At 46.1% G+C, this 72089-nt stretch overlaps 1 long non-coding RNA gene and 1 pseudogene across 1 annotated transcript; one reads left to right on the top strand and one right to left on the bottom strand.

The window, feature by feature from the left end:
* Positions 1-25559: 25559 nt before the first annotated feature.
* LOC123076555 (uncharacterized) lies at positions 25560-50344 on the bottom strand (annotated as a pseudogene).
* Positions 50345-57948: 7604 nt separating this feature from the next.
* Positions 57949-59718, top strand: LOC123075560 (uncharacterized). The gene is made up of 2 exons (XR_006436164.1): positions 57949-58164; positions 59550-59718. It is a non-coding gene; the product is annotated as an uncharacterized lncRNA (long non-coding RNA).
* The last annotated feature ends 12371 nt before the right edge of the window (positions 59719-72089 follow it).

The raw sequence follows: 72089 nt of genomic DNA, 5'->3' as shown, positions 1-72089 counted from the left end.
GATGCTAGAGGGAGAGTGCTTTGAAGGAGAACAAAACGAGTCAAGGTTACCTGGGTTCCCGGTGACGTGTGACGAGGCGTCGGAGTCGAAATGCCAGTCGCCGTTGCCGCCCTGCTGCTGGAGGGACATGTTGTTCATGGCGGCGAGCAGGCCGGCCTGGTCCCACGACGTCGGTGGAGGTGGGTTGGTGGAGGAGGACGCGGCGCTGGGGTAGGCCACGGGGTAGGCATGCGCAGGGTTGCCGGGATGCGGCCCGAGCACGCCCGCGGCATTGGATGGAAGCCACGGCACACGCCCCTGTGGTGGAAGGGCGCGCCCCACGGGGCAAAGTACCCCATCCAGGGGGTCTGGGCCCCCGGAGCCAGATGACACTGGCCGCGCCCGCCTGCTTGGCCGCCGTTTGAGCTGTAGCGCCCCTGGCCGCGGCCACGACCGCGCCCCTGGCCACGCCCACGAGGTGAAGATCCGCCGCGCGCAGCCGCGCCCGCGTCCTCCGGGTCCTTGCCACGGTCGCCGCGGTCGCCAGTCGAGGAGCCGGCGCCGGATGAGGAACCGCCGCCGCCGAGGCCGATGGTGAGCGCGGTGGAGCCGTCGGAGCGATCACGGGCGTCCTGCTGGATCTCCTCGAGTAGAAGCCGCGAGCGGGCCTGGTTGAACGACGGGAAGGGGTTCTGCATGGGCAAGACAGTGGCGATCACCTGGTACCGGTGGGAGAGCCCGCGTAGCAGCTGCAACGTCAGTGTCCGGTCGGTGACGGGCTCCTCGATGTCCGCCAGGGCGTTGGCCAACGCCTTGAGGCGAGCGCAGTACTCCGCCATGCGCAGGTCGCCTTGGGTGAGGGCGCGAAACTCGGCAGAGAGATGGACCGCCTGAGCGGGCTGGTTCATGAGGAAGAACTCCCGGAGCTTGTCCCAGGCGACGAAGGCGGTGTTGGCCTCGCCGCGGATGACCTCGTAGAGGCCGTCAGTGATGGTGGAGTAGAGCAGCAGGAGAAGGGTGAGATCAGTATGGCGCCATGCGGGAGACTGCTGGTCGGGGTTGGAGTAGCGGGTGACGTGGTGTTGGACGGCGTACATGGTGAGAACGCAGCGCCAGAGCTCGCGCCACTTGGAGTAACTGCCGGACTGGACGTCCAGCTTGAAGGTGATGAGGCTTCCGATGTTGTGGAGAGAGTGGATGGAGGGGATGGCGGCGGAGGAGGAAGCCGCAACATCGGGAAGAACCGGGGGAGGAAGCAGAGTCATGGCAGAGGAGGTCGCGGCAGGTGGAGCGGTGGCGACGGGAGCGATGAGCTCGGGCGAGGTGGTTATCGGAATTGGGGCAGGAGTATGTGGGAAGTGAGTGCTGGATCGGAGGAGAGGGGAGTGGTGCCCGCGAGATCGCCGGAAGAGGAGGAGGAGTCGCCGGTGTTCATGGCTCTAGGAAAGAGGCTTTGATAACCAAGTTGTTTAGTGATAATGTTCACTGTGTATTCATTCATCTCACAAGGGTACATTATATACAGATGATACTACAACGGGCACGAGCGCCACTCGGGGGCGACGTGCGTAACCAACGCGAGCTATGCGTGCGTGGTGGCGAGATGGAGGGAGCCGCCGTGAGAACCGGTTAGGCAGGTACTGACGTAGCCGTTTTCCAACATTCAGAAGTTGGAACAGAATTTGGAAACAAATTTTGGAGGATTCGATTCAAACTTTTCCCATGGCATTGCTGATTCTCGAGCTCTAAAGCACCTAGGAAACATACATTCCAAGGGTTCAGAGACAACTAGAACCTCGTGTTTCTTATCCAGGATGATATATATTTGGCAAGTCGGCAACTAATATGCTAATAAACTAAAGATAGTTCATGCACATGCAGAAGAATTTGTGCATTGCATAATATTTCTCAAGACTATCATTGGGTATGGAAATTTTGCAAGTAAATTGTCTGTATGATCTCTATTATCCGCTTCTTTTGCAAAATTTGTGTGTGATTCGTCAAGCGTGCTTGAACAAATTCATGCTTAGGGAATGCTGATAGGCAAAGTTATCACTGTGAGGAAACATCGTACCCTAACTCTGCATGACAACTTCTTGTTATATCTCCAGGGCGCGACTCCCTAGATATGCATACAGTTGGGATTTACAACTTGAGGAACAAGGGTAGACTAGGGAAAGATATTCTGTTATAGAGTTAAGAACAAACTCTAACAACCTAGTCTATCTTAGGTAGGAGACTTGGAATCCACAACCGCATCCTCTCTTGTCACATTCGCATAATGATGTTTAACACACTCAATTAATCACAACTTTGTTGAGTTGTGATTACGTTAAATTTTACAAAGCTTCTTGTGGGCAATTCTTTTGTGAAACCATCTGCAACCTGATCACTTGAACGCACAAAATGAATTTCCAACTATTAGTTAACTTAACTCTTTCTCTGACAAAATGGAAATCTATTTCGATGAGTTTTGTCCTTGCATGAAACATTCGGTTAGTAGATAGGTACGTAGTACGAAGGTTATCACAGCATAAACGTTGGGCCTGAGTGTGTTTCACACCACGCTCTTTAAACATGGACGAACCAAAATAATCTTTGTTATAGCATTTGCTAGTGCCTTGTATTCAGCTTCTGCACTTGACCTTGATACAATATCATGTTTCTTTGCCCATCATGATTTCTGATTATGTCCAAAGAATACTGCAAAGCCACCGGTGGAGCGTCTGTCATCTAAACACCCTACCCAATTAGAGTCAGTAAAGGCACTGACATAGCGGCGTTATAGCGTACAGAGAGATATAGCAGTGCTATAGCGTTTAGAGAGATCCTGTGCTGAGAAATTTGGATCCTTAACACATGAAGTAAATTTTTAAATAGCGCAGTAGGAAGTAATATGGTAAGCAAAAGTAAATGATAATAACTTCAAACTAGATTCAGTTTACACTGCAATAACTCAGTCTTGCTAGGGATGCAGGAAAAATATTTACATATCGTGAATAGTCTGTGGTAACTAAGCAAGAAGTCTGTAATAATAGTTCAGGCGCAGATGAGAAAATTGAAGCAATTTGATGGTCATATGCTCTGTCTTTAGATTCCTTACCAAACATTTTGGATGGTAGATAGAAGCTAGTTCACTCTCATATGGTGGAAGCAGCTTTGACACAACTGTGGTGTAGAAACCGGTAAATAACAGGACCCAAAAAGCAATAAATGTTGACCCCATTTGCTGATGGATTGGAAAATGAGCCAAATCTTTGACCTGCGGTGTGCAGGACAGCCTCCTAGGGTACAGACTGAATCTCGGATCCTTCAGAGATACTTAACAATGGAGAAAATCAACACAGTTAAACCATTCATGGGAGGTTTCTTTAATCATTATATTAAAAAACTTAGGTAACTGAAAGAGCTATTGTCGAGATCAAATTGAGCTGCACAAAACTGAACAAAATAGGAACGCAATACAACACTCAGTTGTGCAGCCCTGATTTCATTTCTCTAAGACACTGCACCCCATGAAACAATCAAATAATGCATGGAATAATACATAGCTCGTTCGTTTCTGCTACCTTGTAGTCAGAGATGAAGGCAACTGATTATATGTGTGTAAGAATCCGTCTGCTCGCTTGCCCCAACTAGCTATGTTGACTATATATAGACTACCAGCAAAAGAATTCATGCTTTCTCTCTCTGCACTGAATATGTTGTCCAAATTCTCTGGGATGTCATATTTGGCACAATGGGACCCTTCCAGTTTCCAATTGTATCTCTGAAACTACATGAAACTCGGTTGAATATCTCATTTAATTTTTACAGATTGAAAATGATTATACGTATTGCTTCAACAATCATATTTTAGTTTTATGTTAATCTCTTCGAACCAAATAATTTCCTCAAATAAATTGTACAGTTGATAATTTAGTTTCTGGAGAAACTTCAGTTTTTTCTTTGCAGGAAAACAATTCAGAAATTGGGGTGCACTGACCTACAGATGTACATTGCAAAACTGGAATATAAGGGAATTTATGAAATTCTGCTTGCCATAAATGCAGATTTGTGATTGTCCCAATGGGGGATTTAGTTGAGATGGATGCTCGATGTGCAACGTGCTTGAGTCTAGAAAAGGGCGCAGCCTATAGTTTTTCATTCTAAAGTGTGTATTTTCCTTTTGATGGCGATCTTGACGATATGCATAATCCTATATATGGTGACGGGATATTTATGCATACATAATAGTTTTTTGGAAAATGATGATCCATGATCTTCTCTGTATTTGTGTGAAGCTTCACCTTGGTTCTGGGAATATATTTACGACTACAACTAATCCATGGTATGTGCTGCCAACTGCTAACTTATTTGAAGTATTGCTTCTAATTAAAGAGGCCACACTTACAAATAAAATCTCTATTCCCCGCAAAGAAACATAGGACACATTGACAGACTAATACTCCCTCCGTCCCATAGTAAGTGTCTCGGACTTAATACAACTTTGTATGGTATAAACTGCAAGTACTTCTCTTCCTGCCACATTATATGTGAAGATATAAACTGCAGGTATAAACTGTTTCAATGAATTGGGACTAAATTTCAGTGACCATGAACAATGTATTTAAGTGGACCAAAAGGTTCTTTATGTTTTTTTGGCATGATTTGCTAATTAGGACACTCCTGGGTGCTTCAATCCATTATATGTTGAGCGAGCTAACTGGTCTGACACTGATGTGTCAATTTAATTGGTTGCTTGCCGCTGAAGCTTATACATTTCTATTTCAAAAATTAGCTGAGCGTGAAGCAACAATGCTGACTTTTTTTTTTCCATAGATGCCTAATTATTCATTCATTTCCTGGTGAGTTTGCTTTCCTTTTTGCATCACCATTACATAATTGTATCTTCATTGTGTGAGCCTATTACTTTTTGCATCAACATTAACTAATTTTAATTTTAGTTTGTTAGCCAATTCTGGTGCCAATTACTCGGGAAAGTCAGCTTCAATTGGGTGGTCCTAAGAACAAGTGGATGGTAAGGATATATTTTCTCATCGTTGATTAGCTTAATCCAGTTCTTGCATGTAGAAGAATTCAAACTTGAACGCTCTTGTGTTGTCTTTTAGGATGTAAAAATATACCGGAGCTATATATACAATCGCCAATTTGTAGCGTACTGTAGAAACGACCTTTGGAAAACTAACCGCACTCTCATGCTTGGGTACAGATTTTCCAATTATTCTGTGAATTTGGTCGTCTGCCTGTTTTATTCTTAGTAGCTTCAATCCATTATGTCTTGAGCAAGCAATTGGCCTGTCATGGTTGTTCTTACTAGGGTAATTACTTTCGATGTTTCAGGCTTTTATTTTGCTGTGAAATTTCCTTGGTTGTAACACTCATGCATACTCTGCAGCTGACTGAACTTCATATCATAGTTTTATTCAAATCACGTTTTTTTCTCTTCAATAGGGATAATCTATAGACGTTACAAACTTAGTCCTGAACTGTTGTGTGTCTGCATGATTGTATCGTTCACTTAATGTGTGAGATAGCTCTCTTTTATCTAGAGAAAAAAGAAGCTATGGAAGGTACTTTCAGCATGTTGAAATATTCCCCACGATATATGAAGACAGTGGAAAAACTTCATATACTGCCAGTATTTTCAACATTTAATTTTGATCTTTGATGCTTGCACCAGGTACAAAATTCTAGGGGCACAACTACCGATGTCGCATTGCTCTTCGCATGGGCAGTTAGTGCAAAGCCAACACTCCGCTCTTTGTACCATGTTTGTACCATGTATACAACACCTTTCTACCATGTAGCAATCCCTCTAACAATGTCTCCTTTGTTGCAAATAGAATGTGGCATCCATGGCATCATTAATCTTATAATAATGTATGAACTTTGCAAACAGAGTTATTTGATTTATGTCTTATGATGTGTGTAAGACTAAGTGTTCCCCGGCAACGCGTGGGGTATCACACACAACTTTATACGAACATTGCTTTGGAGGGAAAGAAAATATGAACCCGACTAAACTATCAACATCTTTTTTTATGTTGTATTTGTATATTAATTAATGAGTTTATTTCTTTAAGATCTTAGATTATGATTGCGCTTGCCCGTTTGAAATTTCAATCAATACTAGGAGCACTACAAGTCCACGAAATTATAAGTTAGTTGGGAAGGGAGAGGCTGCTTAATAGAAAAGGAAGGATTTGATTGTCGTTTGAATATTTAATGGTTTGAAGGTGCACACAACTTTATATGAACGTTGCTTTGGAGGGGAATAAAATACGAACACGGCTAAAATATTGACATCTATTTTTATGTTGTATTTGTATATTAATTAATGAGTTTATTTCTTTAGGACCTCTAGAGCTTGCTACCTACTATTTTTGTTTTCTAGAATTGTTTGTGTAAAATGCCAGGATTTTTTACTTTATTATGTATTATTTTGTTAATATTGTGTGACAACGGAACGGATCGCTTCAACTGGTGCTCACTAGCCACCCAACACATGACGACACCACCTCTACAACCATCATGGAATATATTTCAAGTTGGGTTCGAAGATAAACAATTATGTTTTAACTTAGAATATGATGAAGAATTATTGGTGAGCATTCAATTTCGCATGAACTATCATTTTGTTTTGCCTATATAATTCTAACTAAATTTACATATACATCAATTCTGTCTCCCATTGCAACGCACGGGCATTTGTGCTAGTGTTGATTTAATTTGCAGATAATTGATAGATTTATTTTTCCGAAAAGGAGGATTGCACCCGGCCTCTGCATCACGCAATGCACACAACCATAGATAATGGATAGGTAATGGATGGATAGCTAATGTATTCACCAACCATCCATTTTCTATGCATCTCCCTCCTTATAAAGGGTGCACTACCAGTGTAGCTACCATGTAGTCTTCTTGTACTAGCTAGCAATAAAACTAGAGAGATTTCTTGGAATTGTACAATACATTGTGAATGGGAGACATGTGGAAACACATCATCTGCCATCACTTACTTTGAAGCTATCAGGATTAGTGACAAACGGCGACCAAGGCGGCTGATCGGTAGCAAACAATAACGCGAAGTCACTGTCGCTGCCGAGCAGCTACAGTTGTGTGCAACATTGTTCATCGTAACCACCTTGTGCACAGACAGGCTGAAGAGATGTGGCGATCCGCCTGAGCTGAAGTAGGTGGGAGGGTGTCTGGTAGAGAGGTGCATGGTCCCTGGCTCGCCATCAGAGTCGATTCGCTGATGCGAGGGATAATACGACAGAGAGGAAGAATGAGAAGAGGTTATGTCGGAGGCGGTAGATAGACGCCAAACAGAAAATGACTCGTCATACAGTCTCGTCTTAGATACAATGCATAATGGCCAGAAGCAACTGAAGTAATCTCCAAGAACGCAACCAAAAGAAACAAGACAATATGCACAAACCATGGGATGTGCACCAGAAGAAAAAAGCACTCGTGCGGGATGGCTGCTTCCATTGATCCACACAACATGACAAGTGGATCCGTGTGATACTTCTTTATTTGTGTGTGTCTATATCTATATATATATATATATATATATATATATATATATATATATATATATATATATATATATATATATACCACCAATGCACTGTCATTTTACGTTTCGTAAGTTTTGTCTTATTTCTGGCGTAAAAAGAGACAGTAAGAAAATATATAATCGCCGTAAAAATATTTTATATTATGTAAAATTGCAAACGTAAAAATATAGTGTAAAATATACATAAACTCCAAATTTTCTTGTCTTATGACCTATATTTTTATTTTCTTATACCAAATTTTACATAGTGAATCAATAGGAATGTAACTATTTGAATTCCAAATTTAATTTAATTATGAAGTGATCGTAAGATTACGTCGGGTGAAGAATAACTTATTCTGCACTCTGGGTGATGAATAGCATCACTATATATATATATATATATATATATATATATATATGTATATATATATATATATATATGTATATATATATATATATATATGTATATATATATATATATATACATATATATATATATATATATATACATATATATATATATATATACATATATATATATATATATATATATATATGACCTATACCCGACCCGGATATTGATAAAAATTCCAAAAATAGATATTTAAATATTGATAAGGTATATCAATCATATGGGCAGGGAAGACCCCCTGTAAAAAAATGAATAAGCAATGTTGAATATTTAAGCACCTTTGGCATATATGTACGCATACACTGGCACAAGGATTTCTGAAGGAGAAGCTATCTATCTGAAGGCATGAAGATTTGCATCGCTGAAAAGCAAGATGAAAAGAAGAGCCAGCCAATTATTCACCGAGAGACAATGCCCACATGAAAAAAACAATGACTTGAAAGATTCCTGAAGATTGAAGTTTGTCAGGGCACTATCTCTCGCACTTATCCATAGCCTAGAAGAACACACATGCATCCTACCAAATATAAAATAAAGAGGTGCATTCTCCTGGAAGCCATCCACAGAGCTGTTCTCTCGCCTATAAAAGGAGGCGTTTGCTGCGAAGAGAGACACCAGACGAAGAAGAACCACCAAAGCATTGTAAGGCTCAAGAAGGTAGTTAGAAGGTATTTTCCTTTAGCTTGTGTAATCCCTTCCGGACCTACCGAAAGGGAAAGCCATATGTAAATTATGTTGTGGAAATGATGTTGTTTCTTGGTTTCACTTGGTATTTTTATTTATGAATTTATGGGACGAATTCTTATGCTAGGGATCCTATAGGAGAAACCTCTGCGTGTGTAGTTCTCTGTGTAGCCCAGAGTGGCGTTTGAATGAGAATCTTGTGGCCGTAGAGAAGTGTTCCCCTCGGGTGGAACTGCCTAGGAAGACGATAGGAATTTACCCGTAAATTTGCAATTAAAACTACTAAGTGAACATTACTACCTACATCTGATACAACATAATGAAAAATATGATAAGTACTGAGTAGGATTTTACACCTCTGCACACACCGTCGGACGTATTGTTGGCCTCGCCAGCCCTTAAATAGATCCTGCATTAAGATATATTTTGATTAGTGAATACAGAACCAGCATATAATACTAAAGAATTAAATATTGCTATGAATAGTGTAATAATATTCCAAATAGTGTATTGAATAGTAAAGCACTATTGTGAATAGTGTCCTACCTAGTGAACAGTAAATACTATTTAGATAAAAAGCATGCCTGCCTATCACTTTCACCTAATCACATATTAACCTAAATAAGAGAGTTAATTTTATATTCCCTATATTGTTGGTATCAGGTCCAGAGTTTAATCAATGAAATGTTGAAATATTTAAACTTAGAAGTTAGCACAGGAAAAGTAATAAATACTAAGGAAAATCTAAATATAAGGTGTAGAGTAAATCCCTCTGAAGAGCATATTTGGCATACATCCCATAGCCAGTTAAATACAGTCGTCGATTTGATATATAACTTTTACATATCTTGGGGAAAAAGACCAGATAATTTAGACCAAAAATTTGAAAGTTTATTTAGAGAATAACAAAAACTTGCTGATAATTATTCAGGGTTGAATAATAAAATTGATTTAGCTTTACATAAGCTAGAGGAAGCAAAAGCAAGACAGAATACAGTTTGCAAGAATAACGATTATATTAAAGAGGAAGTGTTATCAATAGGCCGTTACTTAAGTAAAGGCAAAGAGTCACTCCCACGCACTGAATCAAGACAAGATATACTTGAACTAAAAAAGTTGGTACAAGAGGTTAAGACTTTAATTATCTCATAAGTATATGACTGAATATACTCAAGCATTAAACGAAGTAGCTAAATATTTGTCACCTCCCGTCGGATTCTCCGACCACGACTCCCCAAAGGAAGATTCGAAGGTAATAATAAGACAAAATAACACCATCCTCCATCTATTAATCCAGATTTTAGATAAATTAAATAGTGTTCAAAACAACAAAGAAATTGTGCTTTCATCATCCGGAATAGTTGCCTCTGCTAGAAATACTAATTCAGAAAAATGGACGTATCTAAAGGCTTCCTTGGAAGAAACAAAACCCTCCTATTAGTAAGGCAAGATTCAAGACCTCTAGCCATGAAGCATAGATTATCATGCAAAGCTGATGATATTGATAGCATTGAAGAAGTTATAGATATACAAAGAGATCTAGAAAGATATTAGAAAGATACCCTAAGAAAAATAAAGCCGCAACAAGTATATCACATGGGTATGTTTGAGAGTAAAAGTGGTCTATACAGAATATCCAGAGAAGTAGAATTAAGTGTGTTAACACATCCGGTAGATTTAAGAATTGTAAGCATAAATATTTAAAATGAGCTAAAATATTGTGGTTATAAATATATTCATCAAGGTATGTATATCATAGGATTCAAAGGTATGACAAGGAAGAAATTAGGTGCAAAGGTTCTAATAACGCTATTAGACAAAAGATGGGAATCAGTAGATAAAGCAGCATTAGGATTTTTGGAAGGAGATATGAATGAAAATAAATTAATAACCTATATAGCTCCAGACCTAATGATGCCCCTAAAAGAGTTTATTGAAAAAATGAGTGTTGGTTTCCAAACTAAAGGGTACGAAGATTTTAAAGGAACAAATTTGTTAGTAAGCATAGAATTTATAGGAAGACTCACTAATAGAAGTAGCTTCAGATATAGAGTAAATGTGAATGACGTAATTGATAGTATGCAATCAAAAGGTATTAAATTTATGAATCCTCTTAAAATTGGCTCTGAAGAAAGAGCGGCAGAAGAATGGAAGATAGGAGAATTAATAGAGAAAAAAGAATTAAGGCAACCTGAAAACTACATAAGCTATCAAAATTGTGAAGGAAGTAGCAGTATTCGATTTATGAATTATAAATCTGCATCAATAGAAGACTTTGAATCTTTATATGTTAGAATCAGAAATTAATGATGATAAAAATAAAGGTGTATCTGAATGCATGGAAAAGGCTAATTTAGATGATGAAATAAATCATTGGGAAAAGAAACTAAATCATATTGAATGGGAATATAGTCATTCTATGACAAATGATTGGCCTAAAATAAGAGAAAGAGAACTATTTATTATTAGAGAAATTGCAAGGTTAAAGAAACTAAAAAAATGATAAAAAGTCCGCCACTAGTAGTTCAACCATGGAAGATAAAATTATAGCATCCGCAGAAAGAAAAGCAAATGCTATTATTAATAAAAATGCAATCATTAATAATAATAATAAAGATAAGAATATTGTTCAAAAAGAAGAAGTTATTAGTGAAGAAGAGCAATGGGATATTAATAATAAGTCATTACTAGAAAGAAATGTGGATAGAAGATGAAAGATATGATGATTCAGAAAAAAATAGTGATTTCTATAACTCACTAGATGATGTGGGACTGCATAATTTAGAGAATGCAATGGAAGCCATGGAAGTAGAAAATAGTGGTAAAAGAAGAAGGGAATATGGGGAATCATCTGTAAAAAGAGAAGGAGAAAGAGAAAGAGAGAGACCTACCAGGTCAGCTAGACAATGGCCTCCAGAAAAAGATGACTATCAACCTACATATATTCCTGGACAATATAGGTATATGGGTACTAAAAGAAGAGACTTTGAAAAACCAGTGCAATTTCAAAACTACAAGAATGATGGCGCTATATTAAACCTAGCAGCTCATGATCCAATAGATTGCCGAATATAATCAGTATATGGAAATGTTTAATAGTACAAAAATATATATAATATCAGTATAATATAGGCACTAAGGTAGAAGATATGTTAACATATCTTGAAACCTTTTTAAGAGAATCTGTAAAAGTTCTATGGGAACAATGGGTAGAGTCATACCCTAGTCAATATGAAGAATTAAAAACGGCAGGAAGTAACCCTAATAACTTTGCGAATGTTATCTCAAATATGATCATAGCAGAAGATCCAGAATTAGGACATACCTCATTGCAAAATGAAAGATTAAGAGAAATAGAAAAATCAACATTAACTAGCTGGAAAGGTATTAAAGAACTTTTCCAGCATTATTTGTATAATGCTACTGCTGCTAAACAAGGTTTTAATGTAGGTGTAGTAGAAAGATATTTTAATAAGTTGCCTGACCCTCTAGGTTCCATAATATTTGAGGAGTATAAAAAAGAAACGGGAGGAAATGTGATAAATATATCCCAAGCCATAACATTTGTTTTCAAACAATTAAAAAAGGTGTGTACTATTGTTCAAGCCCAAAGATCTATGAAGAAATCAGATTACAACTTAAGCGCTTGAAGAACTAGCTTTACATTTATTTTCCTGCGATGAGGCATCCTGTGCTTGAAGAACTAGCTAATTAAGAGCTTAATCAAGTACTGAGTAAGCACCAAATGGTCAAAGCAAAGCAAGCATCCACAAACGACTAATCACGAATTTCATCATTGTCTAGCAGGAGCTTCAGATTTGAAAGTTGGAACAAAATTTGGAAACAAAATTTGGTGGAGTCAATTCAAACTTTCCCCATGCCACGGCTGACTCTCGAGCTCTAAAGCACCTAGGAAACATACATTCCAACGTTTGAAAAGAGACAACTAGAAGCTCGTGTTTCATATTCAGGATGACATAAACCCTAAACCCTAAACCCTGAGCAAAGACTCCTATCCACCCCTACTATCAGGACATAATTACATGTCCCTATTTATTTAGTAAGAAATTTGGTAAATCGGCAACTAATATGCTAAAAAACTAATGAAAGTTCGTGTACATGCAAAAGAATTTTTGGATTGCACAAGATTTCTCAAGACTATCATTGGGCATGGAAATTTAGGAACTAAATTTTGTATGATCTCTATTATCCGTTTCTTCCATGAATTTTGTCTATAATTCTTCAAGCAAGCTTGAACAAATTCATGCCTAGCGGATACTGATAGACAGACGAAGTTATCACTATGGGGAAACATCGTACCCTAGTTCTGGGTGACAGCATCTTATTATATCGCCAGGGGCGCGTGTCCCTTGGTATGCGTACAGTTGGGATTTAGAACTTGAGGAAAAAGGAATAGACTAGGGAGAGATATTCTTTTATAGAGATAAGAACAAATTCTAACAATCTAGTCTATCTTCGGTAGGAGACTTGGAATCCACAACCGTGTCCTCTCTTGTCACGTATGCATGTTGATGGAAACTTGGAAACTCTAACAACTTTGTTAAGTTGAGATTTTTTTAACAATTTTCAAAGCTTCTTGTGGGCAATATTTTGTCAAGCCATGTGCAACCTGATCACGTGAATGCACAAACGAATTTCCAACTGTCAGTTAGCGTAACTCTTTCTCTGACAAAATGGAAATCGATTTCATTGTGTTTTGTCCTTGCATGAAACATTGGGTTAGTAGATAGGTACATAATAAGGACATTTCTAATCGACCCCCTAAAAAATAGCGGAGTATCCGGCCTAGGAAACCTTAGTGAAGTATTTATACTCCACTAAATTTTGGTCTGTTCTAGCCGAACCCTAAAGTTAGCGGAGTAAAAGTAAATTTGTCAATCAAATTTCAACCGAAAGGTGCATGCATTTAGACATAAGTTCAACATAGATAGTCTTCGCAACCGAACATATACGCAAATTTAAAATTAAACTAAACTACACTGAAAACTTAAACTAAACTACACTCAAATTCCGCCGAAGTGGAGGTCGAGACAGTCCTTCCTCGTGAGACCACCCTCGACGAGAGCTGAGTCCGTGCCGGTGGCTTCGTCGTCGTCGGCGAGGAAGACGCTCTGCCACTCCTCGACGTCGATCTCCTCCTCCTTGCCGTCCTTCTTGCCACCCTCCTCGTCGTCGGAGATGACGATGACTTCACCGCCATTGACGGACAAAATCGCCCGCTTCGCCTCCGCGAGCTCCGGGTGCTGCCGGCGGAGGTCATCCATGTAGGCCTCGGTGGCAGCCTCCGCCTCGAGGCACTCCCTTGCCTCTCGGTCCTCCGGCGCCATCCGAGCGCTCACCACCCCCGGCTCCGGCGGGCCGAGGTGGACCGTAGCCGTCCCGATGGGGAAGTTGTGCCTTACATCGCGGCTGTGGAAATGGACCCGCCACCTGTCGTACTCCATGTCCGCGAGCTCAGCTGTGTGGAATGACCTGACCCACATCTGCTTCTGGGTCTCCCGGTCGGTTATCTCCGCCACCCACGTCCCCCAAGAACAGTGCCGAATGCCGAGATAGGCCCTTGTCGGCGTCCGCAGCAGAGGGAGCTCCAGGAAGTCCTCGAATCGGGTGAGGGGCGCGGTAATGGGCAGATCGGGCGAGCCGCGGCAAACGACAACCCGCGGGTGTGCTAGCGCAGATCCGCGCTACGGATCGGTGGAGGCGACCTCCGGCCACCACGTCCAGCCATTCGGAGGAGAGGTGGCGACGGAACAATGGAGGGGACCTCAGGCCAACGCATCCGGCCATTGGGAGGAGAGGGGGCAGGGGATGCGCTGGAAGCAGGGCGAGGGGCTAGAGTGTGTTTCACACCAAGCTCTCTCAGCATGAACTGAACCGGAATAATCTTTGTTCTAGCATCTGCTAGTGCCTTGTATTCAGCTTCTGCACTTGATCCTTGATACAATATCCTATTTCTTTGCCCATCATGATACATGATTATGCCCAAAGAGTACTGCAGATCCACCAGTGGAGTGTCTGTCCTCTAAACACGCTACGCAGTCAGAGTCAGAAAACACACTGATATAGCAGCCCTATAGCGTTTAGAGAGATATAGTTGCCTTATAGCGTTTAGAGAGATGCTGTGCTAAGAAATTTTTGTCCTTAACACATGAAGTGAATTTTCTAAATAGTGCAGTGGGCAGTAACATGGTAAGCAAAAGTAAATGATAATAACTTCAAACTAAATTCAATGTATATAGTATTCACTATTTTACATGTGCAGGTAATGGACTTCGACTATGTCACGTGGTCTCTTCGGCAAGCCGACGCCGTCGTCCCAATCAGCGTAAATCGGCTCGCGTGATCACCTTGTTGGTCGTGTTGCCATACCGACGTGTTCGGTTGCCTCGGGGACTTCGGCATCGTTGCGAGAGCTCTACCTCATCGAGTATAAAGGATCCGGATCGGGCAACGCTGTCACCTCTGCGTACACACGTACCACTTCACCTCGGCTGGACCGAGGGCTTCGTCATCACTTCATTAACCCACGACGGGGACTTCGGCGTCACACTGCGGGCCTGCATTGGCCGTGCTATGTCGCCACTTCGGAGTGCCGAGCTCTTTGCTCCACCACCTCGGGACCGGCTTGGGGGCTGAGACCTTGTCCCGCCGTAAGCTCCGGCCGCGCATCGACACCGAGCACATTAACCAGCTAAGTCGCTTTTATGCTCAGAATTTTTAATTTTTAATTTTGTTCGGTTCGACCAAAGCATTATACTTTTTTGGCAAAAAGTTGTATGTGAAAAAATTCATTGTCAAAATTTTGTTTGTGACACACAAATTCAAATACCCCATATACTTGGGGGCTTCCTTTATGAAGCTTTTCCTTTTTCATATGATTATACTTGTATGGCTTCATTCCTTGTTCGTGTATTACGCCACAATATGCACCATGTTGACTTAAGTGTTCCGCAAGCTGGGTTGCCTTGCTCCTGTGTTTACCGCTACGTCCCCGATTGTTCAGCTAGGGAGTAAAGGGAGCACCGCTACGATTGTCACGATCGGGACATCCGAGCTCCGACCTCAGACTAGGTGAAGCCGAAAGCTAGCGCTCTTATTATTTTCAATCATGGTCGGCACACAATGGAACTCATGAATACAAAAAATCTATTGCACAAATCTCATAGTAACAATGAGCAACCGAAGAAAGGTATCGGTGGGAGTACGATTTTCTTCGAAGATGCTTCTTACACTTCGTCAGTAATATAGCATAAGTTCCCTGGGCGTGCTTTGTCTGTTACAGCCTTATGGCCTGATTGCCTGGTTATCGGAAATACCGTCGATATTCTCGACAGGTGGAGTACATAACACTTTTCGGCCCTTGACCGAAGAGGGAGAAGCCGACGGTCGGTTAAGACGCGTTTAAAGTTTGGGTGAACACAGATATGATATAAGTACTTCGGTACATAGAATCATAAAATTCTTTTACCCAAGTCACTTGGAGGCTCTTAAATTTACATGAGCCGTTTTATAATAAGTATTTTCTTCTTGGTCGTTGCAAAATCTTTTTTTCTATCACTCCTTTTTTCGATGCGAGTGTGTGGTCAATAGCCGGGGAGCCAAGTTTTCTCTCTCAAAGCCGTTCGAGTTTAGTTCGCTAAACTGGCCTAACGAGCAGTACTCCGCCTTCGGGATAGGAGGTTTGCAGCCGTGGGCTGACCCGCTTGAGGTCTTGATATCGGATGTGTCATATTAATGCACGACAGAAGCACACATTTTTTTAAGACCAATTTTCGTATTGGCACTGAACACTTGATCTAGTTCGAACGTCAAGTTTTTACTGAAGTTTTTTGGTTTTCCCAAGACTATGGCACTTTTAAACTATTTGTGTGTTTCCCGCATAAGTCTCGCAGTGCAACGCCGGACACCTTTAGAGATTCGGCGAAAACATTCTCGGATATTGCTATATATGCATCGGTTTCGAATCGTGTCTTCGGTCAATAGTTGGGTTGCCCGGCTCCTGTGCTTGCCTCCTATGTTCCGCTTTGTTCGGCTAGGTGTGCAAAGGGAGAACCACTGCGATTGTGCTTCCAGCTCGCATGGTTAAGCACCTCAGTGGAGAAAGCCGAAAACTGACTGTCACAATAAGCGTAAACTGGTCAGCGATCCGATGACTATGTTAAATGACGGGCCATTCATAACATTGGCCGAAGTGTTTACGGCTTGACCTCGACTGTCGCCGAACACTAACCGGGGGCTCGTAGCGAGCTTCCCCAGTTTAAAGCTCCTATGACTAAGTGAAAGTTATAAAGGCCGCATATCTGATTGCCTCGTTTCCGCTAACACAACCGCCCTCGGGCAGCGTCGGCTAAGGGTTGTTTTGTTATTACGGAAACACCCTGCGTAGCATCTACAATGCAGCGGGAGCCGACGATGGGCCACTTTCAACTGATAAACGGTCGCAACGGAGTCAAAATAAACATATCATCCGCGTTTGTATTTAATATACAAAGGTTGCCTTCCGTAATCATCGTTATAAAGCCATACATATGCATCAATTTGACCTAAGATTTTGGCCAAGCTGGGTTGCCTGGCTCCTGTGCTTACCCCTACGTTCCCGATTGTTCGGCTAGGCGGTAAAGGGAGCACCTCTGTGATTGTTACTACCGGGTCATCCGAGTTAGTACCTCGGACTGGGTGAAGCCGAAAGCTAGCAATCTTAGAGGATCACATTGGTCGGCAACGACGGAAGTAAAATTTTTGGTTCATTAATACCACTGAGGTGAGTTTTCATGATCATGATAAGCATGACGACCCAAAGAAAGGAACCGATAGCGGGACTATTTTCTTTGGAAGATGTTTCTTACGTTAAAACGTAATATAACATATCTCTCCGTGTATCTTTGTTTATAAAACCGTATGACCGGATTGCCTTGTTTGCCGTAAAACTTTGCCCTTATAACGGCTTTATAAAGTAGGACAAACACTCCCCTGCTACTGGCCGAGGAGGTTGAAGCCAATGGTCGGTCAACAAAGTTTTGTACAATACGGATTTGAGCATTAATGATGAAAAGTATTTGGATACATAGAATTATTACACATAATTTGTGATTTTACTCCGGATATCGATCCTTAATTCGGCCACCCGTGCCCACATTAAGGCTTGGGGCTACTGGGCTTCGTGCTCATTATTTATAAATATTAAAGGGGCACATCGATCCCCTGATCTGGTGTTGCCACCCGACCAGTAGCTCGGGGGCTACTGCATTGCCTATTCAATGCAGAAAATTCAAAGTGCTCAGTGTTCGGCATAACCGAACTATGGATAAGCGCGTCTTCGGACGACAATAAGTACCATATGGGACTTATCCGGCATCAAGCTGATATATCACGGCGACTTCTCACGACCCTCTCTCAGGGGCCCGTCCGCCGATCACTATTACCTCTAATATATTACACTACGTTTCTATTCCTATGTATGCTGCCGAGCTTGGAGTTGATCCTCAGGTCGATTTCACGACCTGAGTCTCAGGGGCTACCAGGATCAGCAGTTTTATGTTTTCCTTCAGGTGCATCTTGGATTTTAGGCTGATAGACACCTTGAGGGCTACTGGCAATACATCTCGTCAGCAAATAAATTTATACGCATCGGAAATAAAATCCGCAAACAATCAGCCCATGACCGAGGTGGCATATAGCTCGGATGCAAGTGGCTGGCTCCTTAGAGGGCATTTCCGGCATTAAGCTCGGCTAACACTTTTTTGAACCAAGGTGATCTATGACACCTAGGACATAGTCCGGCGTTGGAGCTCGGATACAGTCCGGCGCTGGAGCTCGGATGCAGTTCGGCGTTGGAGCTCGACTATAACAATGCTCTTCGGATACAATCTGGCGTTGGAGCTCGGAAGCGGTCCGGCGTTGGTGCTCGGCTGCAAAAGATACCTCGAATGTAGTCCGGCGTTGGAGCTCAGATGCAAGAGGACACTGCCATCCGGGAACAACTTCAAACCCGTGGTGTGGCGTAAAAATAACAGGGCATTGATAAAGGCCGGAAACTTAAAGGGACTCCTCCGATACCTGACGTGTAAACTCTTCGGATGCACTTCGGCGATCCTCAAGATCGAAGATGAGAAGATTTGTTGAACCAGTTTTCAAGACCGATGACCGAAGATGAAGAACAGTTCGGAAGAATCGAGGAGCGTCCCCAACTTGAAGACCGGTTCAGGGGGCTACTGATGGTGTCCTGGATTAGGGGGTACTCAGCATGTCGTCTCCCGACCAGCTGGATCGGGCCGAGGACCCCCATGGCGGTTCACTATTGGGCCAGTTCGGACAGCCCATGCCGCATACAAGGAGGATTCTACAAGACTTGGCACCCAAGACAAGGACTCCTCTAAACCCTAGGCCTACGGTGCATATATAAACCGAGGCCAGGCTAGTCAATAGACAATCTCTCATATTCATTACTACAATCTCGTGGTAGATACATATACTTTGTACTACACCCATATGAATACAATCAAAAGCAGCATGTAGGGTATTATCTCATCAAGAGAGCCCGAAGCTGGGTAAAACCACGTGTCCATGTTACCATCGTTCCCAGATGCCTAGCTTAGAACCCCTACTACGAGATACGCCGGATATTGAACCGACACCGCTGACGTGCCGTGCCAGACGACCTTCTTCGTAGTATGCGATGGTGTATAAGGCTATAACATTGAACATGACTCTGGTCTTTCGTGAAATCTCCAAAGGCACCATCTCCCACCAGCTTGGCAAATCAGTGTTGAGGTTGAGGCCAAGATGGGAACAATGGAGCAGACACGCACATGTGGCCAAATATCCATGGGGAAAAGGAAATTAAGGCTCATGTACCAAACTGAATCCAGGACTTGTAATGGATGGTAGCTAATTACTATGCTCACCAACCTCCCCTCGTCGAGGAATGACACACCTTAGCCAATACTATATATATGTAGTGTTGGTATTCAAGCCCCCTAACTAGTATGTTAGCATGATTGTACTAGTAGCAAACCTACCATGAACAGAGTCGTGGCTCCCAAAAGAGAGAGAGATCGAGAGAGCAGTGAAAATTACAATGAGTTAAAGTAGTGCAGTCCGTTGTGAATGGGAGGCATATGTAAGCATGCCATCAGCGGCGGTCGGATTGGACGTACAGGCAGCTCCACTCCCCTGATTTCCTGAGATGGAAGGTAGCCTAACTTTGAGGTGACTGTAGAGGGAGCAATATCAAAGAGCAGCACATATTGGATCAAAGTTAGCACCAACACTAAGGTGCATACAAATCGGAACGAAAAACCGAGGAAGTTGTTATCAAGATGGATCAGTTTTTGCCCTTCTACCTCTTCAGCACCTGAATTCAAGTGGAACCCGCTCTCATCTCATACAAAACGTGGGGTCCATGCAAATTCAGAGTCAAAACCAAGGGCTTAGAACCGGAGACAAAACGTTATGGACGGAGAGTTTCAGCTTCCTGAAGGTCGCCACATCTGTCGCTGTGTCAGCCGTCGGGCTGAAGGGAGTGGCCATGCTCTTGAGCAAAGACAGGTGGGTAGACAGTCAGCGCGGGAGAAGTTGAGAGGAAGAGGAGGCACGATCACGAGCATGGGGGCGAGAGGACAGAGGGAGGAGGTGTACCGTTCGTGGTGGATAAAAATCTGAAACTGAAATGCTGCTGCATATAAGCAGCTTTACAGCTACTCCTACACGTACCCACTCTGTTTTGTTGTCCTTGTATTCAGAAACACTGTTTCAAACATTAGTTCTGTCAATCATCTCAGCCAGCGCGCATCTTCTCACAAGGCACTGGATCAGTCGTAATGTCAAAATGGACTTGATTGGCAAGTTGGCATGCCCATGCTACCAACATTCCAAGCAAGGACCAAAACCATCAATCTAAAACCCAAAAGGTATTTATATTCAAATAAAGTATAGTTAAATACTATCTTGAATACAGAGTAACACGCATTTGGTGACAAAATTTTTAGACCAAAAACATAGTATTTCAGATTTCCACTAGCAGCACATGGTCAGGCGTTTAAAAGTACTAGAAACCTACATGCCAACTGTTTGAAATGGAACACGGATAAAACCTACGGTTCAAGATGAGATGATGGAAGACTCCTACTGAGACCATCCATCCTGCGATGAATGCCAAACTCGGCACACTGCCTTGGTGGCACACGAACCACTGGAAAAACCGTCACAAGTGCCTTAGAGCATTCTTGCTAGATTTGTGTGGAGTGCGGTTAGGGACGCGTTCAAGCAGAAGTGGAACCCTCAGTCTAGCGATGACCTGTTGACCTCGCTTTCGGCACAGAGGGGTGCCAATGCAAGGGTAGTTTGGCGATGCGTAGGGGCGCTGCTATGGTCTCTTTGGTCGGTTCGGAACAAAATCACAATAGAGCACAGGTTCCCCGCCCACCCAGCTGATATTATTTTCAGAAGGCTCCTCCTCCTAGCCACCCCTCCTCTTCCCCTCCTCGCCGCCGCCTGAGGCAACTGCCGGGCAAGCCCGGGCGCCAATGATGGTGGCGGCGGGGCCTCGGTTGCCCTGCCTCCGCGTGGGGGACCCCGGATCTGGAGCGGCGGCTCCATTGGCAAGGCACGGCCGGCTAGCAGCCGTGCGGGCGGTGGATCTGGCGTCCCGGCCGCACGGGCGGCGGGATCCGGTGGTCGTTGGCGGCCGGCGGCGGCTTCTGCGGCGGTCGGTGCGCGCGATCTGGCGCCTCCCCCTCCTCCCCTATTCGGCGTGCGGGCCAGCCTGGTCGGGCCGCGCTTCCTCTTGGTCGCTGGTTCTGCACAGGTGGCGCTGCTGGTCGCGGGGATCTAGTTCGGGCAAAATCCCTGGCCGGCCATGACCGCCGCGCCGACGGCGACGCCTGAGGGCGCCGTTCCCCTCCTTGGAGGCGTCGGTATGCTCTGATCTTCACACTTCCCCTTCCCCTAGGTCTCCCGGGCGAAAGCCCTAACTTCGTTGGGCGGTGGCGGCGCTCACGGCGCTGTTCCCTTCTTGACGGCGCCGCTTTGGGAACCTTGTGGTTGGGTGGGCTCGTGGGTGGTGGGCGACGGCGGTGGTGCGGCCCTATCCTAGCATGGATTTACGTCCGTTGCTTGGAGATGGACTTGCGTAGGTGGAGGTCGTCGTCTGGTGTCGTGGTGGCGTCAATGGCGAACGACCTGTCAAGGCTCGCGTAGGTGGAGGTTGTCGTTTGGCGTCGTGGTGGCGTCGATGGCGGAGGACCTGCCAAGGTTGTCACATCAATTTGCTCTGAAGATGGACCAGCGAAAGATGGCGGCGACGACGACACATGTGAGTGCGTCAGACCGGTTTGAGCCCCGAACCCGGCAGATGGCTCAGTCGAGACCTCCGGGTTTAGATGTTAGGCTTAGGTGAGAGGTCAGGGTATGTGGCCCAGCTTGCACCCCTTCATCATTTGGATAGGAGTAGCGGCAGGTGTTGCCAAGATGGCGAATTCAGGCATATTGTTGTTATACTTTGTAAGGTCCTCGAGAATAATCAATAAAATGGCTGCATGCATCTCCCAGATGCAAAGGCCGGGGGTCATTCTCCTTTTCTAAAAAAATGCCACATTTTCTTACAGGCTTGGTCGCCGTTGGGGAAGACACGTGATCAGAACCGCATGACCGAGATTATGAAGCAGATCAAGCTGACCATGGTGAAGACGCGACAAGGAGAAACAACAGCTTGAGTCTTTGGCGACGATCTTTATGCTCTGCTCCGCTTTTGTGATCTTAAAACTGCACGTTGCTTAGCTTTTGCCGGGACGTCGGGCCCAAGGAACTTATCACTTATTGGTTTGTATCGTTTAAATGCTAGCTTGTGGCTTTATTAATTTAAAACCGGACGCTTCTAGTGTCTACGTCCCAAAAAGAAGTGCCTTAAAGCATCTACAGCTAGACCTTGCAAATCCAACCCCTCAAATATCTGCGGACGCGCCCGGACACGCCCATGGACACTGATTGGGCACATCCTAAATCGACACAACCACACTCTCGTATCTCATATCCGACACCCTATATCTATACAAATTCATGCAACGTAGTATGTAGATCACCAAACGAGGAAAATCGACGGAAAACGGACATATAAATCGGTACCAAACAGGCATAATTCACATAAACGTCACCCAAATATCACCAAACGGGTATAGTTCACAGAGTTCAATGATCCGGCATATTCTAACTATAAACTAGAACTAGATTATATAAAAGGAGAGGGCGAGCTTCACCACTTCCTTGCCGGCCCTTTGCCCTTCCAGTCGCCGACGGTGCTGTAGGCATCCGCAACAGAAGGTGGGTCGACGTCGGAGCCATTGGAGTCGGACACGTCGGAGCCGTTGGAGTTGGACACGTTGGAGGAGGAGCAGGAGAAGATGGCGATGTAGCCTTGCAAGCGTCGGACAATGCGATCTAGCTTGCGATTGAGCTTGGCCACCCACGTCGCCTCCGCCGCTGCTGCCGCCGCCTCCGGCTCAGATTGCTCAATGCCGAGCCGGAGCTACTTGCCGTTGATCTTCCGAAGCCGCCGGGCGTCAATCTCCACCGTGGTAAGTGACCGATGGTACACCCACTGGACGAGACGCCCCTCCTCGCCGGGCACCGGCATCACGCGGTGGCGGCGGTTGGAATGCGCAGCCGCATCGGACCCGCACCCCATATCCCTTGCCCTTTGCCTGTCGCGATGGGCGGCGCGTGCCTCCGAATCTAGAGTCCGCATCCATGGCGCCAGTGGAGCGGGCACTAGAACCCACCGCTGCCCCCTCCGAGCAGCGGTCGGAGGTCGAGGAGGCTGTCGGGCGGGCGGAGCAGATTGGGCTGGCCCTAGCGTCGGCGCTGCGGCGATGGGTGAAAGGAGGCGTTGCACTGGACCCGGAGCTGCCGCCCGTATCGACCCGCGAGCGTTTGAGCGCGATACGGAGCGCCATCTGGTACTCTTCTTCGCAGCCGCCATCGGAGTAGCTGCCGGTGCTTGACGTGCTCGCCGGAGCTAGGGATTCGACGGATTGGGGAAAGGAGAGCATCGGGGAGCGGAGCGGAGCGGAGTGAGTTATGGTTTGCTCCGCAGGGGGATTTTGTGGGTCGGGGTGGGCAAACGGTGGGCCGAACTGACCTGGCGGACGTGCCCGGGCCGCCTCATATCCGCCCATATTTGGGCTAGATATGGCTAGATATGCGGGGTGCCGATCAGCCTGGACGTTTGTCCGCGGTTTGAGAGCTCCCGTTGGGTCGATTTTTTGTGACCGATCAGTGATCGGCCGGCCTGTCCGGGCGACTGAGACGTGTTTGAGAGGTCCGGCTGTAGGTGCTCTTAGTACAAGCTTGACCTAGCTAGCATGGAACCTCTGCCAAACCCGGCATAATGCCTTAGTGCTGCACGAACCTCTATTTTCTCATATGCAGAATCCATTGAATTAAAAAACCATATGATGTTGACATTCTATATTGTGCTAGATATTATGTTGATTTCAATTTTGCATTAGTTGACGTAAGCTTAAGAGACAAGATGTACCACTTCTCAGAGTCAAAAAGGAAAACAGAGGCTACAAAGAAGAAATATAGCAGTAGGCTATTCTGTCAATTAAAAACAAGGGTGACATATCACTTGCAAGGATGACATATCACTTGCGCTGGAAGTGGTGTTGCTGAAAAATGGAGCATTTTGCTCCTTTCACAAATTTCAGATGGTGTATGAGGCTATAACGTTGAGCATAGCTGGCTCTCAGTACAGGCTCTAGATACATCGTCACAGGCTTGGATATTCAGTACTGAGTGTGTAGGGCAAGGTGAGCTGAGGACATTAGAGCAGTGCACACATGTGCAGCCAAACCTTCAGGAAAGAAAAAATAAGGATTTGGTACGTACCAGATTCTAGGACTCTCACAGAATCAATGGAAGGATAACTAATATGCTCACCAACCCTCCTCGGTCCGAGCATGACTGACACTTATAAAGGATGCATTTCTCCTCTTTGTATTGTTCTTCTGAGCTTGCGACCTCAACTATGTTATAAGAAAGGTATTAGTAGCCAAACAAACAGGACCGAGGTCGAGGTTCCCGAGAGAGAGCAGTGACAATAATCAATGGGTTCGATCCATGCAATCCATTATGAAATATGAATGGGAGGCATCTGGAAACAAATAATCTCGAAAGATCATATGGGGTGTCGAACAATGGAAGGGGCATGTATTTTCGAGGAGGGAAGGCGCAGTATCATTAGCTAGAATCACTGGGACTCTTCTGGGCAACGGCGGGTTGGGGTGGGGCTGATCTCACGCGAGGTGGAGGGTTGGTCTCCCCTGCAGCAGCAACGATCACAATGTACAATTTTCTCTTTCTTCTCACAAAAGTACAGTCTACAACTTATTAACACATACGCATCAAAATTGACCTAGAAAAGCAAAGGTATCTCCAAGAATTTAGACCAGAGAGACCAAGGGTGTGCTTGGTTTTTGCCTCACAACAAATTTTGGTCACCTATAAGTTGAAAACATTGGCAAGAAAATGAATTGACCAAAGAGTATTGATACACCCAAAAGTTGACAACGAAACAAACAAAACACAATTATGTATCGACAAAGCTTCACAACAGCTGCCAGCCTCCAGCTTCGTCATAAGCATAAAGAGGCCGATCTTATTTTTCGGTCATCCTTAACTTGTTTCAATCCGTGTTTGAAAACAAACTGGAAAGTCGTCTCCAAATCTTACAGTGGTTGTATTTGAGAACAAAATCCGAAAGCTAGCTAGAATGTCATATTGTAAGGACACAATTCCAGTGACATTCATTTGTAGCAAAATTTGGCATGGACGATTCAGATTTTTTTCCATAAGAACAAGCAGTTTCCTGATCCTCAGATGTTAAAACGCCTCCAAAGCCTACACGCCAGTACTAGTTTCAATGGAGACAAGGAACCTCCCATTCTGCAAGTGCAACATTCAAGCTGACAATAATATAAGGACACAATTCAACCTTCCAAATGGGCTGACGATATCGCGTTCTACAGCCTTGAGCTCCATCACAACTCTGGATCTCGGCACGGAAGCCTGCGTCAGCACAAGGTCGATGTCCTTCTTGTTGCCGCTAGTCTCGTCGACCTCCTCGCCGTCATGGGCTCCTGCCACAGATGGCTCGCTCTTTAAGATGCCGTTGCTCGGGAACCGGCGCCTTGAATTTCTCTGCCAGTTGTGTCCACAGCTGAGTGCTCAGATCCTTGAAGGTAACCTACCCAAACATGACCTAGATTTCTGAGTGTGAGGTCTTCAAGACGTCTGGCTTGGAGATTACAAACATAACCTGCAATTGCGTGGAGAAGTTATGAAAATGAAACAACGAACAGCATATAATTATGCTACAGGAACATGACGGTGTATGAGGCTATAATGTTGAGCATGATACTGAATTTCAGTACGGGCTCTCAACACCACTAGTAGAAAAAGGGCCTATTGTCCCGGTTGGTAAGGGCCTTTTGTCCCGGTTTTTCAACCGGGACTAAAGGGTCGTTACTAATGCCCTAACCCTTTAGTCCCGGTTCTTACATGAACCGAGACAGATGGGCCTCCACGTGGCCGGTGCGGCGAGCCCAGGCAGGAGGGCCTTTGGTCCCGGTTGGTGGCACTAACCGGGACCAATATGCATCCACGCGTCAGCATTTCAGGGGCTGGAGTTTTTGTTTTTGTTTTGAAAGGGGGAGGGGGGTGGGGTTGGGGTTTTGGGGGTTAATTTAGGTGTTTCATATATTGTGTTAGCTAGCTAATTAATAGAGAGAAGTGTCCTCTCTTATCTCCGTGCTTGGTCGACGCTACGTACTATATACGTATGGAGAGGACTAGACACGCTAGCTAGTAAGCAAATGAAGGAAACAGAAGATCGTCATGAACATATGCATACAGAGAGAAGTGATATCGACCACCTCTCCTTCTCCGAGAGATTGGTCGAACAACAAGTTCTCGTATATCTATCCGACACTACCGGCTACATATATACAATAATTATCTCTTACAATATAATCTTCTAATTAAATCGTAAGAACACAGGGTCCACATAGTATTCTCCGTTTTCAGCAATCACGTGGTCAAGGAAGAATGCCGCCAATCTCTCTTGAATTGCTCGCATACGATCTGGTGCTAGGAGTTCATCCCGCATCCGAAAGATCTAATTCGACGAAGGGGGTCAATACATATATATATATGAATAAATGAAACTCGACACAAATGATGGTAATAAAATAAAATTGTGAATATTATTGCTTACACACTTCATATTGTGAATAATATTATTGGTGCTCTTTTGATCTTGGGCGATCGTGTAAAATGTATTCCCATTTATCTCGTATCCTTTGTAAGTCAATACAGTCGAAGATGGTCCCCTGGACAACGAGTACAACTCATCACAAACAGTGGTGTCACCTCTGAGACGTGTTTCCAACCAACTGCTGAAAGTCCTGATGTGTTCACATGTAATCCAGTCGTCACACTGCTCCGGGTGTTTGGAGCGCAGACTGTTCTTGTGTTCATCGACATACGGGGTCACCAAGGTAGAGTTCTGTAGAACTATGTAGTGTGCTTGAGACTAAGAATGCCCGTCCCTGCATATTATTGAGTCCGTTCCTAGCGTGCCTTTTCTAGTCAGTCTCCCCTCATACATCGTCTGGTTCCTCTTGATCTTTAGCAGCTTCCCCCGTTGCAGCATCACCGTATTCAGGGGGCACATAGTTGTCATCGTCCTCTTCTTCTTCGCCGTCTTCCATCATAACCCCTATTTCTCCGTGCCTCGTCCAAACATTATAGTGTGGCATGAAACCCTTGTGAAGCAGGTGGGTGTGAAGGATTTTCCGGTCAGAGTAAGACTTCGTATTCCCACATGTAGGGCATGGACAACACATAAAACCATTCTGCTTGTTTCCCTCAGCCACTTCGAGAAAATCATGCACGCCCTTAATGTACTTGGAGATGTGTCTGTCACCGTACATCCATTGCCGGTTCATCTGCGTGCATTATATATAATTAAGTGTGTCAAAAACCATTACAGAACATCATGAATAGATAATTAAGTGACCAAATTAATAGAAGTTCATCATCACATTAAAACCAAAGTACATACATAGTTCTCATCTAACAACATATACCTCTCTAGAGCATATAATTAATTGAACCATACATTGAAACTATGTAAAACATTTCAATGCGAAAACAAATGCGATCATAATCGCAACCAAGGTAATAATTGATCCAACGGCATAATGATACCAAGCCTCGGTATGAATGGCATATTTTATAATCTTTCTAATCTTCAAGCGCATTGCATCCATCTTGATCTTGTGATCATCGACGACATCCGCAACATGCAACTCCAATATCATCTTCTCCTCCTCAATTTTTTTATTTTTTTCTTCAAGAAATTGTTTTCTTCTTAAACTAAATTTCACCTCTCGACAATAGGGTCGGTTGGAATTTCAGGTTCACATACCTCCTAGATAAATAAAATCTATGTCACGTTGGCCGGCATAATTTTCATAAACAATAAATGAACCAATAGTTATAAAGATAATATATACCACATCCGAATCATAGACAGGATGAGGGCCGACGGGGGCGGATACCAAAACCATCGCACTATATAATAACAAGCAATACAATAGTAAGAAAATTAGACAAGTCTCTATCTAAAGTAAGAATTTTTTTTCAGAAAGAAGATAAGAACAAGAGGCTCACCACGGTGGTGCCGGCGACGAGATCGGCGCGGGCGATCGACGGCGGTGAAGACAGGAATGGGACGTGACGGGCCGCTAAACCTAGACAAATTTCGAGGAAAATGGAGTTTTGAGGTCGAGCTTCGAGAGGAGAATATTTAACTACTGTGGCTCGGGCATTTCATCGAACACCTCATGTGCATAGAAGGTGAGCTAGAGCACCACAAAGCCCTCCCCTCACCGGCCAGAGAAAACAAAGCACTGGAGTGCTCTGCTCGCGGGCGAGGGGTATATATAGGCACCTCATTGGTCCCGGTTCGTGGCATGAACCGGGACTAAAGGGCAGCCTGTGGTCCCGGTTCAAGCCACCAACCGGGACCAATGGTGGTGGGCCAGGAGCGAGGCCCATTGGTCCCGGTTCGTCCCACCAACCGGGACCAAAGGGGCCAGACGAACCGGGACCAATGCCCCCACGAGGCCCGGCAGGCCCCTTGCCTCACGAACCGGGACCAGTGCCCCCATTGGTCCCGGTTCTGGACTGAAGCGGGACTAATGGGCTGACCCGGTCTGAACCAAAGCCCTCTTTTCTACTAGTGCACATAGCGCCCCACAACCTTGGCAAATGAGTGTTGATTGTGGAGCCCAGGGTGAGTTAACCATTGATTGATTTTGTGACCAAGCCTTCTAGTTTGCTTTGTACCTGATCCTTAACTTTTTGTATCTGCAAAGAGGAATAGTAGGGAAGGCAATGGGCATAGTAATTTACAGCTACACGAGCAAAACTCTTTCGAACTAGACTTTCGCCCTGCTTTATAGATAAAGCACTTCGGTACAACCCCTCTCACAAAACGTATTAAAGGCAATCTGATCATTTAACGTATCGTAAACATGGTGGATCACCTGCCGGATATATACGGCCGTACGTTTGTATTAGGCTCATTAGAGCGTTATTTGCACCTTGGCCGACCTGGCCCATTTACATTTTTTCTTTCTTTTATTAAGAATTAAAAACAAGCTGCGCTTTGTGTGGATTTCGAACCCACAACATCCACCTCTAATACTGAGGCCGCTAAACAGCTGGAATAGTTTATTTGTTATCCCATGGTACTTCTTTCTTCCTGTTTATAGAAATATATAACGCTAATAAAAAGCGAGGCAGTACATAAAAAAGCGTGGGTTACAAGGGGCGAAGGGGTACAAGGCGTGTATAATTTTTGGGTGTGGGTTTTTTTCAGTTTAGCCGTTTTTCTTTGGATTTTTTTCATTTTTCCTTATTTCTTTCTATTTTTGTGTTTCTTTTTAAAATTCGTGTATAATTGGGGCGAAGAGCTTTTTAAAATTCGTTAACTATTTCGAATTTATGATTTTTTATGAAAATTTTCAAAACTCATGGCATTTATTCAAATTCATGATTTTTTTGAGTCTGTGGTTTTATTTCAAATTCATGAACTTTTTTGAGTCTGCGATTTTATTTCAAATTTGTGATTGTTTTTAAAATACATGAGCACATAGGACTTTTTTCAATGGTTTCATTCTTGCAACCAAACACACTGTGTACGACCTGTTACATTCGGGTAGGCCGAAAGGGCAAATCTCGAACTATATTTTTTTCACCTCCTACGAACGTGCCGAATTTTTTTCCACACCTTGGCGGACGTGACGCAACGCGCGCTTGGTATTGGAATTCGTTCAAAATTTACGTGAGGAACAACCTTGGGCATGCCCAACTACTGCCAAAATTTGGTGTTATTTCATGCTTGCAACCAAACGCACCGCGTAGAACCTGATACGTTTTGAACCAATTTTTTTCCGCCACCTCCAAACGCACCCAAATATTTTCCACACATTAGCATTACCATGGTCAACATGCATGCCAAGTTTAGTTGCAATCAGATATTCTATGTTTTTTCTAGAATTTTCCCGATGAAATAAACCTAAAACACAGGCCGGACGTGTTTTCAGTTTAGTTCATGTTTTTCAAAAAAATGTTCTCCTTTTCAATGTTTTTCTTTGTAAAACAAATGGTTGATATTCCCAAAATAGCATTTCATAAAATATTTTGCTTTTTAAATCTCAAGTTTGAAAATGTTTGCATTTCCCAAAAAAATGTTTGCGATTTAAAAAAATGTTATTGTTTGCAATTTTGCTCCTTCTATGATTTCCATAAAATGTTTACGTTTTCCCAAATTGTTCTAGTTCTTTTAGAAATATCACAATTTATTAAATGACTGTGTTTCTAAAAATATTTACTTTTTCAAATAAGAAAATGAGATACAGTTTTTTAAAAATGTCGCGGCTTATGGTTCATATAGACTGGGCTACCTTTTTGGACACCAAACCTTAGTATAGTGGCTACTAACGTGGTTGACTGGTGTGATGTCCCTAGTTCGAACCCTATTGCACACTTTGGTTCATCTTTATTTTGCGCGGACTCATGTTTAAATTTTGCCGCGACCTTTAGTTTGTTAACGATTCACGCTAGAAATTTAGCACAGCACATTGGTAGTCACATTGGCTAGTAGATGCGCACATAACCTGGAAGGTGCACGTTAGATTCCCATCGCCCTTCCCTTTTCTCGCTATTTTTCTCCTAGTGCCGCGAACTTCCTTTCTTAAGTGTTCGCGCTGGAAACCTTGCACAACAGGTAGATAGTTGTATGGCTAGCGCAGCACGCACATGCAGCTGAAGAAGCAGGTTCGATTCCTAGCGCCCTACCTTTTTTCGCGTGATTTTTCTCCCACTGAAGGAGGTGCAACCACGAATGGGCCGGCCCAGGTGACTACTTCTTGCCTCTACGAACCCCTCGTATCGGTTTCTCAAAACAAAAAAAAACCTCGTATCGTACGTAAAGAAAAGACCATCTTGCCCTTTATTATGAAGGGCTATAAAATAATCTGAGCCGTTGATGTGTTTAGGGGGGTGTACCGAAGCAGAAGTGACATCCATACAGACCAGTCTCAGAACATAAGCATAGGAGCCTTCTGGGGCCAAACAACACAAATGCGCCCAAGGAAAGCAAGAAGAAACAAAAAATGGCGAGAGCCGTCGTGCAGAAGCCAGGAGAGCGTCCAAGATGGCGTCCAGGCGGTCGCGGTCTCGCTGCCTAGCGAGCGTGTGCCAGTGCTGCAATAAGGCAAGAAATTTGAAGAATGAATCAGAAGCCTGACGCGGGAAAATCCGCTCAGTCACCATTTTATTGTGCGTTGTCCAAAGAGTCCATGTCAGGGCTGCAAAGATAACCTAGAACAGACGGCGCTTGCGACCCGTCTGGGTGGCCCTAAACTGTAGGAAATTAGCCAGGTCTAGGGCTTCCCACTCTGGCCCAAGGGCCTCATGAACAAAGCGCCAGACCGCTTGGGCCGCGACAGAAAAGAACAAAATGTGAGTTCCCGTTTCTGGGACTCGACATAGGGGGCAGAGACCATCGCCCTGGCCGTGCCACTTAAGAACCTCTGTCCCAGAGAGAAGGCGGTCACGTAGGAGCTGCCAAACGAAAATCTTGATCTTGAGGGGCATCGGAGCCTTCCAAAGCGCAGAGAGGCATTGAATGACTGGGTATCAGCAGAGGGCCTGATATGCTGAACTCACGGAGAATTCTCCCGCGGAGAGAGGCTCCAAGAAATTGAGTCAGGGGACTGAGACAGTGGGAGAGGGACTACTTCCCTCATGCTTTCCCACTCGAGCACTTCAGTCGGACCAAAGGAGCGACGGAACATGATGCCCCATTGCCCGTCTAGGCTGGCTTAAGAGACAAGTAGCTTCGGGTGCAAGCAGATAGCAAAAAGGCTAACAAATCGAAAGCAGAGCGGTTCCCCTTCAAGCCAAGGGTCAATCCAGAACTGGGTGCTATTCCCATTGCCAGCTGAGAAGGTAACACCCAGCTTGATCTCCTCTTGAATAGCTTGGATGGATTTTCAAAACTGAATTCCGGCAGAGCGAGAGCAAGCCAGCAGGGGTTCTCCCCGCAGATACTTCGCCTCTAGGAGTTGGAGCCATAAACCTCCATCTCCCCTCAGTATCCGCCAGACCCAATGCATCATTAGAGCTACATTCGTACGGCGCGAGTCTGTGATGCCGAGTCCGCCCTGATCCTTGGGGAGGCGGATGTCAGCCCATTTCATCATGTGATACTTGGGCCGACCATCCGCCGCCTGCGAGAGGAACCTAGTCAGGTCCTTGTCAAAGGAGCTATGTAGACCCTCAGGATGGATGTACCTCCCCATCATATACATGAGGAGGCTAGCAAGGTTAGAACCAATGAGAACGGACGAGCAAACTGCAGAAGACAGTGGACATATGTGGCAAAACAACTCCACACAATTGAAAATGGAACAAGGAATATTACCTTGTCGGTTTAGCACCTCTTCCTCCTCAAGCCCCTAAACTGCAACCAACTTTCATCTCACGAGGACCTACGGCTCATTCACAACGAACTAGTTCAGATACTTGTGATTTGAGTACACTTTGGACCCAAATTATCCTAGCTGAAACGTAGCGTTGTTGTTTTTTAAAATAACTGTGTATTTGTCGTATCGTATCCGTGAGCTTGTATTTTTTTTTTTGGAAAAGGGGACTCCCCGGCCTCTGCATCAGAATGATGCATACGGCCACTTAGATAAATAAAATTGGTTCAACAATGTCGTAGAGTCGTAAAACAAAATAAAGTCGAGCTCACATAGACCTCGACGCGAAAACAGAAAAAGGCCATAAAGCCACAACCGGCTGGCAGAAATAAAGATAGGAAAACTAATTGCCTATCCTATTACATGACCGCCATCCAAACCGGTTGAAGATATCCCGCGCTACCATCTCCCACCGGACAGATCCAGTAGCCAAACGCTCCCTGGCCTCCGTCGGAGTGAGTAGGGACCACATACGAATCAACGCCGTAGCACGGAATACAACCTGCAAAAAATGAATAGTAGTTATTCTGTTAAAAGCCAAATCATTTCTGCAGTTCCAAATTTCCCATAACAACGCACAAACTCCTACACGAATGTGTCTAGCTGTAACGGACTCTATCCCATCCAGCCACGTTTAAAATAACGACCCGACCGAACTCGGAGGAGTAATGTTAAAGGCAATTTACACGGAACGCCAGAAAATTCTTGCCAACGGGCACTCAAAGAAGAGATGCTTGATGGTTTCATCCCGATCACAGAAACTACACATAGTAGATCTTGTCCAATCGCGCTTAACCAAGTTGTCCTTTGTTAGAATGACCTGTTTATGGACAAACCACATAAACACTTTAATTTTTAAAGGAACTTTGACTTTCCAAACATGTTTGGAGCTAGGAATGACACTCGAGTTAATAACATCGATGTACATCGACTTAACTGTAAATTGTCCAGACCTAGTAAGTTTCCAACACAACTGACCGGCCTGATGATGTAGCTGAACCTCCATCAGTCTACGCACCAGATGAAGCCAAGCTTCCCATCTATTACCAACAAGCACCCTCCTAAACAAGGGGAGTGGCCTACATAATAGTTGCCACTAGCGCATCACGGCGATGTACAATACGATACAGAGTTGGGTACTGTAATGCCAAAGGTGTATCACCAAGCCATGTGTCCTCCCAGAAGCGAGTATCGTTGCCATCTCCGACATTAAACTTTGTTCTATTAAAGAAGGCTGCCTTAACTCTCATAAGCCCCTTCCAAAATGGCAAATCAGTTGGTCTCACTGTCACCTGTGACAAAGTTTTGGATTGCAGATACTTGTTAAGAAGAATCTGTGCCCAAGTCGCATCAGTCTCAACTGATAGCTTATATAGCCACTTACACGCAGGCATCTGTTCTTGACCTCAAGATTCTCGATACCCAACCCCCCTGATCCTTAGGACGACAAATAATATCCCACTTGGCGAGTCTATACTTTCTCTTAAGATCATCACTCTGCCAAAAAAATCTTGATCGATAGAAGTCCAGCCTTTTCCTAAACCCAACTGGAACCTCAAAGAAAGATAGGAGGAACATCGGCATACTTGTGAGCACCGAATTAATAAGAATTAACCGGCCTCCATAAGACATAAGTTTGCCCTTCCAGCAACTAAGTTTCTTTTTGAACCGATCTTCGATACATTTCCACTCTCTGTTCGTGAGCTTACGATGATGAATGGGTATACCTAGGTAAGTAAAAGGTAAAGCCCCTAATTCACAACCAAACAATTGCCTGTAAGCCTCTTGTTCCTCCTTGGCTCTACCAAAGCAGAACAACTCGCTTTTATGAAAGTTAATCTTTAAACCGGACAATTGTTCAAATAAACACAACACCAGCTTCATGTTTCTCGCTTTTGCCAAGTCATGCTCCATAAAGATGATTGTATCATCAGCGTACTGCAAAATGGACACACCCCCATCAACTAGGTTAGGCACCAAGCCACCTACCTGACCGGCGTCCTTTGCCCTGCTTATGAGAATTGCCAACATATCGACCACAATGTTGAACAAAATAGGGGACATTGGATCTCCTTGCCTCAGGCCTTTGTGTGTCTGGAAATAATGCCCTATATCATCATTTACTTTAGTTCCAACACTACCTTTTTGCGTAAAGGATTCTACCTGGTGTCGCCAAGCCTCATCAAAACCCTTCATGCGTAAAGCCTGTTGAAGGAATGGCCATTTGACTTTGTCATACGCTTTTTTGAAATCCACTTTGAAAACAACCCCATCCAGCTTTTTCGTGTGAATTTCATGGAGCGTTTCATGAAGGACCACAACCCCCTCAAGGATGTTCCTGTCCGGCATGAAGGCAGTTTGGGTAGGCTGCACAACAGCATGCGCGATCTGTGAGAGCCTATTGGTCCCGACCTTGGTGAAAATTTTGAAAGTAACATTAAGAAGACAGATTGGCCTGAATTGCTCAATTCTCACAGCCTCTGTTTTCTTAGGAAGAAGGGTGATCGTTCCAAAATTTAGCTGAAAAAGATGAAGCTGTCACTACAGGAATCAGCTATTTTGCCGTCTGCCACGGCGGACGGCAAAGGCATGAACGGCGGATGGCAAAGGCCTTTGCCGTCAGCCGCAGACGGCAAAAGGCTCCGGCAAAGTAGGCTACGGTAAACAACTACTTTGCCGTCTGCTTCCTGGTGGCTGACGGCAAAGGCCCTTTGCCGTCTGCCGCGGACGGCAAAGAGAGCGGACGGCAATAATTGCACTGTCAGTCCGTTAAGTGGCTAACGGCAGGCCTTTGCCGTCCGCCGCTGACGGCAAACTTTCTAGTGTCTTTGTCGTCCGCCTTATGATGTCATCTACACGTCACTACATGGCAGGCCTTTGCCGTCCGCCGCTGACGGCAAAATTGTTTACTGTTTGCCGTCTGCCACTGTAGGCAAACTGACCAAATGGGTCAGCTCCCAGAAAGCACAGCTGGATGCCACGTGGCTTCTTTGCCGTCCGCGGCAGACGGCAAAGAGCCTGTTGCCGTCGGTGGCAGACGGCAAAGAGCCTGCATATTGGCTCTTTTTTCTGTTTTTTATTAAATCCAACAATTTTCACAGCAAATATATATGACATATATAGATATATTTCACAGGCATTCATATCACATATATCCAGCACATAAGTTCCATACATTGATACATAAGCAAGTTCAATCCATACATATTACATAAGCAACTTCTATCCATACATATTACATAAGCAAGTTCCATCCATCAATTCATACATAAACAAGTTCCATCCATACATAAACAAGAAGACTAGAACAAGAAGAGTAGCTTCCATGAAGTGAATGAAATCTGCAAAATGGCAAAATAAGAAAGTTAGAAATAGGTGACTAGAACAAGAAGAGTAGAACAAGAAGAAGACTAGAACAAGAAGAGTATGTCATTTATGAGCTAACTTACGAGAAATGGATCATATATGAGCTAACTAAGTTGAAATGGGTCGTTTATGAGCTAGCTAAGGTGAAATGGATCATTTATGAGCTAACTTAGTTGAAATGGGTCGTTTATGAGCTAACTAAGGTGAAATGGATCGTTTTTGAGGTAACTAAGGTGAAATGGATCGTTTTTTAGCTAACTTACGTGAAATGGATCATTTATGAGCTAACTTAGTTGAAATGGATCGTTTTTGAGCTAACTTAGGTGAAATGGATCATTTATGAGCTAATTTAGTTGAAATGGATCTTTTTGAGCTAACTTAGGTGAAATGGATCATTTAAGAGCTAATTTAGGTGAAATGGATCGTTTTTTAGCTAACTTGGTGAAATGGATCGTTTATGAGCTAAATTAGTTGAAATGGATCGTTTATGAGATAACCTAGGTAAGATGGGTCATTTTGGAGTTAACCTAGGTGAAATGGGTCATTTTAAAGCTAACGTAGGTAAAATGGATCATTTAGGAGCTAATCTAGGTAAAATGGGTCATTTTTGAGCTAACTTGGATGAACTGGATCATTTATAAGCTAACCTAGGTAAAATGGGTCATTTTAGAGCTAACTTAGGTAAAATGGATCGTTTATGAGCTAACTAAGCTAATTATGCAATTTTTGACATAAGTAAGCTACGTACAGATCGTTTTAGAGCTAACTTAGGTAAAATGGATGGTTTTGGAGGTCAGTAAGCTTATTAAGTCATTTTGGAGGAGAAGAAGCAAAGTCTAGGTCATTATGGTAAGCATTGGAGGAAATAAAGCTAAGTCTTGGTCTTTATGCATGTGTTAAGCAAAACACTAGATAAACTTACCAAGATCCACGGGGTGTAGGAGCGGGCTGGCTCGTGTCGGTAGCTGGAGAAGGATCGTGCGATGCTTGTCTGGAGTTACGCTGCACCAAAGATCATTTCCAATGTCTTGTTAGCATGATGACACTCAAATGTTAAGACTAGCAAGTAATGTCCATTCAAATTAAACTCACCGTGGTCCCAGGAGAAATCACTGGCATCGGCGGAGCGGTCTGACCGGTCTTCTCGCACACAGACTGCACATTTGGTTTTGACGACTCAGTCATACTAGTTAGTAATGAGACAAACACTACATGCATGTTTTGGCTAATCTGCAGAAGAAACTTACCACAAGGAGCTCGTACATGGCCCTTTCCTGCATGTCATTCCGTGCCCTCTCCTCCTCCATCATCTTTGTCGTCCTCTCCTCCAACTCCCGCTGCCTCTCCGCCGCCTCCGCCAGAAGTTTCTCCGTTCTATCTCTCTCACTCTGTATAGCAGCCTGCAACACCACTCACATGACCATTTGTAATCATTGATGGCAGCGCACACAATGTAATGGAGAAAGATAACTGAGTACGTATCACTAACCTTGATGGCGAGTTGCACTGGCCGTTCACGAGGCCTTATCTCAGGAGCGGAGCTCGACTGGCGCGCCATGATCTCCGGGAGAGAGCTAGGACAACGGATAAGTCCATCAAACTTTTTCCACGCAACACCATCCGATGTGTGTACAATCATCAGATTCCCATCTGCATCTAGTTCGGTTTTTTTGCCCGTTTTGTGCCATGTCATCTGTCTGGCCGTCTCTTCGACCATGAAAAGACGTTGAAGTCTTGGTATGATTGGCATATACCGAAGAACACTAACGGGGATTTTGGTCTGTGTCTTCTCACCCATACCGTTGTCTACCACAACATACCTGGAAGACATGCAAATGGGACAATAGTACAAGTCCGCATAGTCAAGCCTAAACAAGACACATCCTTTCTCACAGGCATGTATCTTATCATAGGGCATCTTCAGTGCACGGAGGATTTTGTCCGACTGGTACAGGTTTGTAGGCATTACATGGCCTTTGGGTAGAAAGCGTCCAAATACTGTCATCATTGCATCGTAGCATTCTCTGCCCAAGTTGAACTGAGCCTTCAGAGCCATTACTTGTGAGATGGCATCCAACTGACAAAGCTCAGTGTGCTCATGGAGCGGACGTTTTGAAGACTCCAACATTTCATTGAAGGCCTTTGCAGATTCCTCCATATCCTCGTCCGAATCCCGAGCATCATCGAAGTCTTGCACCATGTTTTCCATCCCGGTACCATGCTCGTCGGTGCGACGACGATCCACCTCAGCTCGGTCACGTTGGGCAGACTCACCATGAAATGTCCACACCGTATAATCGGGCGTAAAACCACTCTTCTGCAGGTGTTTGCCCATTTCAGCCTCTGTCCTCTTTTCCCAATTGCCGCACCGTAAACAGGGGCACCAGGTTTTCCTCTGGCCATTTGCAAATGCGGCTCGCACAAACCCCTTGGTTTTTGTGAACCATTCAGTGCTCCATTCGTTCTGACCAGTGTGACCGGTGTACATCCACGCACGATCACTCATCTTGACTTTCAGAGCTACTAGACACACAACAAATATATATATATATATATATAATTCACCATGTATATATTCATCAGTTGATCTACTTTGTCAATTTTATTACGTCCATGCAACCTACACTCTAATAGGTAATGATAGGTCCTAATCCCACCCGAGTATGTTTAGATTGGGTTCATTTTCCCATGCTATGCTCCGGATCCTACGCAAAATTTCGGCAGCACCTCCCCGCTGTTCTCCTGATACACGTCTCTGCAATAAACAGAGAGGATGTGTACCCGGAGGACAACAGGGGAGGCACTGACGAAATTTATGCGTCGGATCCGGAGCAAAGCATATGGGAAAACGAACCCAATCTAAACATACTCGGGCTGTCCATGGATAGCGTTGGACAATTCGAAAGAATCAAGGTTATAAATATGCAAATGCATGCATATTTATAACTATGACGCTTTCGAACGGGAGACACATATTGGTTACGCAAACTGATGATTCAAGACACATATATAGCTAGCTATCAAGTTCCATCGGAATAGATCAAATAATTAATGGGGGAGGAGGACATGTCATTTGTGCTCACCCACGAATGAAGGGGCAGAGCTCGTCAAATGCACGGCGAGGTCGTCGAACACCAAACCTCACAGCGATGAAACAACTGCACATTTAAAACTACCCGATCAACACAATTATATATGATGTTTTTCATAACAAAATCGAAAAATATATGACCTAACTAATAATTCACAAATATATGACCCCGTCGGCCTCTGGAAGGCCAAAGAACACCTTTTCGGGAGGTGTCGGGGGTCGGGGTGTCGTGTCGGGGTCGGGGTCGGGGTGTCGGGGTCGGGGTGCCGGGTCGGGGTCAGGGTGCCGTGTCGGTGTCGGGGTCGGGGTGTCGGGTCAGGCTCGGGGTCGGGGTGTCGGGGTCGGGGTCGGGGTCGGGGTCGGGGTCTCGGGGTCGGGGTGTCGGGTCGGGGTGCCGGATCGGGGTCGGGGGTGCCGTGTCGGTGTCGGGGTCGGGGTGTCGGGTCAGGCTCAGGGTCGGGGTCTCGGGGTCGGGGTGTCGGGTCGGGGTGCCGTGTCGGTGTCGGGGTAAGGGTGGGTGTGGTGTCAGGGTGTCGGTGTCGGGGTGTCGTGTCGTGTCGGGGTGTCGTGTCGTGTCGGGGTGTCGTGCCGGGGTGTCGTGTAGGGGTATCGTGTCGGGGTCGGGGTGTCGTGTCGGGGTGTCGCGTCGGGGTGGGGGTGTCGGTCGTCGAGGTCGGGGTGTCGGTGGACGGGGTGTCAGGTGTCGGTGGTCGGAGTCGGGGTGTCGGTGGTCTTCTTCTCCTCCTCTCCTCTAGCTTTCTCCTCCTCCTCCTCCTCCTCTCATCTTTCTTCTTCTTCTTCTTCTTCTTCTTCTTCTTCTTCTTCTTCTTCTTCTTCTTCTTCTTCTTCTTTCTTCTCCTCCTCCTCCTCCTCCTCCTCCTCTTCTTCTTCTTCTTCTTCTTCTTCTTCTTCTTCTCCTTTTTCCTCTTCTTAAACCTAGCACTAAGTAGCCTAAAACAAAACAGGAAAAAACTACACCTAAACCTAGCTATTCTTCTTCTCCTCCTCTTCTTCTAATTATTCTTAGTTTTTTTCATTACTAAACATAAACCTAAAACTAAACTAAACCTAAGACCAAACTAAAAGTAATCTAAACTAAACTAAATATAAAACCAAACTAAAAGTAATCTAAACTAAACTAAATCTAAAACTAAACTAAAAGTAATCTAAACTAAAAAACAGAAAAAAAAGAAAAAAAAAGGAGAAGAGGGGTGGGGCTCACCTGCGGCAGGGGTGGGAGGCCTGTGGCACGCTGGCAGGGCCCAGGGGCGCCGGGCGGTGGGGTTGCTCGCCGACGGAGGGGCGGCGGGGTGGCGCTGGCCGAGCGGAGGGGTGGGGGGGCGACGGGGCGGAGGGGTGGGGGGCGGAGGGGTGGGGGGGCGACGGGGCGGAGGGGGCGACGGGGCGGCGCCGGGCGGAGGGTGGCGGGGCGACGGCGCGTCGGGGAGGAGAGAGAGGGAGAGAACAGAGAGTAACGGGGGGGGGGGGGGGGGGGGGTACGGGCCGTTAGGTACTCTCCTCTTTGCCGTCCGCCAATCTTTGCCGTCCGCCTTTTTGTCTCTTTGCCGTCTGCTAGCAGACGGCAAAGAGGTGGGGCGTTAAGTTTTTTCCAAACGGGCAGGGGGTGGGGGCCACCTCTCTCTTTGCCGTCTGCCAGCGGACGGCAAAGATTCTTTGCCGTCTGCTAGCAGACGGCAAAGAGCTCGCAGATGGCAAAGACCTGTTTTGTCGTCTGCCATTTCTTTGCCGTCTGCTTTTGGGTAGCTGATGGCAAAGAGCTTCTTTGCCGTCAGCTAGCAGACGGCAAAGAGCTGGCAGATGGCAAATTAGCTGATTCCAGTAGTGTGTCCAGCAAACAGATCATTGAACAAAGGCAACAAATCCCCTTTAATGATATACCAGCATTTCTTATAGAACTCCGCTGGAAATCCATCTGGGCCCGGCGCTTTGTTATTTTCCATTTGCGAAACGGCCTCAAATACCTCTTTCTCGGAAAAAGGAGCCGTCAGAAAATCATTCTCCACAGCTGTGAGCTGAGGAACATCATCAACCCTGGACTCATCCAGAGACACACATTTATTTTCTGGAGGGCCAAACAACTGCATATAGAACTCAGTTATGTACAATTTTAGGTTTTCCTGTCCAACAATTGTACCCTCATCTTGCTCAAGCTGAAAGATCCTCTTCTTTCGATGCATACCATTAGCAACCATGTGAAAGAATTCAGTGTTCGCGTCCCCCTGGACTACTCGCCGGAACTTGGCCCGCAACGCCCACTTCAACTCTTCTTCCCTAAGAAGTTCTTTCAGCCTCAATTCCGCGTCAAGCTTGGCATGAAGCTCCGCGGCCGGCAGTGTCGTGGTTTCTGCTTTTACATCCAGGGACTGAATAAGGGATAGAAGCCTTTCCTTTTCAACCTTATAAATCCCGCTAAGATGCTTAGCCCATCCACGCAGGAAACTCCTCAAGTGCCTGATCTTATTCTGCCAGCGATGAAGCGCGGTCTTTCCTCCTGAATCCTTAGCCCACTCTCTAGCCACGAGACCAAGGAAGCCTTCACGTTCAAACCAAGCCATCTCAAAGGAGAACACATTCTTGTTCCCCAAGTGGGAGGGCTCACCAGAGTCCACAAAAAGCGGCGTGTGGTCAGAGATACCACGGGACAGGGCCTGGACTGTCACTAGAGGAAACTTCTGTTCCCAATCGACACTGGCCAACACACGATCCAACTTCTCATACGTCGGATTTGGCAGCGCATTAGCCCAGGTGAATTTTCTGCCCGAGAGCTCAATTTCTCTCAGGTTCAAACTTTCAATGATATTATTGAACATGAACGACCATCTGCCGTCAAAGTTATCATTGTTCTTATCCTCACGCCTTCTAATAATATTGAAATCACCCCCATCAGGAAAGGCAACTGCTCGGAACCACACATCCGAACGAGATCAGCCAAGAAATCGGGCTTGAGCTCGGGCTGCGCAGCCCCATATACCGCAACCAGAGCCCAGTTAAACCCATCTTCCTTCGACCGCACCCGGAACTTGACTGCAAAGTCACCCATAACCACACTACGAACCTCAAGCGTTTCGCACCTAACGCCGAGTAAGATTCCACCCGATCTCCCTCTCGGCGGCAAGCAATGCCAATCAAATTCTATACCCCCCGACAAAGAATTCAGAAATTGAGGCGCAAAATTATCTCTACCCGTCTCCAATAGAGCGATAAAATCTAAATGATGCTCGATAGACGCCTCAGCAAGAAACCTTCTTTTAGCCAAGTCCCTTAGACCTCTGCTATTCCAAAAGATTCCTTTCATAGTTCATCATGGAATTTTTTTGCCGAACGAATCCTAGCACTTGTACGCACTGCGGACAACGGGTATACCTTCCGTTTCCACTTGCACTTTGGGATAGCTCGACTCTGCAACTGGTCCTCACAACCAGTGTCAGAAGGGCTTGCCAAAACTCTCAGTAGAAACATCCTCTACATCCGCCTCAGAACTAGGAGGCAAAAGATCCGCACAAAAATTGTCGAGCACCCTGACCCCGAGCGCATCAACCTCCGAATCACACATTGGTTTAACAGCCGCAATATTGCGAATCATCTCTAAGGCCCGCTCAGCCTCTAGATCAAGTAGATCATTAATAGAATTAGAAATTTCAGTGTCATTACTACCTAGAGAAACTCCTAATTGATTTGCATTATCAACAATCTCATCATTTGAAAAATGCAAAATGGAATTAGAAGTATTGACCGACATACCAGTAGTGACCTCTACATCACGAAGCTTGGCCGCCCTCATGGCGCACCGTTGCTGAATGTCGTCCACGTCCGGATGTGCCTGGAGACGGTCACTCACCCGGCGCCCCTCAGACATCGGATCCTGGATCCCACCAAACGCAATGACCTCCTCCCGAGAGATCGCGGTTGGGGTACGACCTCCTGCCTCACCCCAACACGTAGTCCGAGCGACCTGCAGGGGCTCCCCCACAGCCTCGCCAGTAGGAGGACGGGACGCCTGGCGCGCCCCACAAGACGGGGCCGTCAACGAGGATGGTGGAGGCAGAACAAGGGCCGCCCGCCCTAGCTCCCCACCCCGCACCGGAGAAGCCACCACCATAGGAGAAAGCTCCGAGGCCACCTGCCCCGAGCCCACTCCCGAAGGCAAAGCCGGCACCAACCGAAAGGAAGACGCAACGGGAGAAGAGGTATCCGAGGCCTCCTGACCGGACCTCCTACCAACGAAGAAGAGGACACGGGAGCCACCTGCCCCGCATCCCCTTCCTCAGCACAAAAAGAGCAACCCGAAACCGCCTGGCCTATGGCTCCTCCCGGCACACCAGGCCCGATAAGCTGCGTCATCTCCTGAGGGGGAACCGCGTGCTGAGCAGAAGAGGGAGTGGCCACCTGCCGACTCACCTCCTCCTCCCCCCAGACCGAAAGTGATGAAACCCCAAAATCCCCAGAACCCGAATCCACAGCATCCAGAAATTCCAAAGCAGGCAAAGCGAGCTCAAAAGCCTCCTCGGACTCAACCCGATCGCTCCACAACCTCGGTGGTGCAGAAAAAGGCTCGAAGGACCCAAATCTCAGAGTCGTCGAAGGCACCGAGGAGGGTTGGGCAGCTCCATCCCCGGTCGTCGCGGTCTCGGACCCCGGCCCCATGGACAGCTCTCGTACAGAGTCCTCGACCGGCGGTTCCTGAACTCCCGCGCCACCGTCACCCTCGTGCATATCAACGTCAGACACGTGAGCCGGCGCAGCCAGAAGGCTCTCGTCCTCAAACTCAATAACTAGATTATAAATCCTGCCTCGATAAGCCCACTTAACCACTTCCGGCACATACTCAACGTTCAGAATACTGACCAGAACCCGAGCAATCCCGTGAGCTCTGGTGAAAGCCATGTCCACACGCTCAGGCTTCCACACAAGAATGCCCAAGCTGGCCACAACCCGAGCATCCTGCAGCGGTGTGGAAGGTGCCCCGGAAAAGCGCAGCCACGCTTGCGTAAGCGGTATGCCCTGAGGTTCAACAAGCTTCCATTCCTGAAACTCAAGGATGCCATCAGTACCCGGCACCTTACACATCCCAAAACTCAGCAACCTCTGCAGATCCTCCACGGACGGGCACTCAACCCTGAACATCTTATCATCAAGACCGACAAGGTCCCACTGGAAATCCCCAGGAGCCAGCTCTCGAAGCCTCTGCACGATCTGTGTCTCAGACACCTCCCCTCTGGTGACCTTGACAATCCCCGTGGTTTGACTCGGAGACTCGTCAGGCACCTCGTGCTCAGTCGGAGACTCGAAAAAAGTTAGCTCAGCACAGTATACTCCATACATCATGAGTGAAGGTGCCTGATCGCGCAGTAACGGACAATCCCCAGATTCGTGTGCCAGTTTACCGCAGGTATCACATAACCGCGCCACACACTCCGCAATGAAGTGACCCTTGTCTCCGCAACGATAACAAAGCATCTTTTCCTTCCTACGCGCCCACTTGGACGCTCTATCAGACTCAGCCCTGTCCATCATCTCCACGGACACATCAGGCATAACCTCGTTCTCAGGAGCCGGAGCAGAAGCAAGAGCCGTCACCACCTCCATAGCGTGACCGGTCAACACAAAGCTCCTTGGCAGCCCCGCTATCAGTCATCTGCTCGACAACAACCGGTGGTGGCGGCGGACGTGGATGGTACCGGCCCCCTCGCCCGCCCCGACCACCGCGATGCCCATGGAATCCACCACGCTGTCTAGAATCCGGGCCAGAAGCACCCTCAACAAAGCCACCCTGGGGACCCAGGAACGGTCGCTCTACCGAACCGTCGCTCTGCCAAGCGTAACCTCGGCCACCGCCCGTCGACAACGAGCCATGGTGCACACCTACCCCATAGGCTTCGAATCCATCGTCTCCCCATTGTCCCCGAGGCGCGGAATTAGCACCAGCCACAGGTTTGGTGACGAAGTGGGGTGGCGGTGCTTGCCTAGGCAGATGTCCCATAGACCCCGGCGCCCCCGTCGTTGGCGGCTTAGGCACCGTGCCGCCCCTACCAGCAGCACCACCAGTCTGCCCACCATGACTAGGCGCCAAACCCGAGGCCGCAATCACTGGCACGCGAGCGCCGGCAGACGCCGTGGCACCACGCCCCACGGCCGCACCCGGCAACATTCCGCCTCGTCCTCCCACCTGCGGCACGGGGGGCACCGCGCCCCGGCCAGCTCCACGACCGGAGACAGCAGTTGGCGGCGGCACAGCCGAAGGCACCGCACCACGGCCACTGCCCGACGCGGCCCCAGCGTGGCCCGCCCCAGGGGGATCGGCCGGCCTCTTCCCCGCCACACCACGTCCCGCCATGGACACTAGTGGGGGGATGCGACGAGCACGACCGCCAGGATCCGCCCGCCGATGAAGAGAACGCCGCACCAGAACCCTACGGCGCGAGCAGGGAGAGGAGGAAACCGATCGATCACTGCATGCGTCTCTCACGTCTACGATCAATGTAGCCTCGAGCCCAACCTTTTCCAGTAATACTAGGCCCGGCCCAACTGCAGCCCCTTCGCACTGGGCCACATACCCAGCCGAAGGAGGCCCAGTAACCACCGGAGGCCCACACGCGCCAATCAGGGAATTCAAACGCAGGGCCCTCGCCGCCGCGATCCCGATCGATGCCGCCGGCGCCGCCTGCTGCCGGCCGGCCGCCGCACGGCAACCCTTCTTCCGTCTGACCACAACCGTCCACGCCTCCGGCGCAACCAGATCGAAAACCGTAAGTTTGGGAAGACCTACCTTGTGACCCCTCCATGGCCGAGATGCGTTCGCCGCCGTCCTCCGATGGACGACACGCCGGAGCAGCTCCAGCTTCTCTCCGGGCCGCAGGCCGTTCCTCGCCGGGTCCTCGGGAGGGACGATCGTCTCCACGATCTCGGCCACCTCATCCTCATCGTGTCCGGGAGAAAAAGCCTCACAGATTATATCTGAGGGAGTAGGTGAGCAGGCCGTCGAGCCGCCGGATCGCCCGCCGTCGTCCTCGTCATCTCCGCTGTCATCGTCCGCAAGAACCCAGAATCTCCCACCCACCCTCCGGCGATCACCGGGAGCGTCAGCGCGGGCCGGCGTCGAAGACCCCGGCGCCATCGTCGCCATCGCTATGGGTCCCGTCAGATCAATCATCTCCGTTGCCTTTCGACGTAAATCTATCTGCACGCAATCGCCGACAACCACGTTATAAGAATCAAATTTGAATTGAAACCCCACCTCAATCAAGTCGCCGTCCGGAAGATAGTCGCCGGCGAGAACTTCGTTCTCCAAATCGAGGAGCGCCATCCAGCGCGAAGGCAGAGTGAATCGAAGACACCCTTCGATCCATACGCCCGGATCCGTCCCGACGGCAAAAGTAACCCGCCATTGAGTGCATGCTGCGTCGAGGTGACATGGTCACCGCCTGATCTCGTCGGCCCATCCTTTCCTCTCGGCGACACCACCGCGCGAGAATTGTGAGAGCGAGAGCCGATCTGTGGCGATCCCCCTACGCCGCCACCGGGCGAGGATCGAGACGACGGCGGAAGAAATCCGGTCGCCTCAGGCGGCCTCGTTTCCGCCTCGTCCTCGTCCTCCGTCATTTCCTCCGGGAGCTTGTGTGAAGTTCATAAATTCTTTGTCTTGTCAAGAGGAGGAGGTCCCCCACAAGGTAGAGGCTAATGTTGCCCTCCGTAGCAATGCATTCCGGCCACAGAACCACTCCACACACGACCATCATTGTGTGAGTTTTGCATGACAAAGCAATCTAGCGGGGCTCGCCTTTTCAGTCTGTTGCATGTATGGCTTGATTTAAGCTTCGTACAGGAATCAGATCAAATCTGCCGTATGTATAGCATGATTCATCCGGCCATAGCACAAACGGCACAGGCTAGAGCGGCAAACTACCTCGTCACACACCGGTGTCACCTTCTCGAGTGTCAAAACTGTCAATATCTAGAGAAAGGTGTGGCTGCTGCCGGGTGTAGGTACACCCGCATGAACAGTACACTTAAAAAATACAAAAAAATTGAAAAAAAATCCTGTTTTATTTAATGCAAAGACCATGAATTGGAGCACCTATATAATTTTATTTTCTTTGATAAAGGATGGATTTTATTGACTCAAAATAAAGCATCAAGAAGATACAAACACAATGAGCACACACCCGGCCTCTGCATAGCTAGGATGCACACAGCCAACAGCAACGCACGCACACAAAAACACGCCGGCGAATAGCAAAGTCATACAAGACCAAAGCTATGAGTAGGCGAGGAAAAAGGAAAAAAGCTCCAAAGCGATCGCATCACAATCGGCAAACTATAACAATGGCCATATCTGCACCGACAATATCATGACAACACGCGGACGACGAGGTTCTTCGACAGCAACGCCTTAAGGAAGGGAGTGACATTCAAGTGTCATCATCACCGGATCCAGCCAGCCAAGGCTAGAATCTAGGTTTTCATCCTAAGAATCAGCCTGAACATTTCCAACAATGCCTTCAACAAGGTAACGATGTCAAAACATCGCCATTGTCAGGTATACCCAACTCAGGCCAGACCAAGGCTTTCACCCCAGAGCTCAAGACCGGGTGCTCAAGTAGCACCACCATCGAGGTCATTCATGAGTTGTCGCCGCCACTTTTCCACGATCCCAGCAGCTACAAGCCATATGATCGCCGCCACTGCACAACAATCTCTCTGCATCAAGACATCGTCCATAGTTTGCATCTCACCGCCGAAGTGAATCACCATATCTACGGAGATGAAACTCTCACAGAATCTTTTGATGGCGACCACAATCCGCAGTGGCCTCACCGCCATCCCGGATTCAATCTCCCATGGCGTAGTCAAAAGCCAGAAAGCAGATCCACCACACTGGGACCGTTACCCGCCAAATGCCAGCGCACTCAGCCAGGAACACCGCCTAGCCATGCCACTCGGCCATGCAGCTGGCCACCAAGACCTAGGTGGATGCCAATAGCCAGTACCATGGGTTGCAGCTAGCCGGCAATCTGGGCGGCCGCCAATCATCTGCATGCGTGTCCACGCATGTGCATTTGTGTATATGCATTCATGCACCAGACCCACGTGCTTCCCCTGACCAAACTCCCAGCCATGGACATCATCCAGATAGGAGCCGGAAAGGTAGCTGCGAGATCGGGAGGCACCATGGTATGGACAGGTCGGGAAGCCCGCAACATGGGACAACCGCAGTCAGAAAAGATCGGGAAGCCAGCGACGACGGCGGCGGACCGGCGGCCAGATCAGAAGGCGACCACCAAGGGGAAGAACTGAAAAAAAACCCGCCAAAGACACCCCGCCGCCACCGTCCGCCGGGCAGCCGGCCTCCTCCGGCGACGGCAAGGTGAACGGGGCTGCCAGGGAGGGCTAGCGGGTGATGTGGAGTTTGTTCGGCAACATGTGGAGCACCTATATAATGTTGACGACTTGATGTTTCTCTTGTACTAAATGATATATCTTTACCTAATAATAAAGAAAATTGGGTTTCTTTCGTCCGTCATGGCATTTTTTAGAAAAGTCCCTCTATTTCAGAGAATTCAACCCGCAGTCCTGTTTTAAGTTAAAACGAATCGTTATTTTTGTATTTTACACAAAAGTCCCTGTCTTTTCTTGAAATCAACCCGCCGTCCGGATTTAAGTCACACCCGAACCGTTATTTTACATTTTTCAAACCCCCCTGATGTTTTAGGTAATTCACCCGTGGATCATATTTAACTCAAACAAATGCTTTTTAAAATCATCCATATATTTTAAACCGTAGCTCCGATTTGAACATGTTATATATGAAATTTGATTAGAAAAATATGTAGAATATGAATATGAGATTATTTTTACCTGTTAAGTATTTTTAAATATTATTTTGGAATATATTTAAGTCAAACCAAATGATTTTCTAAATTATCTGTATCTTTTAAACCGTAACTTCGATTTTAACATATTATATATGAAATTTTATTAAAAAAATGTGTGAAATATAAATATGATGTTAATTTTACCTATTAAATATTTTTTAAATATTGTTATGGAAGCAAACTTATAATTTATAGCGGAAGATTCATTTTTTTCATACCGGCGGCGATCCGGATTGCAAATAAACACCCCGGAAAAGACATGCATACCTCTGAAAAATGTCGCAGGGAAAACAACAGATTTCTCATCGCGAGAGTGAGAGAAAGCGAGAGAGAGAGAGAGAGAGAGAGAGAGAGAGAGAGAGAGAGAGAGAGAGGGAGAGGGAGAGAGAGACGCCTTAGGATTAACCATATTCAACACACTTTTTTGTTGTTTGTGTGAACACCGAGGCCATCGCCGGCGAGGGTGTGAGAAGAAGGATAAGCGGCAACACAAATATGATGGCTCGCAAAAATAAAGAAGATGGACCTATTGTGGTCTTGAGTGATGGTTGTTGAGTTAAGAGCGTGTGTTATGTTTTCTCTCCCCCGTTGCAACGCACGGGCTCTTTTGCTAGTGTTGATTTAATTCGCAGATAATGAATGGGTAGCTAATGTATAAACCATCCTTTTCCATTACCTAAGCATCATCAGCCTTATAAAAGGTGCACTACCAATCTACCATGTAGTCTTCTTGTACTAGCGTCCAAACTAGGGAGATGTGTTGGAACGGTACAATACATTATGAATGGGAGGCATCTCGAAACACATCTTCTGACATCAGTTACTTAGAAGCTATCAGGATCGGTGGCACACAGCGACAAGGTCCAGCGGGTCGCTAGTAGAGAACAATGAAGGTACGGTTGTGTGCAAGGTTGTTCATCGGAATCGCCTTGTTGGCAGACAGGCTGAATGGGTGCGGCAGTCTTCATGAGTATCAGAAGGTGGGTGTGTCTCTGGTAGGGAGGCGTGTGGTCGCTGGCTCGGGATCGGAGCCGACTCTCTGGAGCGAGAGACAAGGGATAGACTGGGAAGAGGTTATCCTGGAGGCTGTAGACAGAAGCCAAAGAGACCTCGGCTCGTCATACTGTCTCGTCTTGATACCGTGCGTACTGGCCAGAAGCAGAAGAAGTAATTTCCAAGAACAGAACTGAAAGAAACAAGGCAATTTGAACGAACCATGGGATATGCACCAGATGTTGGAAATATAAGCAAATTACTACGAGATTTAATCCGAATAAATAGAAAATAGATCACGACAGCAATAGTAGAAATTAAACTAATCATGCGAACTAGCATAGTAGATGAACAGATCACATCTAGGGCACATACTAGAAGCATGAATTCTACCACGATCTCGAACAGGAAGGATAGAATCACATACGATGCAACGGGAGCAGCACCGCCGGCGTTGACGTTGTCGCCCATGTCGTCGAGGATGAGGTTGCCGAGGTCGGGGAAGAAGTCGTCGTTCGCGAAGTCGTCGCTGCCAGCAGTCGCGCGAGTGCGCTCCCCAAAAACCTGATCGCCCCTCTCCCGTAAAGGATCACGAGAAGCGGGGTTCCAGAGGCCTGCTGTCCCTTCTCCCGGTGCACGCCGGAAGGAGGGATGGAGAAGACTTGCTTGGCGGCGCAATGATCTGGAACGGTGGTGAGAAACCATACGAAGCGGCTGCGGCTAGGGTAGACGTCTGCCTGACTATATAGTGCAGTGCAGGCCGGGTAGGTCGTGGGAGTAAACCCCACGTCCGAGTCGTCACGATCCAAAAGAATCGGAAACGGTTCAGTAATTAATGCGTCCGTTAATTATTAATTAATGACTCATTAATTTTTCCCGAACAACATAGCTCTGTCCTCGGCTCGGCTCAATCCCGCAACCCGCCGTCGCGTCGCGACGCGAAGCGACGCGACGAGGCGAGCGAGGAGGTGGAGCGCGCGTGTAGGTCTCCTCTTGTCATGCTCATACAAGTGGTAGAAGAGCTCACCTTATAAAGAGGTACAACTCTCTTAACTTATGAGGTGGGACTAAACTTTAGCCTCACTCACTCCACTCACATGTGTGCATGAATGGGCCAAGAGAATTTCAGAATTTTAGTTGGGCTTTGGGCCAAAGGCCTACTAGCAAAATTCTAACAATCCCCCCAAAGTCTCATTGGCACATCTCATCATTTAGTTCCAAAACATTGTTTATATACCAGTGCTTAGTGGAGACTGTGAAGTTGAACTTCCACTTAGAGATTTATGCTACACTAGATCACAACTTGAATAGTGGACTATGCCTTGAACTACAAGTTTTCTGTGAAACTAGTTTCACACAAATTCTTGGCCGATACTGGGCTGCCGCAAGGCTTCCCCGCGGGTGGGGCATATACGTCGTACTCCAGGGCCTTTTCATGAATTTATTAGAGAACACCCAATTCTCACAGACTGCGACGTTAACAGTCAAATTCATATAGGTGTGTTCCTCAGAAGATGTTCTGCAGGACAACATCTCTGCTTACCCGAATAAGCCACTTGGAACACATTAAGATAAGTATCAACCTGCCATGCAGATCAGGAGAGTATTGCATCTTCACGGAGTGGGATAGTTAATATAGGGATACTCTCCTTCCAGCTGACCAACAACTTGTCTCCCACTTCTACTTCACGGGATCTCCGATCACATAGAGTGGGTTACCACTATGGACAACTCATGCGGTGGGTCTCAAACCCATCTCCATCGATGCATTATCTATCACGTTACGTGATAGACCCTTTGTGAAGGGATCTGCCATGTTTTTCGACGTTTGCATATAATCCAACGTAATAACTCCGAAGTTCCTCAACTTTCTGACAGATTTTAATCTCCTCTTCACATGCCTTCAGGACTTCATATTGTCCTTAGAACTGTTTATCTTGACGATCACAGTTTGATTATCACAGTTCATCAGGATAGGGGGTATTGGTTTTTCAACCATAGGTAAGTCCATCAAGAGCTCACGAAGCCACTCTGCTTCAACAGTGGCAGTGTCTAATGCTGTGAGTTCTGCTTCCATAGTTGACCTTGTTAAGATGGTCTGCTTGCAAGACTTCCAGGAAACAGCGCCACCACCAAGTGTAAAAACATAACCACTTGTGGCCTTAATCTCATCAGCATCAGATATCCAGTTTGAGTCACTATAACCCTCTAGTACCCTTGGATACCCGGTGTAGTGAATCCCATAGCTCGCAGTGCCTTTCAAGTAGCGCATAACTCTCTCAAGCGCATGCCAATGATCATCTCCCGGTTTTGACACAAACCGACTTAGCTTGCTCACAGCAAAAGAGATGTCAGGCCTCGTGGCACTCGCCAAATACATAAGCGAGCCAATAATCTGAGAATATCTCAGTTGATCTCTAGCAATCCGTCGATTCTTTCGAAGCAACACACTAGCATCATATGGAGTTGGAGAAGGCGTGCAGTCGCTATACCCAAAACGACTCAAGATCTTTTCCACATAGTGAGACTGAAGCAGTGTGATCCCACCATTGTCATCTCTCAACAGCTTGATGTTTAAGATAACATCAGCTACTCCTAGATCCTTCATCTCAAAACAACGAGATAAGAAATCCTTAACCTCCTTGATCAAATCAAGTTTGGTTCCAAAGATCAGTATGTCGTCGACATACAGACAAAGAATAACTCCTTCGCCCCCACCATGGCGATAGTACACACACTTGTCACCATCGTTTACTACAAAGCCGGCAGCAGTTAATGTTCTTTCGAACTTCTCATGCCACTCCTTAGGAGCTTGTTTAAGGCCATATAAAGACTTTAATAACTTGCACACCTTTCCTTCCTGACCAGGTACTACAAAACCATATGGCTGGTCCATGTAAATTTTCTCCTTCAACTCTCCATTGAGGAAAGCCGTCTTAACGTCCATTTGATGAACGAGAAGACCATGTGAGGCAGCCAGTGATAGTAGCACCCGAATTGTGGTCAGTCTAGCCATGGGTGAGTAAGTATCAAAGAAGTCTTCACCTTCTTTCTGGGTATAACCCTTAGCCACAAGCCGTGCCTTGTACTTTTTAATCGTACCATCAGGTCTAAGCTTCTTCTTGAACACCCACTTACATCCAACAGGTTTGCACCCATAAGGACGGTCAGTGATCTCCCTGGTTCCGTTAGCTAAGATGGAATCCATCTCGCTACGAACAGCTTCCTTCCAGTAGTCAGCATCAGGAGATGCATAGGCTTCTGAAATAGTCCTGGGTGTGTCATCCACAAGGTACACAATGAAATCATCACCAAAGGACTTTGCAGTCCTCTGTCTCTTACTCCTTACAGGAGTTTCATTGTCACCCTCAACAGGATTCTCAACGTGTTCCATCGCAATGGTGGGTTCAGGAATTACAGTGAGTTCCTCACTAGATGGAGTAGGTATCTCCTGATTTGATGAACTCGACATATCCTTCATAGGAAATATGTCCTCAAAGAAAGTTGCATCATTCGACTCCATAATCGTACCAACATGCATGTCGGATACCTCAGATTTTATTATCAAAAATCTATAGCCAATGCTATGAAAAGCATAGCCCAAAAGAACACAATCCACGGTTTTCGGTCCAAGCTTGCGCTTCTTGGGAATTGGTATATTGACTTTCGCCAAACAACCCCAAGTACGTAGGTAAGAGAGTTTCAATATTTTCCTTTCCCATTCCTCAAAAGGAGTCATGGTCTTATGCTTTGTGGGAACTCGGTTTAGGATATGACACGCAGTCATTAGCGCCTCCCCACACCATCCCTTGGAATGACCCGATGTGTCTAACATGGTGTTAACTATATCAGTTAGAGTTCGGTTCTTTCTTTCGGCTACCCCATTTGACTGAGGTGAGTAGGGAGGCGTCCTCTCATGGATTATACCATGTTCCGCACAAAACAAATCAAATTCATTGGAAAAATACTCTCCACCAGGAACGGACCTAAGCCGTTTAATTTTTCGATCAAGTTGGTTCTCTGCCTCAGCTTTATAGTTTTTGAAGAAAGTTAAAGCCTCATCTTTTGATTTCAGAAGATACACATAACAATATCTAGTGGAGTCATCAATCAACGTCATGAAGTATCTCTTTCCACCTTTTGTCAACACGCCATTCATCTCACAAAGATCAGAATGTATAAGCTCTAGTGGCGCCAAGTCTCTTGCCTCAGCAGTCTTATGGGACTTGCGAGGTTGCTTAGCTTGCACACATACTTGGCACTTGGAGCCTTTGACAGTAGAGATTTTCGGAATTAAATTCATATTGGCTAGCCGCGTCATGCAACCAAAGTTAATATGACAAAGTCGTGAATGCCAAATATCAGACTCATTATTGTGGCAAACATTATTAATAACTAGGTGCAAATATCTGACAAGGATAGGCGGAACAAGCCTCCGCACTCATAGCCTTTTCCAACAAATTGTCCACACTTAGAAATTACAACTTTATTGGATTCCAAAACCAACTTAAAACCATCTCGACATAAACGGGAACCGCTAACGAGATTTTTAATGATGGACGGCACATGATGAACGTTCTTCAGACGCACGGTCTTCCCCGAAGTAAACTTCAGATCGACCATACCAACACCTCGAACGATGGCATGTGACCCGTTCCCCATCAGCACGGGAGAAGTCCCTATGGCCTGGTAAGAAGAAAACATGGAGGCATCAGCACAAACATGTACACGATGTCAATTAACCAATCAGGAGATTGAAATACTGAAAGGATGGTAGGAAGAATACCGTACCCAGAATCCTTCATATCAGTATCACCGATGACAACATTAGCGGACTTGCCGCTCTTCTCATGTTCGCGCTCCTCAAAGCGGTTAGGACACTTCGGAGCCCAGTGATTAGGATCACCGCAGACATGGCAAAGTCCCTTCCCCTTCTTATGAGAATTCTTCTTGAAGTTGGTAGAATGTGACGGCTTGTTCTTTGTATCAAACTTGCCTTTGCCCTGAGTTTTATTCTTGTTATTTTTGAACTTGTTGGGCGGGAAGTTCTTCTTCTGTACCATGTGGGCACTAGAAGCTCCCTCAACAACTCGAGCACGTGTGTCCTTTGCTCTCGCCTTCTCTTCAACATCAAGAGTACCAATGAGATCCGCAACGGAAAACTCGTGTCTCTTGTGTTTCAGGGAAGTAGCAAAATTGTTCCACGAAGGTGGAAGCTTGGCAATGATGCCTCCGGCAACAAATTTGTCCGGCAACACACACTTGAAGTACTCAAGTTCTTTTGCGAGCGACTGTATCTCATGAGCCTGCTGTACAATAGAGCGTTCATCAGTCATCTTGTAGTCATAGAATTGCTCCATGACGTACAACTCGCCGCCGGCGTCCGAGGCACCAAAATTGGCCTCGAGCGCAGCCCACATGTCCTTGCCGTTGTCAAACGACATATACGAATCCACAATGGAGTCATCAAGAACACTCAGAAGAGCGCCTTTAAAGAGAGTATCGATCTTCTCAAAAGCTTCCAGCTGTGCTGGATTAAGATGGCCCTCAGTCTTCCCCTTGGTGGCGTCATAGCAGCCCATGGTCTGAAACCAGTAGACTGCTCTCGTGCGCCACCTCTTATATTGCGCCCCCTTAAAGGCAGGCGGCTTCAGATGCGCTGCAAAACCACTCGGAGTAAATTGCCTATGATCAGGTTTTTGGATTATTGGAAATATGAGAAAATTACTACGAGATTTAATCCGAACAAATAGGAAATAGATCATGACAGCAATAGTGGAGATTAAACTAATCATGCGAACTAGCATAGTAGATGAACAGATCACATCTAGGGCACATACTAGAAGCATGAATTCTACCACGATCTCGAACAAGAAGGATAGAATCACATACGGTGCAGCGGGAGCAGCACCGCCGGCGTTGACGTTGTCGTCCATGTCGTCGAGGATGAGGTTGCCGAGGTCGAGGAAGAAGTCATCGTTCGCGAAGTCGTCGCTGCCAGCAGTCGTGCGAGTGCGCACCCCAAAAAACCTGATCGCCCCTCTCCCGTACAGGATCACGAGAGGCGGGGTTCCGGAGGGCTGCTGTCCCTTCTCCCGGTGCACGCCAGAAGGAGGGATGGAGAAGACTTGCTTGGCGGCGCAATGATCTGGAATGGTGGTGAGAAACCATACGAAGCTGTTGCGGCTAGGGTAGACATCTGCCTGACTATATAGTGCGGGCCAGTTAGATCGTGGGAGTAAACCCCACGTCTGAGTCATCACGATCCAAAAGAATCGAAAACGGTTCAGTAATTAACGCGTCCGTTAATTATTAATTAATGACTCATTAATTTTTCCCGAACAGCAAAAATATAGACAACGTGCATAGCTCTGTCCTCGGCTCAATCCCGCAACCCGCGTCGCGTCGTGCTGAGGCGTGGCGTGGCGAGGCGAGCAAGGAGGAGGAGCGTGCGTGTAGGTCTCCTCTTGTCATGCTCATACAAGTGGTAGAAGAGCTCACCTTATAAAAAGGTGCAACTCTCTCTCAACTTATGAGGTGGGACTAAAGTTTAGCCTCACAAACTCCACTCACATGTGTGCATGAATGGGCCAAGAGAATTTCAGAATTTTAGTTGGGCTTTGGGCCAAAGACCTACTAGCAAAATTCCAACACCAGAAGACCAAAACACTCTTGTGGGATGGCTGTTTCCATTGATCCAGACAGCATGATCAGTGGATCCGTACGTGTGATATTTCTTTATTCTTACTATATACAAGTATAGAACGCACAATAAACCTTGAACCTGCAAAGGCAGTCGTGCGGTTTCTGAACCTTCCTTTCTTCCACAACCACAACTTAGCAGGAAGCAGGAGCAGCGTGAGAGAGCCAAATTTAAAGAATTTCTTGAAAGGCAAATTGATAGAATTTCAAACGCAGTAATGCATAGGATTGAGAAGCTCAAAATTACAAAGCAGGGCCAAGCCACCCGAACAGGAGGTGACAGCCATGCCCTCTCTTGTTTTTTTATAAATGACATTTTTATTAACTTAAAATGTAGCATCAAGGGGTAAAACGCGTTATGAGCCTACACCTGACCTTTGCATGATTACGATGCATACAACCAACACTGACACAATGCCCTCTCAAGCAAAAGAAAGTTTTTTTATGTCTGAATAACACTCTTCTGCAACCAATCATATTCATTTGTTAGTGAAGGGCCTGCGTCTTTTATGGCTTTTACCACAACACACCGTTGCTTGCTGACTGTTTGCCCTGCTAACAACCATAACAACATGCCTGGCGCAGCGGGGTCTTGTGTTGTCCTTTGCCACCCAACCAGTAGGCTGTAATAAACCAGTGAACAATTAAACCAAAAGGTGCCTTATCCTCTATTCTGGAAAATCCCTATTTCTAACCATCAGGTTAGCCATGCATGTTTTATTCTGTCATATATAGTAGGCACGGCAGCAGGGTACATGTAATACCCCAGCTTTCTTTTGCTACATAATTGTGCCTATATTATGTTTAACCTGATGAATCAGGTAGAGTCAGTAGTTATGGAACTTGACGTAAGAACAGGAAAAGAAAAATGAGAGAGAGAAATAGAGAGCGAGGGAGAGAGAAAGACTTTGGGAATTAAATGGAAGAGGCAAAAGGAAAGAAATAAAGAAAGGGTGTGTTAGCATTTGAACCTTGCACCTCTTAGTAACTAGGACAAATACCAGTTGGTCTGTGTGGTCCGTTTGTCTAAATATCAGACTTTAGCTCTTTATAAGCCTTTCTAACACAAGAGGGAATAAAATCCTATATGGGCTCAAGGCCCAGTCAGACACGGGGTGGCCCTCGGTTGCTCCTTGCGCCGCTGTACGCTGTGCTCAAACCCTGTTTTTCTTCTATTCCCCTCACCAAAGCCTTCCTCTGGTCTTCCCAACAGAGGCTACTGCCGTCGCTGCTGCTGGTGGCTACCGCCGCCGTGAGCCGTGAGGTTGCTGCTGTCCCCGACGCCTCTCCTCTCCGTGGTCGTTGCCGGGCAGTGCTGGTGCTGGGCGTCGTTGTTGCTAGCGGTACGTCCCAGTTCTCCTTTTCTATGGTGCTTCCTAGGTCAGAATTAGGGATTTGGGGCAGAAGCTCATAGGTTAGAAGTAGATTTGAGGACTGGAGGTGGATTCATGAGCCAATTCACAGTTTCGTTGGTGATTTCAATACTTGTACCTATTTTGTTTTGGCACCCAGGCTGGTCCTTCTCTTTGTTAGTTCCTTTGACTAACCAAATCAATTGGGGATGATGGCCTGTCTATATTGCTGCGAGGTGTTGATTGCTTCCAAGTAAAATCTGGAGCATTGGGTATCTCTCCTTGTAAACTGAACTTGGTTCAGTTAAAAACTGCATTGTCAGATCTGGACAGCCAGCTTCTAGGTGAAAAACGAGATAGTTATGCTTAGAATTTCGAGTTGGACTCTACATATGATTCTTAGAGCATGTTCGAAGGTTTCCCTAGAGTACTTATTTTCTTCGTTTGGATGTACGGTTTGAGAGCAGCTGTCTATTTGGTTTGCTGTCCAGAAATACAGTTTTCTGGGTACAGTACTTTCATTTGGGAGATTAGGACCTGTTAGATGTGGAATTAAAATAAAGTTACAACATGACATTTCTAGATGCTGTTCTGTAGATGATTAAACACATATTATTTATTAGATTTCGTTTGGTATATTAAATCCTATGAAATTATCAAGGTGGGCTGTACTATGTTGGACAGAATTTTAATGTATGGACTTGGGTGGAGGAACAAGTATATATTCTCAGATTTCGTCAATGTTGATCGATATGCACCGGGGTCTTATGCGTATGAGCGAAGCTGAATTATATATGCTTAGATGATAAGTCCATGTTTTTGTATTGGTTGTGATATATGCCTGTTTATAGGTGTTGGTACTTCTGGTTCAGGATCCTTTAACCCACAAGTTGTGCCTCGCGGTTGAGGCAAGTTCATGACAGGATAATGACGATGCATATCCCCTGCCCTTTTGTATCATGATATTTTCCCATGTCAATGATGTTTATTATGAAGGAGATGACGATGACAAAGACATGTTGATTCAAGTACTTTGCTTGCATTTGCATATCTGCACTCATGATGATAGTGAAAGAAAGAGGTCCCTACCTTGGGTAGGCACATTGAGACCTCCATTGTTGGGTTGCGACCTACTTTGGAGGCAACCTCCATGCGTTGGAGTGAGTGGATTTCGACGGGCGTCCAGTCAAGCGATACCGGTATACGCAATGAAATGAGATGAGCATGTAGGCATGTAGGACATGAATACTAGTGTTGGTGCTGATGAGGGTATGGTGTTTAGTAGAGATTTGGTATCTTGACATGTGTAACGCTTATTATTCTTGTATGTACTTGCTGAGTCTTTGTACTCATCCTTGTTGTTTATATGTTTTTAGGTAAACCCTGAGGACGACATGCATGGGAGTCTTGGGAGTAGCATCACCACCCTGTTCACTACACGAAACTCACATATATTGTACTTTAGGACCATGTTTTGAGAACCTAGTATAGTTTATACTTTGCTAAGCTTGGTGGTTTGTCCTGAAGTTTGGAAGTTGCCCTTTTCGTTTGGGTGTCTTAATCAGCTCTCCCGAAGTCTTATTTATCGCTGATGTTCTCGGTTATGGTAGTGTAGCTTGGTGCTCTACACTTATGTTATTTTCCTTGTGTTATATAATTATATGAATTGCATGTCGTGGATGTCCTTAGAAATAGAGGAAACTCTACAGAAATTTCCTTCGAGGGCATGTTCACTTTCCCAAAGTTGTATGTGGTAATATTCCAAGCGTTTTGTTGGCTTGGGGTGTTACAGTACATACAAGGGGTACCAGGACACAATGATATGATAGACTCCGGCTAACATTAATTAGCCGCAACAGGTCCATGACACCAAATACTTGGCCAAAGATGTGACATGATCTCTTCGAACAAAAATGCAACATGAGGTAACATGCGAGAAATGAAAGATTGCACAATCGATCAGGAAAATATACTCTAGGCTATGTTCTACAATGGCATATTAACCAAAATTACCAATGGCTGAATACAAATAACCATCTAAGAAAATGGTCATTCATAAACAACTAATGTAACATATGGAACACTATGCCAACCATGTTTAGATATGCACATGAAACTTTATAGATGGAAAGGCATATCTAGAAATAAATTCCTTAATTAGGCTGTTATCTTAGCCTTTTATTATATAGAAATAACTAAACTTCCCTTTGCCAATCTAGAAATACTGACCTCAGTGGACGTGAACTGACAAATAACATGATAAAATGACTAATGGGCAAGCAATCATCCAGAGAAGGAAAAACTTTGAAACTGATCCAAACTTATCAGTTAGGCTTAAAATCAAGAATGCCAAGGTACCAGCCAAATGAACTGGGTTTGTCTTATCCTGAGGGACAAATACAAGAACTAGATAACCTAAAACTTAGAAGAACTATCAAAATCCTCCTCTTGATAATGGTTTACTTCGTTTGGGCAATGTTTTACTTTCATTTTAATTTTTTTAACTTCCCTTCATAACAATCTACAGTAAAACTATTAGACATAACAATCACTATTAAATTCAAGCTCCACCCAAATCATCCAAAAGTCTGAACACCCCTCTCACTATTTTACTACTTAGACGTAGGATCAGTGTAGGCCACAGAATCTTTTTTTAATACTATGTTGACAGGGTCTTGAACTCAATACCTCTTGGCTCTAATACCACATTGAATTGATGCTCGAGAAAACTCATCCAAAAGTTAATGGATTATTAAAAGGGAAAAGGAACTCAAATGAATGAGGTGCAGAGGCCACATGCGATATTCCAGGAGACAGACCTGTTCTTACACGCCCATTTGGAAACTGCACATGAATAAAGGAAACACTAGGAAAAGACGCTCCAGAAGAACTTGGTGGGACCAAGCAGGCGATCTAATATGTATATTGCAATGATTTGGGCGCCGATAATGGGTGAGGAGGCAAAGCAATAGGATAAAGTGGATCGTTGATCATTGACAAAAGGATCAACAACTGGCATTACAGGAACCCTATTATTTGCCTTTTGCCATCTGAAGACACTGATGAAGGTGGAGCGTGAATCTGGCTGTACGCGGAGGGAAAATTTTCAAAGCAGAAGTAGGAGTCGGATGGTGATAATGTCCTTGATGATCATGATTTTGCTTGGTTGGTTACAAATTTAACGGATGATACGGCCACTTATGTTCTGGACAACCTTTCAGGTAGTATGAGATGGTGTATGAGGCTATAATGCTGAGCATGACTCAGGTCTTTAGTACGTACAAGCTTCAAATGCACCATCTACCACCAGCTTGGCAAATAAGTGTTGAGGTTGAGACCAAGCTGGGGACAATGGGGGCAGACACACACATGTGGCCAAACCTCAATGGAGAAATGGCAATTAAGGCTCGTTTAGACTTCGTCACAAATGCAATGGATGGTGGCTAATTAACCAACCTCCCCTCGTGAAAGAATGACACACCTTGCCAATAGGGATCTAAATGGCACGATAAACACACGCCGCAAAACCCATAAATTTTTTGTTAGCTCAATAGTTCATTTTCCTAAAAAAAACTTTCTTGAACTGCTAAAGCGATAACTGGGCTTACGGGGTTTAAACAGTGTGCCGTTTACATCCCTATGAGCCAATATATGTAGTCTTGGTCTTCTAGCCTTCTAAATAGTACTCCCTCCGTCCAAAATTCTTTTCTTAGATTTGTCTAAATACGGATATATCAAGTCACATTTTAGTATTAGATACATCCGTATCTAGGCAAATCTAAGACAAGAATTTTGAGACAAGGGAGTACGTTGGAAGGATTGTATTAGTAGCCAAATTAACATGAATAGAATCGTGTCTCCAAAGAGACACCAAGAGAGCACCGAAAGTTTCAATGGCTTAAATTAGTGCAGTCCGTTGTGAATGGGAGGCACATGTAAGCACGTCATCGGCGGTGATCAGATTCGACGTACATGCATCTCAACTTTGCTGATTTCCTCAGACGGAAGGTAGCCTAAATTGGAGGTGACTGCAGATGGACCAACAGAATAGGCAGTGCATAACGGATCAAAACTAGCACCAAGACAAATATGCATATAAATTGAAAGGAAAACAGATAAAGTTGTGTACGGAATCGATCCCTTTTTGCATCTCTACCTCCTCAGAACCTAACCTCAAGTGCAACCTCCTTTCACCTCACACACAACACGGGGTCCGTGCGAATTCAGAGTCAAAATAAAAGGGCTAGAATCCAAGCAAAAAGGTTTTTGACCATGACGGCTGGAGTGTAGCGATGGGTCTGTAGCCGCAGCGACACGTGGCGGCGGCGGCCATGTTGCAGTCACTCAACATTCGGTTCGGCTTTGGATCGCGGTGGTGCTCCTGGTCCTGATCTGCATCTTGCGGGCGCCCGGGGCCTGAGCGGTGAGCCTGGGCTTGGCGGTGGTGGTCATCTCCTCCATCGGAGGTGGTCGTCCTGAGGCTGGGTGGTTGAATCTCAAGATCCATCATCTAGTCCTGGCTACGAGGCTGGGTGATCGGATCTCAAGATCCATCATCTAGTCCCGGCTGCGAGTCGGGAAGACATAGTTGCCGGTGAAAACCGAGCTGACGGCGGGCGATGGCAGCAGTCTACGTTGTTACCTTGATGAAGGCATCGTCGTGTAATTACTGTCGATCCACCCGTACTGCTTCGGGGGAAACACTAGGATCTGGTCTTCCAGTCTTCCGGATCGGACGATGACGGCACTGCGGTGTCGTTTCTCTCTTGCGAGCATCATTTGTGGAGCAGCGCTAGAAGACAGAGACAGGAGGTGGAGCGACTTCATCTTGCACGGAGCTTCAGTGGAGATCTCAAGTCATGTCTGGCCGACAGGTGCTACGCTATTTCATGCCTGTTCGGCAGGGGCTACGCACGACAAATCTTTCAAAGACTTCAAGCTGTATCAGCTGGTGGTACTTAGCGGCATTGGTGTTGCGGTCTACCGGAGGCGATCGCGACGTGCTCAACAATCTGCACGCAAGGAGGTGGTGCCGTTGGGCGCCGTGGTGGCGTCGACGAATGGCCGGACAGAGAAGGATGATGCGGATCTCTTTTCTGAAGATGGGTCAGTGGTTCGATGAGGATGATGGATTCTAAAACGTGTGCATGTGGTGTACGTTTTAGGTTTGCTGCACCGGCTATAGGTGCCGATACGTTAAGCAGATGGATCGGCGACGACACCGATTTTAGATGTGCCGAGTGAGAGCACTCCACATTATCAAGTTTATAGATGAGTGGTGGCTTCGGGTGGTTTGATATATGTTATTGTTAGAACTTTGTTGAATAACTAATAAAGATGGTTGTATACATCGACTGATGCAGTGGCTAGGGGTTTTAACCTCCTTTTTCAAAATAAATGAATGGAGAATTTCACCTCGCTGCAGGCTGCAGCATTCGTTGTGTCGGCCATCAGGTGGAAGGCGGCAGCCTTGCTCTTGAGCAATGGCTGGTGGATGGAGAGCGAGCGCGCTACGGGAGGCAGTTGAGAGTGAAAGCATTAGGCTATTCTGTCAATGCAAACAGATATGGCATGTCATCTCCAACCTTGGAGGCCAAGTTGACTACCGAGGGCCAGGAGATGTTTTCCGTGAAGATTTGGGCATTGCCGTTCCTTCCACAAATTTAACATGTTATATAAGGCTATAACCTTGAGCATGGTTCTGATTTTCAATATAGGCTCTAAAGTTTGTACACACCGTCTCCCACAAGCTTGACAAATCAGTGTTATTTGTAGAGGCCAGGGTGAGTCGAGGACAATGGAGCAGAGCATCATACTTGTGCAGGAAGATATCTTGGGAGAAAGCAAAATTAAGGCTCACGTATGATGCAGACTCCAGGATGTTGGTCACAAAATTAATGGATGAATAGCTAATGTGCTCACCCAGCCTTCCTCATCCTAAGGATGATCAGCCCCTATAAAAGAGCATGCACAATGTCTGTGGCTGTGTTGCACTTCTTTTAGCCTCTAGCATTGTTATCAAGATAGTACAAGCATCCAAACGAAAATGAATCGTGTAGAGGCTCCCGAGCGAGAGTGCAATGACAATTAAGATGGGTTGAAGCAGTGCAATATATTTGTGAATGGAAGGCATACAGAATTGCATAATCTGCAACAACCCTTTTCATTGAGGTGGGAAGGTTGCGGCAATATCAGAATCGTCGCACCATCGCATATGAAGCGGTACTAATTTGGCCTGAAAGGAGTCAGGGCTCTAGAGAAAGAGTGAGAGGAGTGACAATTACGATGGTTTGTTATGGCACAGTATGCCAATAAGGTGTAGAAACAGCTCGATATCACTGATTTCAAGCAGACTTGGTGAAAACATTGAGGTGACTAGAACAAATTTTATTCCATGGCGGTGTTCACCATCCCGTCTTTCTCGTCTATGTACCCATTTGCATCTGCCCAATATCCCTAGTGCATTCCTCTTTTCTTCGGTTTTCTTAAAAAATCAGACAAAAGAGTAAGTCGCAGGCGTACTGCAGGAGCATGGACATTTCTATCATTTTGGTACTCCCTAGTGCGACGTATATTTATATAATAAAAAATTGATATAATTAACAAGTATTTTGTAAAAATTATGTTTTGAAATGGAATTGGATATTGAATAAGTTGCCTCAAGAAAGTACAATAGTTTGCACTAGGGAAGAAAATCCAAAATCTAGGTTGACTGTTTCAGACTCAAGGAGAGGCAACGGAACATTCATTTGGAAACCGAAAATTCTACACCTACGAAAATTTGGAAGGCATGTAGTGTCTACCTACTCTACAATTGGGGAACATCCTGATTTATTTTTCAAATGCATGCTGAATCGTCTCTACATAACTTTGAAAAGGCATGTAGTGTTATCACGAGGCAACTTTTCATTGCCCTTCTCCACTTGAAATCGGCAGTGTCATCTTTGTACTCCCAGTTGTGAAACTGGAAGTTGTCTTCGTATTTTATTTCCAACCATTGGCATGTAGGCTTCCTAGGCAATTTAATATCTGAATATGTGCTCTAGTGAAAAGTCTGAATCGGCTGTTCCATAACCTTCCAATTTTGCTTGTTTCCAAATGCATGGTGCATCGCCTCTCCATGAGTCTGAAAAAGTCAACCTAGATTTTGGAATTTCTTCCCTAGTGCAAACTGTGTGTGTGTGCGCGCGCGCTAGTCATGTAGAGTACTGGAATGTTAGATTCATGTTTTGACTACGACACACACACACACACAGTGTGGTAGTCATGTAGAGTACTGGAATGTTAGTCATGTTTTGACTACGACACACACACGCGCGCGCGCGCACACAGTAATACGTTTACAATGAAATACAAATAAAACCTACTGTTCCTCAATTGTGACACTAAAGATGAAATGACAAAGCAGTAGGAGCCTCTTCAGTTGTAAAGTCTCCAAATAAAGATGACATGACCAACTTCGAATGTAGAAGGGTGCTAAAAAGTTGCCTCAAAATAGTATACTAGCGTGTGGTTGGGAATAAAATCCAAAGTTTGTGGAAAAGTTGATTCAAATTTTCACTAGACCACACAGTCATACGTCAAAATGCCTAGGAACATGACATGCCAATAGTTTGAAAAGAAAACATGAATACAATTTCCAGTTCAAGATGACATGACGAAAGATTCATATCCAGGCCCACTATCCTTCAAAGAATGCTGACCACAAGTTTGACCAAGTAGAATGGGACTGCTGCCAGACGCACCACACACATTGGTGCCGCACGAACTTCTCTATTTTTCTCAGATACATAAACCATTGCAATGAAACAACATGATGTTGAAATTTTCCCATGTGTTAGATGGTATGTTGATTTCATTTTGGAGTTCATTGACACGTCCATAAGATTTATCGAAAAAGGCTTCCGCCCCGCTTTATATATAAAGCCATGATCAACGATCAACCACAAACCACCGCATACAACACACACCCACACACACCCGATGCAAGATACAGAGTCGCTGGAGAACAGCTACAAACTCCAAGCAGAACCTAGCACACTATAGATTGGAAGAGAAATCATCACTAGATTCTAAAGAAGCCCTCAAACGTGACACCACGAAGAGGAGCAGCCGAACATGACGGATCGGGGCCTCCAAAGCGGCGTCTTCAGGAAGATCACGACGTCGTAGCGCCGCCACCGCCCGATCCAAAGGATCAGGGTCTTCACCCGGAGCGTCCCGGAGCATCAAGAGCAGCCACGAGCCCACGACAGAGCCTTCAGGAAGGTTACGACACCCATAGAGGCCGCCGCCATCGGTTGGCCAAAGGCAGACAAAGTTTTCACCCTGGCAAGCACTATCCACCACCGGAACAGGGTATGCGCAACCAAAACAGGCCGGCCACCCCCCACCACCGAACGCCGAAAGCTAGCCGCCACGCCGCCCTCACAGGCATGGCCGGCAGCAAGCACCTGAGCTGCGCGCCCCGCCCACGGGCACCGCAGCTCCCACCACCGAGGTTGCAGCCCCAGCGTTCAGGACCACCTCCACCCAGCACCACAGCCCATAGCCACAACCGACCGGTGAGGGGGCAGAAAGCCCCTCCTTCCACCCCCAAAGCGAGCCCCTTGACGAGATCGGGGACGAGCCGGCCAGATCTGGGGGACACTACCATCAGCGGTGATGAGCTAGGCTGCACACCGAGGACCACGGCCACCATTGTGCACGACGGCAAGGCCGGGAAGCACCACTACCACCCTCCCCGGAGCACCCCAGCCACCACCGGCCGGCCACGAACTCACCACTAGTCGCAGAGCACGGACCCATGAGCAGCACGGCGGAGAAGGTCGAACCACCACCACTGCGCCGCCACATCCACCAGCCAAGATGGCCACGGAGAAGGAGGCTGCCCGCAGCCCAAGCCGCCCACGGCCCGCGCAGCTCGGAGGGCCAGATCCGGTGGAGCCAAGACCGCATCCAGCCTCGAAACGCACACCCCCACACGTCGCCTGCCACCGCCCTGCCGCGCCCGCCGTCAAGCGCGACACCCCGGCCAAGCCGCCTCGGCCCGCGCCGAGCCTGCTCTACGAGAGGGCGAGATCTCCCCCCCCGCCGCCGCCCCCGACCAGGCTTCGCCTGGCCGCGCCCTCTGGCAGCGGCGAGAGGAAGGAGGAGAAGGAGGGGGGCCTTGCCGGTGGCGGCTACTGTTCCTCCCGGTCGCTCGCGGGGCGACCCGGGAGGAGGGAGGAGTTTTCTCTACCAAGCCGTTCTAACACGGTTTGCAAGCACCCTCAATAAGATTTGCAACTTAACATCGAACAAGAATGTAAAAATAGGCTACAAAGAAGAAAGATAATAGAATGCTATTCTGTAAATGCAGACAGGGATGACATATCATTTGCAATATTCAAGGCCACCCGGAAATGCGAGGGGCGGGGGTCTATGAAGGTCAGAGCAGTTCGCTCCTTGCACAAATTTGTCATGACCTGGCCCACGCCTAGTCATCAGCCCTAGGCCAACCGACGATTGGCCCGGGAGCTAGAGGCCCTGAAGTTGACGGAGAGCAAGGGAGCGAAGGAATAAATAGGCATGGGACAGCGTGAGAATTGTCAAGTGTGGAACGACAATTGTGAGCTCTATATTGACATTCATGGGGTTTCGGAGCAGATGAAAGTGAAATTCGCTGGTCTTAATTGTGTAGGAAAGGCTGCGCTCTGGCTCAAAACAGTCCAGCAGCGTAAGAAATTTCACTTGTCGGAAGAATTGTGCACAGCAGTTCGCTCCCGATGGAGCAAAGATAGGCATCAGTTCCACATGCTCCAACTATTGGTGCTTGCACAAGTAGGCACAGTTTTTTTTTTTAAAAAAGGAGGATTACCCCCGGCCTCTGTATCTGAGCGATGCATGCAGCCCCACAGTTGAGGAATACACCACAAAATTCGACACACTGTGACATCACATTCTCTTAGCTGATCCCAATACTCACGAGGTGTTATTTGTTGAGCAATATCTTGCTGGGCTGTGTCCCGACATTCGTTCTGCTGTTATTTTACATCGTTATGAGGATACCGAACCTGCGAGCTCCTTGGCATTGTTGCAGGAAGTGGAATTGCAGAACGAGAAGCTCTCTGGGCGTTCATCCTACAAAAATGCTACGTCTTCAGAAAAGAACAAGCAAGTGGTTGTTGCTGATGAGAACCACAAGATGTCCGAAAAACTTGAAGCTCTGCGAGCATATCGCAATGCCAAGAATCTATGTTTCAAGTGTGGAAATCCGTGGGCACAGGGTCACAAATGCCCCGATAAAGTCCCAATCCACGTCATTGAGGAATTGCTGGAAATCTTACATTTCAATGATCTGCCAGATCCACAACACCTCACAGATTCAAGCTCGGATGAAGAAGTAATGTTACTGTCGTGCTCTTCCACGACCGCTGCAACTTTACGTCGGTGTACTATGCGCCTGAAGGACGCAGATTTTTAGAGTTTGTGCTCATGGACACCTCCTATCCTTACTCTTCAATATAGTTTTGAGATCCGTATTAGACAACTAACTTACTGCCTGAAACTTTCTCTTTTTTGTTCCTTCCAAATAAAACAACTTATGAACATCAAACTTTGCAAGATAGCAGAACATTCTTACTACAATGTGAAAAAAAACTTATAGATTTTTTTGATCGACATAAATATACAAAATGAGATTTTATTTATTCAAAAATGTTATTTTTAGTATTTATGATGCATGAAAAAATCTGAAAGTTTTTTCCCACATTCTAGTTAGAATGTTTTGTTGTGCTGCAAAGTTTGAACTTCATATGTTGTTTTATTTAACAGAAACAAAAAAGATAAATGTCCTTGCATGAATCGCGATGCAGAGATGGATGGCTAGATAAGGAGGTCCACCTAAGCCTATGCTCTACAGAATATTTTCCCTGAACGGCATGATTGCCAAGCATTCTGTACTCATATTAGTGGACTCCAGAGCTAACTGTTCTTTTGTGGACTCCAAATTAGTTGATACTCTGCAACTTCAGTCCCAAGAGATGCAACCAGCCCAGTATGTCATAGCAGGAGGCGACACCTTGACAAGTTCCCAGCTTATTCCTCAATTATCTTGGTGGACTCAAGTCTATACTTTCAGTCAGGATGCTAAGGTGCTGTCGTTAGGATGCTATGACCTGATCCTGGGAGCAGACTGGCTGGAAGATCATAGTCCTATGCGAGTTCATTGGCGCAAATGCTCGATGCGTTTCACACATGAAGGGCGACGTATTGCTTTGCAAGGGATACATGACAGTAAGATACCGTGCAAACCGGTGACAGCAATGGAACTCGCGTTCCGATTCGTCGAGGAGCAGTACAACATGGGGTTCAGATCCAACATGGTGATTCTTCATCTCTGGATAGTGGTGATTTTGCATCTCTGGATTGTGGTGATTCTGCATCTCTGGATATGCCGGCTTGTATTTCAGAGTTACTAGAGGAATGCAAGAATTTGTTTCAGGCTGCCACTACCTTAGCTCCTCGTCGGCCGCAAGATCACAAGATCAATCTGGTACTAGGTGCCCAGCCTGTCAGTGCACGTCCCTAACGTTACACTCCACACCAAAAAGATGAGATTCAGCGTCAGATTCATGAGATACTGCGAAATGGTACAATCCGGCTGAGCTCGAGTCCCTTTGCCTCTCCGGTGCTGTTAGTGCTTAAGAAACATGGCTCGTGGTGCTTTTGAGTGGACTATTGGCTGCTAAATGCAATCACTATAAAAAATAAACACCCTATGCCCATTGTGGATGAGTTACTTGATGACCTGTCAGGTGCTCAATGGTTCACCAAATTGGATTTACTGCTCGGGTACCATCAGATTCGACTCGCTAAAGGGGAGGAGTTTAAAACAGCCCTTCGCACACATCAGGGCCTATATGAATTTATGGTTATGCCTTTTGGATTGTCGGAAGCCCTGCTACTTTCCAAGGCATGATGAACTTTGTCTTCGACAAGCTATTGCGCAAAGGAGTGTTGGTGTTTATGGACGACATACTATTGAAAACTGGAACATGTTCAACAACAAAGATTTGTTTTCTCCATCTCGAGGGAAAACAAATTGGTCGTCAAATTGTCCAAGTGTGCCTTTGCATAGCCCAGACTGGAGTATTTGGGTTATGTTGTCAGTGCAGAAGGGGTATCGACGGATCCCAAGAAAATTGAGGAAGTGCAAGCTTGGCCAGTGCCTACTAATCTAAGGAACTGTGTGGATTTTTAGGGCTCACCAGATATTATCGCAAATCCATTCAGCACTACGACACTATTTCTCGCCCCCTTACGGAATTGCTTCGCAAGGGCACTCTCTTTCAGTGGACACCAACATCCGAGGAAGCATTTCAGCTTCTCAAGTCTGCCATGGTAAGTGCCCCTGTGCTGGCCTTTCTCAACTTTTCTCTGCCATTTGTGCTCAAGACCAACGCCTGCAAAGATGGTATCGGAGCTGTTCTTATGCAGCAAAGGCACTCGATCGCATATCTCAGTAAATGCTTATGTCCCAAAAATCAAGCACTGAGCACTTACGAGAAGGAGAGTTTGGCTACACTAATGGCAGTTGACAAGTGGCGCCCATACTTGCAGCATCAACAATTTGTCATCCGCACGGATCAACAAGCCTTACGTCACCTCTCCGATCAACGACTCAGTACGGGTATACAACATAAGGCCTTTGTTAAATTGATGGGGCTGAACTACATCGTTCAGTACAAGCGAGGGATCACAAATGCTGACGCGGACCCATTGTCACGCCACACGCATGACGCCCCGTTTCTAGCTATTTCAGTTACCGTGCCAAAGTGGTTAGAGAATTTGGTGGCTGGGTATATTGAGGATACTCACTGGAGCCAATTGCTTGCCGAGCTCGCGGTGACAGGATTCAATGAGCAGGGGTATTCTTTGGAACAAGGACTTCTCAGATACAAGGGTAGGATTTGGGTGGCCACTAACACGCTGGCCCAACAACACATCTTGCAAAGCCTGCATGGCAGTGCCATTGGTGGCCACTCGAGAATCTTGGCAACTTACCAGTGTGTCAAACGCATGTTCTCCTGTCCCAAATTGAAGCAAACAGTGCAGGACTATGTTCAACGTTGTGACATCTGTCAACGTGCCAAAGTGGAACACTGTAAACAGCCAGGGTTACTGCAGCCGCATGATATTCCACCACATCCGTGGCACACATTGAGTTGGGATTTTGTGGAAGGACTCCCCAAATCACTGGGGCACTGGTAGAAAAAAGCCTTTAGTCCCGGTTCGCAAAGGCCTTTAGTCCCGGCTGTGCAACCGGAACTAAATATGCGTGACTAAAGACCCCCCCTTTAGTCGCGCCTCTTACGAACCGCGACTAAAGGCTTTAGTCCCGGTTCTCGTGGCTAACCGGGACTAAAGGCCCGTCCACGTGGGCGCCAGGGGTCCGTCGGGGCGGAGGACCTTTAGTCCCGGTTCTCGTGGCTAACCGGGACTAAAGGCCTCCTCCGCAGGTTTAGGGTTTTAGCCCCCCTAAACCTGGTTTATTTTTAATTTGTAGTGTTTTATTTCTTTTATATTTTATTTTGTGTTTTATTTTAATTTTGATGAAGTTTCAGTACACATATTCTACGCTACTATATACATGCATATGAAATTTCAAACAAGAAGAATTCAAGAGGAATATATAATATATATTCAATCTCGGGTGACCATATACAACTTCGAACAAGTTTCCATACACAATTAGGATGGATGACCATATACAACTTCGAACAAGTTTCAATCTCGGGTATGCATATAAATTTCTTCGTCCTCGGTATAGTGTTCTCCTTTAGGATTGATGACTTCCCTCATGAAAAATCCTGCTAATTCTTCTTGAATTGGTCGGAAGCGAGCTTCTGGACTAAGCCTCCTCCGCAAGTTAT

This window comes from Triticum aestivum, chromosome 3D (assembly GCF_018294505.1).
Source record: "Triticum aestivum cultivar Chinese Spring chromosome 3D, IWGSC CS RefSeq v2.1, whole genome shotgun sequence".
Taxonomy (NCBI): Eukaryota; Viridiplantae; Streptophyta; class Magnoliopsida; order Poales; family Poaceae; genus Triticum; species Triticum aestivum.
The sequence above is the reverse complement of the archived record's forward strand: the minus strand, read 5'-3'. Positions and strand labels throughout refer to the sequence as shown.